A 72089-nucleotide genomic window follows, 5' to 3' on the forward strand; every position below is an offset into this window, starting at 1 on the left:
TTCCTGTCACAGGAGCTAGATACTTGTCCTCCACTGCTTCAGAGAAATCACATTTATAGGCTGGTGCACCAGTCCTGGATCATAAATAGGACAAGCGCTGCACTCAATAAAACACTGGACCAACACACTTAATGATATGGGATTGGTGAGAAGCATTTTTAAAGGAGTAATAAAATGTAACTATGTTTTAAAACTGTCTCTTGAAATAAGCACATTTTTATATTAGCATCTGAAGTAATGTACTAGCAAGAAGAACAAAAAAGATATATTTCCAGGAGTACTGAAGTCCTACTGTTGTATTTCTTGGTGTAAAACACACCACTGTGTTAATTTTCATAATTTTGTATATTGCATGTACTGTCACATACAATGAACCAATGAGTGCAAGCTACTCTATTAGTCATTTGGATCCAGATGAAGGAATCTGATTGAATGGTTATCATTGAGGAGGTAGTAAGTATCCCCATTCTCTCTGCCTCTGATAGAAATCACCATTGGAGCTGTGAGTGACAACCCTGCCTCTGAGCGTGTGAAATCTGATTGTTCATTGTAAATATTTACACCTCCATTTACCATCCAAAGCCAAACATGTGTTTAGCTTCCCCCATTCTAAAATTTCATCCCAGAATCAATCAACCTTCAAAAAGGTTTATTATATCTCCTAAAGTTATGATTGTCAAGAATACAAGACTCCTAATGACATGGATTTTTTTTCCAACAAGAACAGGAAAAAAGGCGGGGGGAGCAGTAAATTTTCAAAGCTCAAGAGGCTATTGTTAATATTTGTACCACTCTATTGATTTGGGGCAGAGATGTATGGGTCCATGCAAGGGAGCGCAGCCAGAGGAAAAGAGTGGGCTGGCATCAGCCAACATCCAAAAGAGCTTACATGAGTGAAATGAGGCTAGATCACAAAAGGAGTTTGTCTCATCTCCTGGTTTTCCTGTGGCTGTGTTTATCTGCTTACTGTTGGAGGAATATATATTTCCACATGGTATTTGAAAAGCATTAGCTTTTGTGTCTAATATTCCTAGCCAGTGTGTCAAGTCCCAGAGCACCAAAGTTCATGCAGTTCACCACAGGTTGCAGGTGGCGATGCCAGGATTCTCTAGCATGGTTCTATGGGCTAAGAGAGAGACTCTTTCTCCAGGGCGGGGAGGGGATGAGGGTATCAATTCCAGAATGCACTTGGCACGTACTCACTGTGGTTCTTTGAAACATTCCAAGAGCAGTTTTCCACAGAGTGAAAAGAAAGTAAGAAGCCAACTCAGTCCCTGGAAATGGAGTGTTAGGGAAAAAAATAATGCTTTCCTATTCTAATACGTTTATCTTCCTAAAAGCTTCTTTTTTGTACTTTTTTCCAAACAATTATTACCTTTAGATCTAGATACAGGAAAAACATTTTCAAAGATACACTTGGTTAAGTGCTTTTTAAGCATTTGTTTTGAATTAAGTCTGACATTCTCTTTTTCTCAGATTGCCCTACAAATTAGCACAGAATTATTGGCTTTTGCCCAGAGAAAAAGAAGTGGAAAATAATAACAATGGTATGAAAGCATGGACCAGAACTCTGAATCCTGAAAGAATTTACTTATTTTCCAAGAGAAGGGGTAGGGTATGGGCAATAGATTTGTGTGTGTGTGTGTGTGTTTTATACATGCCATGTAAGCCTTATTTCATATTTCGGCCAGGCGCGGTGGCTCATGCCTGTAACCCCAGCACTTTGGAAGGCCGAGGCGGGGGGATCACAAGGTCAGGAGATCGAGACCATCCTGGCTGACACGGTGAAACCCTGTCTCTACTAAAAATACAAAAAATTAGCCGGGCATGGTGGCGGGCTCCTGTAGTCCCAGCTACTTGGGAGGCTGAGGCAGGAGAATGGCGTGAACCCGGGAGGCAGAGCTTGCAGTGAGCCCAGATGGCGCCACTGCACTCCAGCCTGGGAGACAGAGCAAGACTCCATCTCAAAACAAAAAATAATTATTTCATATTTCAAAAACTTTGTTTCTTTGGAAAATCAACCTTGTTGGAGGTAGACTCACCTTTTCCAAATACTTTTGAATATGCCCACTAGTCTTTTCCTTTTCTGGACTTTTTCATCTGGCCTGCTTATATAATTAGACTACAAATCAATCAGTATAGCTCTTGATTTTCTGCAATCTTTAGCTTAAGGCTCAATGATGATATAATGATCTCACCACATTCTGCTGAAGCCAGACAATTGGATCTGCCATTTACCTTAGTGTGCCAGGAGGTGAACATGTACTACATTTCAGGAAAAACAGACTGATTTGTTCAGGTGTGAGCAGCGGTTTCTTAACCGCCAAAGCATTCCAGTTCAACAAGATGTTCCAGGAAAATATAATTTTGGAACCAGTTGGTTCAGCTCTAGGTAGGAGAGGCTGCTTAATTACTCTCAGGTGGTGTCCAGCAAGAACAGTGTCTCAGCTTCACAGCAACCGAAGCCTGCCTGCAGATAGGCAGGCCTCACCCGTAAACTTTCAAGGATAAGAGATGGAAAGTAAAGGGAAGGAACTGGGCCAGGTCTACTTCACAACAGCAGTTACTGGAAAGTGCCAGAACTAAATCATGGGCAGAGAGGGAAGGAGGCACTAGGTGGAAGGCATGGTAAAACAGAATCTGATGTCTCAGATTCCCCGAGATCTTAATCAGAGTCACTCTGTGCTGTTTTACTGTCTGCATACCTACCTTTCTCCTGCCATTTCCCATTACTTTATCTCCCACTTGAAAAGGTTTCGTTGTTTCATAATCTGAAGCAGTTCTACGGATGAATCCCATCCAGTTTTTTGAGCTGCGGGTCAAGCATGTCCTGAAACCACTTTCTCCCTCATTCTACTTCACGCAAACATAAACAACGCACAGGGCTGCAGGAGAGAGACACCACGGGGAAACTCATCTTGTGACAAACTTGCTTTTCGTAGTTGTTTTCCAAAACCTTAAATCTCAAAGTTTTCACTGAGCTACATTCTATTAAAAAAACCAATTCTTTCCCAGCCGTGTAACTGAAGTACATCCTACCCTGGATCGAGGACTGTTAATGGCTAAAGAAGATAATTTCAGTGCTTTGACTTAACAGACAAGAGACCATCTTCCTGTAGGGCACAGAGGGAAACCTAGTTTATGTAGGTTTATGTGTTCATATGATGGCAAAACAGAGAAACCATCTCAATTTACAAGCTAAGACAACTTAACATAGAGGTCATGAAAAAAACACAGTTTGGGAAACGGTGGGAAAGAAGTTTAAAATCTATGAGCAGAAAAACAAAATGAGTTGTAGCCAATGGCCAGGGTTTTTCATCAAGCTAAATCATAACTAAACATTAATAGGGATCCGAGCTAGATCAAAATATTAAATATATCAGTAATGATAACCAGTGGTATATTAATGAAATGTCATTAATGTAAGAGGCAGTGGAGAAAAATGCTTGTAATATAATGTGATCTTAAAAGCAGAATGCATCTTTGGCTAGAGTCACAGAGTGAAGAAAAAGAAAAATTAATTTTAAAAAAGCAGAATGCAATTTAAAGATTACAAAGTGACATATACAGTATTACTTTGACAATCTTAAAAGATTAATATAAATAAAGACAAAATGGAATATGCAAAAATAGTAATAGTTGTTACATAGACAACAGGATTAAATATTTTTTCTTCTTTCCAGTATTGTCAATTTACTTCACATTTTTAAAAGATTAACTTCCAAATTAAAGAAAAAAAGGAACCAAGAAGACTGTGCAAATCAGAAATGGAAGTCGCTGCCTTATCAGAAAAATGCCATAATCAAAACAATGTATCTTCGTGGAAGTCTCAGCTGCAAAAACACAAATCTAACCTCAAGACTATCAGCTTATTCAGGTAAAGTCACTGATCAATTTGGGCCAAAGCATGAGGCACTGGTTTTAGTTACTCAACTTGAAAACCATCCCCAGGTTATAGGGAAATGAGAAAAGGGACGCTCAGGCTCCTGAAGAAAGACTTGAAAAGTTAAATATGTTTCGTCTGGAAAAAAAAGACTGAGAGGTGATCTCATTTCAGTGTTTGGATACCTGCAGCAGATATTCCAGGCCCAAGGATGTGACCTGTCCTACTCACTCAGAAGCAATAGGAAACTGCAGAAGGAAAGGGTTACATTAGAAAGATTTCCCCTCAAAGATAATTACATGTTTATTCCAGTTTTAGTCTAAGTGACAGGATTACAGTTCCCTCCCCTTCTGTAATCCAGGGAGAATAATGCTTGCTGCCTAAGTTTTAATGGATATAACATCTGTAAAATACTTTGAGCTCTTCAGATGAAAGATGTCACGTGAATGCAAAGAATTATTGTTATTATTTTTGCCTCCTGCCTTCCCTATTGGTATAAGTTTCTTTGTGACATTTACAGGACCCCTCCAGTCAGCCAGCTGCTCTGTAACATGTCATCTCAGTGATATTTTAAATCCTTCACGTGGTTCTGATTGTACCCAGAACAAGAGCAGCTTAATTGTTAATTGTTTGTCTTGAAGGATGTAGAAGTAGTCACAGCACCCGTTCAGGGTTAGGGGGTCAAGGTTTTTCCTAACATCCATTTCAGGGCTTATGTGCTAGCCTCATAGTGGTGGCACGGTTGATGGATCTTGTCTTTCTATTCATTTCCTTTGAATAACTGTCTGATGGCAGAGCATTGAACATATAGCCCTCCTCCACAATTTCTGTTTTTTAAGAGTCTGCATTCAGATTCAACTAACATCTAGGGAGTGCCTCTTCAGTGTGTGCCTGGCACTGTTTGCAGACCTTCAACATGCACTATCCTGTTGTTTTTTTAAAAATAACTGTTTTCAGCCAGATGCAGTAGCTTGTGCCTGTAATTACAGCACTATGGGAGGCTGAGGCAGAAGGACCACTTAAGCCCAGGAGTTCAAGAACAGCCTGGGCAACATAGTGAGACCCTGTCAACACACACACACACACACACACACACACACACACAGAGTAAAATAATTTTTTTCCCTACTAAGTAGCAACATGTCCATATTACTTAAAAAATTTGGAAAAGGCAAGAAACTTTAAAGAAGTAAAAAATAAGTAAATAAATAAAAACCTGTATTCCAATAATCAGAAACAATTGCTGTAGACATTTTGGTGTATATATTCTTAGTTTCCCTTTCTGTGTGTACACACCTATGCATGTTCTTTTTACCCACTTACTGTTATTTCATAAACTTTCCCATATTTTTAAATTGTCTTCACAAACATGAGGGGTCAGGGTGGCATAATATTCCATCCTGTGGAGGAGCGGTAAATGGTTATGCTTTACCTCACCTAATTTTCAAAATATCTACATTTCAAATGAATAAAATAATCAATGGATTCTTCGTATAAGACATTTTATTTTGGATCTTTCACCAAGTCTTTGGTCCTGAAAATAACCCTGTAAGATAGAAATTATTTTACAGATAAAGAAGTAGACCGAGAGGGATGAAGTCTCAGTTAGGGTTAGTAGACCCAGAGGGTCTACTCAGTTAGTCTCAGTTAGGGTTAGAATTAGGGTTAGGGTTAGGGTTAGGTTTATTCCTGGTTCAAACAATCAGAAAACTAAAGAATGCAATCTAGGTCCAATGACCAACCCAGGCCTTCCCTGTCATATCATATCAGTAAACAACATGAAACACTGGACTCCTGGATTGTTTTATAGGTTTCCACATAAATTGTTCTTCTCAAATTGTGGAAGTCAAAAAATAACCCTTCGTAATTTGCAGGGTTTTTGAGAGATAGCATTTTGTCATTTCCTAAACACCTGCATTCTTGCAATATGTTTACTCCCCTTTGCGTTTACCAAGCACTTTCACAGGCTCCTCTTTTATCATCTGATACTTATATTTTCCTTATAAGCCAAACAGGAAATATTGTCCCTATTTTACTTAGTGATAAAAGTGAGGCTTATAGATAGACAGTGATTTACTGATTTATTTCTCACTTTCCAGCACCTTGGTGACTATCAGTTTTGTTAATCTTTTCTTTTCCCTTGCAATAATTTTCTGGCTCTTCTATCTAAGAGTATCTCCATCTCATTTCCTCCTCCAAATTTTTGCAAATTTTCTAGTTATAGTGCTGAACAGAAAAGTAATTTTTCTTACTGTAAACTCTACAGATCTCTGTAAAAAGGGACATTGGTGACCAGTAATGTTGAGACCCCTCTATGTGCCAGACACTGTGGCAAGGCTTGGTACATATTATCTCATTTAATTCCCCTAACAGCTCTCAGAAGTAGATTCTGTTATTTTACATTTTGTTTTACAAATGAAACTAATGAAGCTTAAAAGGACAATTAACTTGCTTAGGAAACAGAAATTTGGGACTCAAACAGGGGCCATCTAATCCTTACCTGTTGACTATCATGCTCTACTCCTCCATAAGATCTTGCTCCTAAAGCACATTTTAACAAATGTACTTAGCCTCATGTGAGAAGATTTCCCCATTTTCAAAAGAATCTAAGGCAGGCCTGAACTTATAACAAAGAGGCTTCATTAATTGCTGAATGTTCATGTGTGCCCTAAATTCCTATGTTGAAACCTAATCCCCAGTTTGATGGTATTAGCAGGTGTAGCCTTTGGGAGGTGATTAGGTCTTGAGGGTGAAGCCCTTATGAATTGGATTAGTGTTATTAAGAAGGGCTATAGAGACCAGAGTTCATTCCTTCTGCCATATGCAGACAAAGCAAAAAGATGCCATCTATGAACCAGGAAGTGGGCCCAAGCTGGAGAGTCAATCCACCAGCACCTTGATCTTGGACTTCTCAGCCTCTAGAACTGTGAGAAATAGATTTCTGTTGCTTATAAACCACTCAGTTTACAGTGCTTCATTATAGCAGTCCAAACGGACTAAGACACTCATAGAACCATGTGCCTTTATTACAAAAACACACATTTAATCAATAATTTCCTTTTTGCAAGTCAAAGGTTTATCTAATAAAATTATATCACCACCCAGAAGAAATTTGACCAAGGAGCAGTTAAATAATGGACAAATCTGGATTATTGTATATTGGCAAGCTCTGTTATAGCATGTGCACAATTCTTTCTCCCTCACCTCACTCCAGCCTCCCAGTTTCAATCTGGCTGTATCTATAATATTAGAGACAGACAGATAGATAGATAGATAGATAGATAGACAATATTGACAGCTACACATTCTCATAGTTTGTTTTAGACCAATTCAGAAATCAGCAATGAAGTACAGAAGTGGCAGGGATATGTTTAAACATGGATAGCTAAGAAATACAAGAATATGACCAGGCATGGTGGCTCACGCCTGTGATTCCAGCACTTTGGGAGCCCAAGGCAGTCAGATTATTTGAGGCCAGGAGTTCAAGACCAGACTGGCCAACGTGGAGAAACCCTGTCTCTACTAAAAATACAAAAAATTATCTGGGCATGGTGGTGCATACCTGTAGTCCCAGCTACTCGACTTGGGAGGCTAAGGCATGAGAATTGCTCCACCAGGGAGATGGAGGTTGTAGAGAGCTGAGATGGTGCCATTGCACTCCATCCTGGATGAGAGAGTGAGACTCTGTCTCAAAGAAAAAAAAAAGAAATACAAGAATATAAGTTGAATTCTACAACATATATTCTTTTTTTTTTTTTAAATGATGGTCTAATCAGTTTAATGTGGGGTTGACAACTACTTCTTTTCTTTTCCTTTTTTTTATTATTATACTTTTTAAGTTTTAGGGTACATGTGCACAATGTGCAGGTTTGTTACATATGTATACATGTGCCATGTTGGTGTGCTGCACCCATTAACTCGTCATTTAGCATTAGGTATATCTCCTAATGCTATCCCTCCCCCCTCCCCCCACCCCACAACAGTCTCCGGAGTGTGATGTTCCCCTTCCTGTGTCCATGTGTTCTCATACAACTTATATTCTTAATTTACAAATAAAAGTTCTTATATCCGTAATTTACAAATAAAAGTTCTCTAGTTCCTGGCTACTGATGTAACAACTGGTATGAAACTTTAGTCAAAGTTCCCATGTTAGTTAAATAGAACCATATGAACAAACAACTGGAAGAATTAGAAGAATCACTGAATAATGAAACTAATGATCACATAAGGTAATTGTAACCTAATTTGAATTCCATCTTTACAAGAAGAAATAACTCTCATACCTCTTTCTTTTTCCTCTCAGTGTTGACCCACACTGATTTCATTTCTTAACCCCATGTGCCTGCATGATTTGAAACCACCTTCCACCAATTTCTCTGATCCAGACCTAGCTCTACTCCAAATCACCCTAAGCATCAGCATCTTTTCAATCATTCTAAAGCTCAATTAAATCTTTACTTACCTCCTCTTTCCTAACCTTTCGCCTGTCAATTCATACTTTTTTTTTTTTGAGATGGAGTCTTGCTCTGTCACCCAGTCTGGAGTGCAGTGGCGCGATCTTGGCTCACTGCAACCTCTGCCTCCTGGGCTCAAGCGATTCTTCTGCCTCAGCCTCCCGAGTAGCTGGGACTGTAGGCATGCGCCACCACATGCAGCTAATTTTTGTATTTTTAGTAGAGACAGCGTTCACCTGTCTCTACTAAAAATGATCAGGCTAGTCTCAAACTCCTGACCTCGTGATCCCCCTGCCTCAGCCTCCCAAAGTGCTGGGATTGCAGGTGTGAGCCACTGCACCCAGCCCCAATTCATACTTTTATATGTCTATAGAATTGTCTTCCCCAAACACAAAACTGATCCTGTCACTCTCCAGGTTTAAAGTGTCCAATGCTTCCCCACTTTATATATGCTGGCAGCCAAATGTCACTTCAGCAATGATACATGGATAGCTAAGAAATACAAGAATATGACCAGGCACAGTGGCTCACTCCTGCAATCCCAGCACTTTGGGAGGCCAAGGCGGGCAGATGACTTGAGGCCAGGAGTTTGAGACCAGCCTGGCCAACATGAAGAAACCCCATTTCTACTAAAAATAGAGTAATATTTCTCTAGACTCTTCTCAAGCCCCCTCCCCTCTGCATCTCCCAGTCTGCATGAACTCTACTCTCCAGTCTACAAAATTTACAAGGAGAAAGAGGAGATGGGAAGCAAGAACACCAACAGTTACTGAGCATCTCTCACATACTGGACGCCCCACTGACCATTAAGGGTCTCATCCTGCTTGATGGGCTTTGAGGCAAGAGGGCTGAAACAGACGTGCTACCTGTAGAGGCTGCAGATGAGGAGCAGTTCAGCAGAGTGACAGCCAGTGATCATGGGAAGGACTGACAGGCTAGGAGGCAAAAGAAGCAGTGTGACTTGCAGGCAGCAGCACAAGAGCTCATAGCAGGAACTGATGGCTGGGAGCAGCATGGAACACACTGCACTGCTCCCTTCCCGGCCCCCCAACTCCTTACACAGCCGGGCCTCAGAATCGCTGTCCTCATGCTGCTTGCTCCCCATTGTCACTTGTTAGCCATTACTTTTCCATTCTTACACAAAATCCTTTCTTCACTGCAGTTTATCCCATCTTTCTATTCTATCTTCTGCACCTTCCTCCTGGAAGCCGTAATGAATCTCCCTTTGAGAACTTTGGAAACTGAGTCTAATCCAGTCTTCCGTCTTCATCCTGTTGTCATCATGGATGACCTCAACACCCACCTTGACAATATGTTTGACATACTCTGCTCAAAATCTCCATAATTCCAGCAATCTTTTACTACTCATTAGCCACCCACTCTCCTGGCCATTCTCAGGACATTGTCATTGTCCAGAACAGTCTCACTCTGGGCATATTTAACTCCAGTATACCCATCCTTGACCTCTCCTGACCTCATGGCTTTCAGTGAGTATGCCGGTTCTCAGTCCCTCCCTGTCATTTCATTCCTTTATGCTTTCATAGGGACATACTTTCCTATCCAACCCAGACCCCATGGATTCTCACTTTCATTCAGCCCATTCACTCCTCCCTTTCAGCAGGTGTTCATGTCTCCAACTCCAGAGAGAAAAAAAGATGAGGCTTTTCAACACTTATTCCCTCAGCTCCTAACCTCTACCTAAAAATCCATATCTACATAACCCACCACTTCCCTTTTCCCAGGCTGAAAGGGGAGGTGTTCCTACTCACAAGCAAGGCTAATTCCTTCACCCTAGTTCTGAATGCATCCTTTATGTCCTTGTGCCATTGGTTATTCTTTCTTGCCCTTGCATGTTTAATCTCTCCTTTTCCCCTGATTCCTTCCTTACCAGACTGTCAGTAGAATCAAGTGTCTCACTTTTAAAACCAAAAATTCACTTTTGCTTTCCTCTATCTTCTAATCCTCTCTCCTTCTATTTTCAGGTAGCTTCTTAGAAGAAATAATCTAAATTCTAGCCCAGTGCTTCTCAAACTTTGTGCATAAATCTGAGGATCACATTCAATGAGATTTGATTGATCTCATAATCAACGAGATTATGACTCAGTAGATTTAGGGTGAGACATGAAAGTCTGAACTTCCAACATGCTCCCAGGTGAGGCCAATGCAAAGTGTTTTTAGGCAATCCACTTCGTCAACTCACATTTATTCTTCAACCCACTACAATCTGGTTTCTGCCTCATGCCCTCCATACCCTGGAAAGTTTACCAATGACTTCTTATTTGTCCAATCTAATGGATAGGTGTCAAACATTATGACATTTTGGGAGCATATCCAGTTTGCTCTTCCACTTATGAAACTCTTACCTTGACTTCCATGACACTATTTGATCTTGGTATTTTTCCTCGCTCTCTGATCATTCATTCTTAGGCTGCATAGTTGGGTCCTCTTCTGTCTTAGTCAACTAGAGCTCCCATAACAAAATACCATACAATGGATAGCTTAAACAACAAAAAATGATTAAGGTCCAGCAGGATTGGTTTCTGGTAAGAGCTCTCTTCCTGGTTTGCAGGTGGTCGCCTTCTTATTATGTCCTCATATGGCCCTTCCTTGATGCATGCCCATGGAAAGAGGGAGATCTCTCTCTCTCTCCCCCCACCTTCTTATACAGCCACCAATCCTGTAAGATTAGAACCCTACCTCTATTATCTCATTTAACATTTTTTACTTCCTAGAAGCCCTGTCTCCAAATACAGCCACATTGGGGATTAGGTCTTCAACATTTGAATTTTGGGGGAATACAGTTCAGTCCATAGCACATTCCTTTGCTCTAGCTTCAAAACTTTACATCCTCCAGGGTTCTGTCCTACTCCTATCCTTCTCATTCCTTGTGCCTTTTCTGTCTAATCTTATTCACATTCCTGGCTTTAACTACCAACTGTGTGCCAGTGAGAGTTAAATCTTTATCACAAGCCTAGTTGTGTGTATCCAAATACCTACTGGTTCACTGTGAAGGAAGAAGGGTTCTTTTAAAAAGAAGAAAGAAAGAAAAAAACATCTAAGGGATATTTCTACATGAATGACCCTCAGGAATCTCAAACTCAATAAAACATGCTTTTCCTCTTCTTTCTTCATCTCTACAATCCATCAATCACAACAGACAGAATCTGGAGCCCATCACAGCAAGCCCAATGCTCCTGTCCACTCCCACTCCTCTGCTCTCAAGTCATTCAAGTTCCTTTATACCACTCTGCTTTTAGAACTGAGGGACTTCCAATCAAGAAAGCACAGTGATTAAGGATGTAGACTACCTGGGTTTGAATTCCAGTTCTACTCCACCACTTGTTAATGATGTGATCTAAGGTCATATACTCATTGTACCTTAGCTTTCCCATCAGTAAGATGAAGGTTATAAGTATGCTACCTACATCATTGTCTTGTTATGAGGAGTAAATTAAATAATCCATGTAAAGCTCTTAGCTGAGCACATAATAAACACTTTATTAACATTGGCTAATATTGCAGTTGTTTGCTCATTCTTTTCCCTTTTTTTAAAGTACCCTTTTCCTCTCTTGTCTCTCCAGAAAACCTACTCATCTTTCAAAATCCAGCTCAAGGAAAATGTTCCTAAACTGATATATGGTGAGGTTTGTAGAACTTGGTAAATTTACTAAAAAATCTTTGACTCATACACTTGAAATGGATGAATTATATGATTATAAAAATGTGCCTTAAATAAGTTATATTTTAAAATTAGCTCAAGGATCACTTCCAACACAAATTATTTTTGGCTAGCCTCCATAAATTAATGATCACTTTTTTATTGACTATGCCCAGTACCTACTTCTATCAAAGTTCCTATACTACTTTTGGACATCTATTTTTTTAACATGTCTGTCCCTCTTTTCTAAATGTTGACATTTTTTAGAGTAGGGATGATGTATTATGTCTTTGTATAATATCCCTATGTCCCAGCACAGTTAAATAAATGAGGGAATGAATGAATGCCAATTTCTACAGAAAGAAATATTTGTTAGCCATCCAGAAACTCTCCTACATAGTAACAAAGTATTTGGGAGGAGCTTATGATATTAGATATTCTTCTGTTGGAGACTCAAAGACAATGATATTTTGGGACTCCTATGAAGCACTCATTCATTTACTCATTCATTCATTCAATAAAACCATATTATCACATCTTAGTAGCTATTAGGAAATTAAATCCAATATGGTTCCTTTCTTATGAGCTTACAGTGTACCAAAAACATCTTTTAAATATCTTTAAGATTTTGGGAGACAATGTACGTCCCCAATATACTGTGAAATCCTTAAGAAACAAAACTGAGTCTTATATTTATCTTTTTCATTCTTATTTCATCTGTCCCAAACCCTGGTTTTTTGAGATAAAGAGCACAAGTTTTGTTTTTGTTTTTGTTTTGTTTTGCTTTGTTTTTGTTTTGTTTCATTTTGTTTTGTTTTTTGAGAAGGTGTCTCGCTCTGTCGCCCAGGCTGGAGTGCAGTGGTGCGATCTCGGCTCACTGCAACCTCCACCTCCCAGGTTCAAGGGATTCTTCTGCCTCAGTCTCCTGAGTAGCTGGGACTACAGGCACCCGCCACCACACCCAGCTAATTTTTGTGTTTTTAGTAGAGACAGGATTTCACCATGTTAGCCAGGATGGTCTTGATCTCCTGACCTCATGATCCGCCCACCTCGGCCTCCCAAAATGCTGGGATTACAGGCGTGAGCCACCGTCCCCGGCCAGGTTTTTTTTTGTTTTTTTTTTAATAAAATCTTTGGCCTGTATTAACTTCTAAATACTTTAGTATTATCTCCCATCAATAAAGATGTTTTTGTTTTATCATAAGCATAAAAGCATTATTACACGCCCCAAAATAAATTATTTTTAACAGCATCTACTACCCAGTTGTTAACTTTTCTCCATTTAAAAAGTGTTTATTTAGTTTATTTGCTGAAATAGTGGTCCAAATAAGGTTCATACATTTCATTTGATTGATGTTAGTCTGTTAAGTCTCCTTAATATATAACAGTTCCTCACTATTTTCCTCTATGTTATTTATTTGTTGAAGAAACAGCATTATGTTTCCTGTAGAATTTCCCACATTCTGTGTTTGGCTGATTATATCCTTGTAATGTTGTTTAACCTGCTCTCCTTACCTTGAATTTTCTATAAATTCATGATTACAGCTAGATTATGTCCAGAACTATGAAGGGTTTGAGTTTTTATCCTACTTGCAAGCTAAAAATCAGCCTGCCTCCATTTCATGGATGCTGGCAGAAGACACAAGACTCCTGGGTCAGAGAAAAAGGATAGTTATTACTCACAGCAATAACAGTAGCCAGATTATCAGCATTTATGCTGGTTCCTCAGCCCCAATTCCCAAAGGGTGACACAAAGAGGAAATTTTACAAGCCCCTTGGGGGATTCTAATAGGCAGCCAGGTTTAAGAACCACTGACTTAGAAGCTTGATTGGAGTCAGTAACTTCTAGATGCCCCTTTCTCTATTCTTACACTTTCAATACCTAATAGTGTTCCTGGCACCAAGTGGGTTCTCAATAAATACTGATAGCTAAATTTACTGAGTATCTGTTACATATTCAAAACATCACTTAATCCTCCCAGCAATCCTTTAAGTTAGGTACTAGTGTCATTGTTCCCCTTTTATATTTAAGGTAACGAGTCACAGAGTGGCTAACTTACCCAAAATCAAGAAAGTGGGAAAACCAGAAATAAAATTCAAGCTCCAGTGCACATGATCTTATCCACTACATTACAAGACTATACAGCACTGTAAAAGGAATGAATGAATGAATTTCCTTGTTTCCTTCAGCAATGCTTTGTTGTATTAAATATGCCCACACATAGGAGATATGATACCTGTTTCTCTTCCTTGATTGTTAGACCGTAGTCTATTCCAATCTTTTTATATTTTGTACAAATAAAGAAGTTAAAGCCAAAAGTGACGTGAAACAAAATGACATGCCCAAGTTACACAGCTAATTAGTGGCAGAGAGAGAGCTAGAACACAAGTAGCAAAGTGCTACACACAGATGAGAACTTGGTAAGTACTTTGATGCTGATGATGAAGTGTTGGGAAACAAATAAGTTTTTCCTGTTTCCTCTGTAAAAAAAGCATTTCAATTTAGCTGAAAAACACATGCTGGAGTTCAGAGAAAGAAAAATGTTTTCAGTGCCACTGACTGCTGACTCAATGCACTTTTCCCTCTTCTCCTTAGAGGTGGTCAGCGTGTGAAGGAAAGGCCTTGGGCATCAGTCTTGAAGAAGACCACACCACAGGCCTCAGTCATTTGGTCAGTCTCTCTGGTCTGAAATGGCAGGAAGTAACTAGAACTCAAGAGGACAGCATTTAGTCACCACCATCCACCCTCTGAGTGTCCACAGTGAGAAGCCAGATGCCTTCTCTTTCATTTATTCAAATATAAAACATGACTACTTCATATTTACAGGCAGTGTTCAAGAGAATTACAGGGCATAGCCCATTTTTGAAGAGAATATTTTTTTAAAAACATCTATGTTGGCCGGGCACAGTTGCTTAAACCTGTAATTCCAGCACTTTGGGAGGTCGAGGCGGGTGGATCATGAGGTCAGGAATTCAAGACCAGTCTGACCAACATAGTGAAACCCCATCTCAACTAAAAATACAAAAAATTAGCCGGGTATGGTGGTGTGCACCTTTAATCTCAGCTACTCGGGAGGCTGAGGCAAGAGAATCACATGAACCCAGAAGGCGGAGGTTGCAGTGAGCCGAGATCATGCCATTGCTGCACTCCAGCCCAGGAGACAGTGACAGACTCCGTCTCAAAAAAAAAAAAAAGAAAAAAGAAAACACCTATATTGGCTTTGTATTTTGGCCACCTTCTATTTTCTTTGTTACTTTCCCCACCTCTATTACCTACAGTCACCTCTTGCACGAAGCAGATTTCATTTCCTGAAGGAATGTGACTTAAAAATAAACTCTCAATTTGACTCATTCGGTCACTGAAATCTTTTGTTTTGAGCATCTTAACATGCCAAGCCCTGTGTCAGATGGAGGATATCCCAAGAATGAACAATGATATGGTACCTCCCTTCATGAGGTTATAGTTAGGAAGGCATTAGTCAAATACACACACAAATATATAATTGTAAATCATAGTGCTGTGAAAGCAAAAAAGGGCAAGATGAGCTAGCTGAATTGAGGAAATCTAATGCACATTGAAGTCTAAGAAAAGACTTCTCTGACACTTGTCCTAACATCAACATTGGTGATCTGAGCCAGAGCTGCTTCAATAGAATGATGAGGACAGAAGTGTTTGAGAGCCTTCTATGTGCAAAGCATTGAATTAGGTTGTCCATGAATAACAAGCAATCACGGAAATTAGGAGATAATAGATAAATAATAATAAAGTGAGAGTAAGGTGAAAATGGAGTATGACATTCCATTTCTATGGCATTGGATTATTTAGGGTGAAGCCACTAGACATTAGGTTTGGCCTGGGGCAATCATTCAACCTGTACACATTGTACCAAGCTCTGTGATTTGTATTCAAGGGTAGATTTAAAGGGCCAAGTGGCCTGGGTCATCTACCCAGGCCTCATGAAGGCCTTTTCAGGTCAACAGCTACCCTAAGAAGACTACATTATATGACTGACCCCAACCAATCCTGGAGAAATTGGTAGAAACTAATGTGGATGCCAATTCTGTGTAAAATCTAGTGGCACCGTGTAATTTCATCATATCATTCACCACAGGAAAATAATAACAAAACAGTTCCCTATGAAGTGCTGATTTGCAATACTAGGAAAGCATGTAACCTGAAATATTAAATTGCAATTATTAAATAACTAAGTTCATTCAGCCACAGACATTAATTGATGTCACTACTCCAAAGCATACAACATGATTAAATTGGCCATGGCTGGCTAATGTCCTATTTTGAAATGTCTTCACAAGCGGATTTTGTAAAGACAGATCAGGCAGATATTGTCATGGACTTTTAATGATTAGTCTATCTAGGACCCTTCCTCTTTTCTGCAAACAGCACCTATCTTATTTTGGAAACTCTTTCTCCCCACTCTCTTATTCTTCAGTTCCAATACTTAGGTTCAAAGGGCTGCTGCCCTCTTCTTTCATGAATCCCCTCCTTGACCACAGTGACTGTCTCTAAGACGGGTCTATGACCCAAGCAGGGCCACATCGAGTTCTTCACCTTCCTAGTCATGGTCATTTGTCCAAGAATGGGCAGGTAATCTAAAATAAGGCCATCTGATGGTCCTTAGATTTTTCAGCCATTGCAGAGAGAAAAATCTCTTCCATGTGGATGGCAATGCTGGTAAGATATGATTCCAGGAGCTGCTGGCAGCAGCCGCAGTCCTAGCTTCATGGAGAAAGCTGGTTTACTGAGAGAAGTGAAGATGGGACATGGGGTTCTGAAAGCATTCAAGTCCAAGTTCCAGTATCAGATTCCCTGGAGCATCCCTGGTCGCTATATGCCTGAGGCTTGTGGTTCAGCTGTTCCTCCAATTCTGCAACTCTTCCACTCAGTCAATATTCACTCACAAATTCCCCCATTTCACTTGATTTGGAGTTGAATTTCTGCCTCTGGGAACCAATGAAGGTCTGACAAAAAGCATGATCTATCATGTGTTAGGATGACTGAGATCACCTTATCCAAGGTGCTATGCTCTTTTCTACTCATGTAAATATAAATAACTTAGCACACCACTCCTGCCCTTCCCAGCTACACAATAGAAGTGAGATAGAGATCTCTCCCTCTCTGAATCACTGGGAAATCTTGGAGAGATTTCTTTAAGGGAAAAATGCAACAAAGCAGAACACTTTAGGGCACAATAGAGAACAAGTAAATTGCTCTAGGAGATAAAACATGTCTCCTGTGTCCTTTAATTTGCATCATAAAGGATGAGTAAAAGTTTGGTTTGCAAGGCAAAGAGCAATCTAGATGGAGGAAAACAAACTTGTAAAAGCTTAAAAGTATGTTTATGGAATTGCAAGAAAGTACATGTGATTCACTTATTTTTATAAACTATTTTCCTTCTTTGGGTAGAGAAGTCAGAATTTTTTTTAATTGACCAGACAGCCTGCATTATAATAAGCATCAGAAATAGCAACAGTTATTTGCTGGGTTCCTTGATTTTCCAAAGCTATTCTACATAAAAACAGCATAATGAATTTGATTTGTTTCAAACCAGAAAGGATTTGTCTCAAGGCACTATGTTCTACCTAAGTTGATAAAAATGTAAATAAGAACCTTGTGCAGGGAAATTCCCCCTTATAAAATGATCAGATCTCATGAGACTTATTCACTATCATGAGAATAGCATGGGAAAGACCCACCCCCCACCCATGATTCAATTATCTCCCACTGGGTCCCTCCCACAACACGTGGGAATTATGGGAGCTACAATTCAAGATGAGATTTGGGTGGGGACAAGCCAAACCATATCAGGTGGTATTTGAAATGCTGCTAAGGTTTCCTTAAGCAAAGATAAATTAGAGCAGAAACTCTAGAACTGTGGTCTGGGGTCCCATGGGGGTCCCTGCGACCCTTTCAGTGGAAACATGAGTTAAAATTATTTTCAAATAAATACCAAGAATTGTGTGCTTTTTTTCCCTGATTGTCTTCATTGTACAGTTGGAACATCTGCATAACTCAGGGAACAAATATTTTTGAAATGACCATTGCATGATGTTACAAACTTATGCATGGGTAAAGTAATCCTTCAGATTGCAAGAGATATCAATGGATTTTGATACAACAAAGGATAAAAGGCTTATTGAAATGATTTCAAATTTCACAGAACAATAACTTTTAAGAAACTACCGCTTACGGAGTTTTGGTGTAGTATCAAAGAATTTACAATTATCTGAAAAGGCTGTTAAGAAAACCATCCCTTTTCCAACTGTATTTAAATGAAAGATTGAATTTTCTCCATATGCTTCAACAAAAACAATATATCCCAATGAACTAGGAAGCTGGATTCACCATCCTCTATTAAGCCAGAAGCTAAAGAGATTTATAAAAATGTAAAACGATAGTCATCTTCCCACTAATTTTTTTTTTATTTTAGAAAATTTAGTTATTTTCACAAAAAAAAACGTTATGTGTGTTAGCATGTGTTATGTGTTGAATCATGTGCCCCAAAGAGATGTTGAAGTACTAAGCACCAGTACCTATGAAGGTGATCTTATTTGAAAGTAGGTTCTTTACAAATGATTAAGTGAAGATGAAGTCATTAGCATGGGTCCTGATTCAATGTGATTCCTGTCTTTGTAAAAAGGAGAAATTTGGACACAGACACAGACACAGGGGGAATGCCATCTACAAGCCAAGAAACACCTAAGGCTGCCAGAAGCTGAGAGAGAGAACTGCAACAGATTCTCCCTCATGGGTCTCAGGAAGGTCCTCTCTCATGTCCTCTTGCCAGCACTTTGAATTCAAACCTGTCGCCTTCAGAACTGGGAGACGATAAATGTCTTGTTTAAGCCAGCCACTGTGTGGTACTTTGTTACAGCAACCCCAGAAAACAAATAAAGCATGTAATGAGTTTATTATTTTTAATCAATGTATTAAAATATATTTAATTTATCCATTTTAATTTCTAATATGACAAATACTAACAGATATAAGGCACAAAAAGAAAAACTCTTTGGGTCCTTAATAATTGTTAAGAGTAAAAAAGGGTCCTGAAACCCAAAAGTTTAAGGACCACAGGATTAGCAGATTCCTAGTAAAGGGACAAGAGGAACCGAGGCTGCGGTTCCCAAATACATCCCCTAACAGCTACATCAGATTCCCGGGCTTGCTCCATACCCATTGAATTAGAATTGCCAGAGTTTTGTTCCAGGAAATTATATTTCTAAAAAGCTCTCCAGCTAATTCCTATATGCAACCTAATGCTTGGAGGCAGAAGCACCCACAATGAGTTGACAAGTATTTCAGTCAACTCCTTTGGTTTGCAGGAATAGCGATGTACTCAAGTAAGCTCCAGTAATAGGGGAGTCGATTGCAAAGATATACTTGGCACCACTGGCATGTCTTGTGGGATCAGTTATCCCACAAAACAGGTGTTGTAATAGATCCCCACCCCGGAAAGAAGTGGGAGATCACAGCAGGAGTTTGTGGTTCTTCACTCTGTGTTCTGCCATCAGTATGACTGAACTTTATGACTACAGGACTCTATGCACTCCCTAGTCAGCTTCCCTCTGTCCCTCCTCCAAATAGCTGCTTCTCCATGCTTGTAGCTGCACATGGCTTTGGCTTATGATGCTTCTTCAAATTCACCTCCAAGCAATTTTCCGTTTCTGCTTTATTGCCAACTGTCAGGTTCCTCTTTCTTAATTTCAGTCCTAGAGATGGAAAATCTGATTGGTCCAGTTTGTCTCCTAGAGCCAGGTCATGCTCAAATTTGCTGGACAGCCTATGGCTTTGCTGTCTTGGAGTCAGATGCCCATATCTGGTTTATAGTCTGTGAACACGGGGCCTAGATAAACAAGGTGTACGACATAAGAGCCAATACCACAGGCACTGCAGACAGGACATTTTTCCTTTAGACAGGGCTGTGGGCAAAAGAGGCATTGCAATTAGCATCTTCAGAACAATTTTTGGTTTTGCTCTTGTGATTTCAAAAAAATTTTTTATTTCAATTTTTTATTAAGATATCTGATTTGATAAGCTCAATTTTTTTTGACATAAGCATGCTCATAGCTAAACTGATGAATTAGATGATGATTATAATGATGTGGGTGATGAGACTTAAAGACTCCAGAAATATAACCTATGTATTTCTCTCTGACCCTCTACTTTACCCATATTCACCTGCTAAGTAACGTAATTCTAGTTATTTTTTTACTCTTTCTTCATATTCATTCCTTACTACCCAGCCCCCTGTCTTCTTCTTCCTCCTCCTCCTCCCTAGTTCTACCTGCCTTGTTGTTTTAGATGGAAAAAAAAAATGAAGCTTAAAGCATTTTCTAATTCCATTAGTTTTACATTACAGTTCAATTTGATTCTTGAACAATTTTATGTAATAGCTTTGTCCTTTGCAATTTTAAAGAAGGAAAAACATGCAAATATTAAATTCTTTATCATACATTTAACAACCACTGAGTATTTCAATTATTTGAGTTGCCACTTTACAGCAAGCTATAATTGTTGAGACAGAGCAGATACCCTTTCTCTGTGTATTGATACCCATGGATTTTGGCATGAGAGAATATAGTTTTTTGGGTGGTAAATCATTTGTGTGCATGTGTGTATCATTGTATAATTTTTTCTGTGTGTTTGTGTATATATGTTTGTAGTTTTCTTGGTATGTGTGTGTCTTTCAATTGAATAGAATTGCACTGTTTTCTTCTGTTGTACTGTATATTTTTCATTTGTTGCTCTGAATTAAAAGAAAACAGTTTCTATTTTGACTAAATTGTTGGATTGCTCAAAAAAAAACCAGAAACATCTCCAAGGTTTTGTTGAATCTAATTAGTTGTATGCAACTTATAGTACATCTGATTCTTATTATACGCTTTTGTGTTTTCTCCAGTAAATCAGTTGAAACTAAGTGGCTGTGACATTTGACCTACATAATAGTGAAGGTGTAGATTTAAATTTGCATGCTGTATTGTTCTCTATCCTTTATATGTTAACGTTCCTCTTAGGACACTTCTAAAAAAATAATGCACATTTTTGTATGCATGATGCCATACAACAATGTAGCACATCAGCTCCTCTTTAGGGAATAATGTTGATTCAAGTTCATCTTAATCAACTCATACTTCCAACACAACTGATTCATTTATTTGTAATGGAAACTATTGGCTCACAAAACTCAAAGTTGAGGAAAGTGGAAAACTTCAGGAGCAGTTTGATCAAGGCCTCAGCCCCATTTTTCTGCAGTTGTCAAGACTCTGCCTCCTTTATTTGCTGGCTCTGTCTTCAGGTTATCTTTCTTCATTGTAGCAAAATGGTCACTATACATCCAGCCTCAGGTTAAATCACATCACCCAGAAGTGAGAACTTATGTCTTCCCACCATTGAACAAAAGTCACCAGCTTCTCCCTTAATGTACTGATTCTAATTGTGTGCCCATTTATGAAATAATCACTGTGGCCAGAAAATTATATGCTTTGATTAGCTTAGTCCTGGTTGGATTAGATTGAAACTGGCTTCCTCTTTCATGGTAGCAAAATGACTACAGCAATTACTATGACTATAGCAATTCCGGCCTCACATTCATATATCACGTTATTTAGAAGAGACAGCACTTCTAATTTGGCAATGATTCTACAAAAGACCTGTGCTTCCCTCTATTGGCCACCTGCCCACCTATGAACCACTCACCATAGCAACCAGTGGGGCAGAATTACTCTGGGGTCAAGTCCTTCGGGGTCCACATAGGAAGCTATTGCTAGGGATGAATGCTACTCAAACCAAATGCAATTATGGAATGGGGAAGAGGTGAGGTGGGTGTCAGGGAGGGAGCCAACCAACAATACCTTCTGCACTGATGGCCACCACAGTTAATTTACAAATCTCAGAAGTGGACAACACCTTCTTCCTTCTCCCTCTTCTATTCCAAATCTATCTCTCCCAAAGATGCGTGCTTCCTTGAAGAACACAGACTTCCCACATGTACAGGATTTTTTTTCAATCAAACATACATGACTTTATTCAAGTTGAGTTTACTGTAAAGAAACTTGCTAGAGAAACATCAGTACAAAACCATTTACTCTACTTTTTTCCTAAGTCTAATAATTTTTTACAGGTCATTAGACAGTCCAAGACACAATTTTTCACACATCCAATTCTCTTGAATTTTTCTTGCTGTTTTTCAAATATTTGCTTTCTACCTATGTACAGCTCAATTTCAAAATTTTTATTCATGTCTAAAATGTGGGTCTTGCTAAGCATATCATAACACCTTAAAAACATTTCACAATCAGGCAGTGCTCCAGCAGCCATATTTTTAAAATCAAGCTTGTGAATTCTCTAAGAAGTCCAAGAACAACTGTGAATGGCTTTCTTGAGCACTCTTGCAGGTGCACAGGAAAGAGTCCTAGCCAGCAGTCTGGGAGGTGCCAGATAGCGGGACACAAATTCAGTGTCCAACTAAACAGACATTCACCTGGAGAACCTGTTATCAGAAATGGCCTGGATAAAGCCTTCTTCACCTATACAACCAGCAAAGCTGTTTCTCTAGTGATTTTGTCTCACCTTTACTTTCCAGGGACTGAAAAGCTTTGCTAGAAACACAAGAAAAAGGAAACTCATTCTTCCAAACTGATTTATGAGAAAATGCAAAGCTTTTGGAAATGTTTCCCAATTTTCCATATCATCATGACTGTTAGAAATGTTAAAACACTGGAAAAACAAATGAGATTTTTGCAAATACTATACTCCTATTTCCAAAATGGTTCCAACTTAATAATAAAAGGTTAGACTTTTTTAGATCAACTTAAAATGTTATAGACAAGGTCTCTCCTAGAGACCCTCATTAGCTGTCATTTTTCCATAGGGGTCAAGAAAAACATCACAATATTACTAAAGTGTTGCATGGGGAAGTTTTTTACCCCTAAAAGCCAAATACTCACAATCAAAAGTCAGTGCATATGATAAGCGATGGTGTAAGAGTTTGACAACAGAACAACCAGCTGGCCATCCACGCACACGTTCCCCACTGAGACAGTCTCAGTTCTCTTTCCATTCAGTTTTTACATCCACAGCTCCTCACACACCCGGTATAATATCTCTTTCTATGTTTGTTTTGAAAGCTAAAATTTTGTTTTTTGCATGCTGCGTTTCCCGCACAGCATGAGTGTGGTATGATACGTAATTGAAAGTTTTTTACTAAGCCCTAGTATTGCACAGGTGGGTAAGAAGCAGAAACTGATTACTGAAAAACGGCAGCCCAAAGGACATATGTTTATGCACTTAAATATTTCTGAAAATTGAAGTTGGGTCATTATTCCCATCTCCATTTTCAGTGGAGATGATTAAATCATTCCATCCTGAAGATTGTTATGTTGCTGTTAAACTTCCTAGTGTCATTGTTTTTTGTCTAAATTAATTCTGAAAGGCTAATCTAGTTTCTACTTGTAAAAAGTATCTGGAAGTTTCTTTAAGTCTCATAAAACATTCCTGAGAGCGGAAAATTTAGGTGCATAAGACGTTATAGATCTCCAAACTAAATGACACTATCCGTTATCAAGGAGTGAGGCAATCAATGCTTCTCTCAAGAGTTCAAAAAAAAAAAAAAAAAACGGGTTGGGGGAAAGAAAGGCAGGAATCAGACACTGGGAGATCAAAACAGCTTTACTGCTTACAGAGGAAAAGGAGGAGGAGGCGGAGGAAGAAGCAAAAGTAGATGAGAAGTTGTGGCTTTGAAGTTATGAATGAATGTGTTCATATTTCACCTTTGAATTTAACAGGCTTGTCCATGTGTCTGATTGCTAAAGCTAGGCAAATGCAGACCTCCTGGGCAACAGTAGTTCAAATGCACTGTCTCTGCAGATCAGTAGGAAAACGGGGAGAGAGAGAGAGAGAGCCATGCCATGCATGTTCTTCCTTCCAAACTAACCCGTCAGATAGTCCCTCATTTTCTGGAGAGGAGTGAAAGCAGATCAGTGAGCAAAGGGAGTCTTCCTTGAACCCATGCCGTACACATCACAGATCCAGGAGGCAGTGAGAAAAGAGACTTCCATCCTAACACCTGCAAGCTCTAGGTCATTAAAAAAAGGTTTCCTCTTTCTAAAACCTGAATATAACAAAAATGTCACCAAGTGAGAAATTTCCAATAAAATATAATTTTGAAGACAGAAAAAAACCCCTCAAGAAGCAGTAAAACAAAATTTCAAAACAACCAAAGAACTCAGAGAATTCCTTGATCACCTCTAGAAAATGACATAAACTGTCATCTAACCTCCCACCTGGATATTTAACCCATTGTCTCAGACAAGAGGGTCATGAAATTGACTCTGGAGAGTAGAGCTGGCCAGAGATGTTGATGCTGGTTCTCCTTCTCACTCTCTGAGGATGTAAATAAACACAAATTTCAGTGTTGATAAAGTGGTAGACATGGCAACAATCAGGAGGATGTGGAGGGAGTAACAGATTAAAGCAGGGAGCCCTTATATTTCAGGCAAAGAAGTCCTTCCCTCTACATGGTTAATTAGACTAAGCTGGCTTTTTGGAAAGGCTGAGACTAAGAAAAGGAAACTTTGGTTTGAGTAGAAGAACAGACCAACCTTGATGACAATTAATGCTCAGAGATTAAAATCCTATTTTCCTCCAACAGGAACTTAGTCATAAGGCCATGTGGCCCCAGTTGGAAAGAAACGGGATAAGTAAACCAGCCCTCCATCCCACTGAGAGCTAGAAGAATGGGCTATCCAAAAACTACAAGAAGATCAACATGTCCTATCCTCTTAAATTGCTATGAGGCTTAAACGTGCCAGGAGAGGAAATAGTGAAACAATAATCTGGTGTTTTGGGTTTCTGATTCAAAAGATGTGCTATTGAATTATGAAACATAAAACATTTGCCAAAATCAACTTTCTTAATTATTTTCTATTTCCTTGACCTTGAAACCATTTAAAGGAACAATCACTTGAAAAATAATTGCGGCATAAAGAATGTGAGATCACAGAACTTTCAGAGCTCAGAAGTTCCAGTCAGAGAAGAAAACTAAGGTCTTAATCTGGCTTTCCTAATTTCCTGCAACTCCTTAATACAGAGTCTAGCTGGTACCCAAGTCTCCTCCCCGCCACAGCAATGCTCTTTCTGCTGCACTACTTCAGAAGAGCACCCACACGCTCATCTTTATGAAGGCACACCCTCCTTGAGGCCTTTGGTGTGAAAGCCCAATTGTTTACAAGCATCGTTTGCAAAGGATATCCAGAATATCCAAAGCAGAAAACCACACACTGACCATTGCCACATGCCCCATGAAGAAAAAGTTGCGAATAATGACATTGATTTAGTTAACTCACTTTTTAGTCACTTCTTTTCCTGAAAAATTTGTTTTGAGCTATTGAGTTTTCTCTGATGTCGGGTACAAGGCAATGAGACCAATTTCTGGAAGCCATGCATGAAAGGCTACATCAAGACTTATTTGGCCTGCTTTACATTTACAAAGGGTCTAAAGAAAGTCATAACAGGTGGACTTTATTGCCATTTTCAGAAGCAGCATTTTAGGGGCAGCGTGCCAAGTCTCACAGTTTCACATCCCATAAATATGCATACATTCATCTTTATGATTTCCCTGCTTGAATCAGGGATTATGCTTTTCTGAAGCACATAAAATTTCATGTGAATTTTATTTTTTGTGTCTTGAAAGATATCATTTATTGATGGTACATTTCTCATCTGATAGCTGCAATGGAATTTATTTAGCATTTAACAATGTCGTTATAACAGAGTCTTTTAAGACTATTATATTTCAGATGGGCCATAAATCAGAAGACTAGACTTTAGAAGAGCTGTCCAAACAATTGAACCAGTATCGAATAAGACTGTACATTTCCCACCTTTATTAATTTTGATCCTTCTAGCTGGCATGTTAAAAACTTGGGAGAATACTTCAAAGTAAAAAATGTCAGTTGTCTACATTTTTTTGTTTTGTTTTTTTCTGAGACAGAGTCTCACTCTGTCACCCAGGCTGGAGTGCAGTGGCACGATCTCAGCTCAGTGCAACCTCCGCCTCCTGGGTTCAAGCAATTCTCCTTGCCTCAGCCTCCTGAGTAGCTAGGATTACAGGCATGCGCCACCACACCCGGCTAATTTTTGAATTTTTAGTAGAGACGGGGTTTCACGTTTCAAACTCTTAATACATCCACTCAGTTCCATGTACTAAGTGCATATCAAATGCACAGCATTCAACATTTCCTGTGAACAAAACAGAAATATGTCTACAGGAGGCTGAAGAAACTAATCCCTGAGGTTTCTATTATGTTGGTGCCATTACTTTGAATGGCAAAAACCACAATTAAATTTGCACCAATCTAATAATTGTGAAACAGCCAAAGAACTTGGAGAAGTCCTTGATGTTCTTTATAAAACAATGACTCTGAAGAGGGAGTCATCAATTTATAAAATATGTTACCCCACACTATTATTTCTCAGGCTGTTCTTTAAGAAACAAAAGATTTCCATGATTAATTATTTTGATACATGCTATGTTACAGAAAGAGTTTTTTTTTTATTGCTAAACTTCCTAGAAATGTGTGTTCATGCACGTGTGTGTGTTTGTGTGTGTGTGCCCTGTATCTTCGAAAATGAGAAAATTGTTTGTGATTCCCAAAATTATCTAAAAATTTCCTTCCTATTCCATCTTTGGTTTTGGAGAAACATTAATCATTTCCATAAAAACTCCATATGGAAAAACAGATATTTAAAAATTAATCTTAGAGTTCATTTTCATGTTTTGAAACTATGACTCCCAGCTGGATTGTGAAGTCTGGAGGAACCGTTACATCCCCGTGGCTCTGATGAGCTCCCAGCCCCACCCATTCCCTCCACTCTTCCCCTTGCTCATTCAGCTCAGCGCCCCCCAGGCACAAAAAACCCACTCCTGGCTTGGTCCTTTGCACTTCTTCTCAGGTAATTTAAACCTTCCTCCCAAAGACAGTCACATGACTCCTCTTTTCAACCAAAGCTCTACTGAAATAACTCCCTCTATTATTCTTTTATTTTTTTCCCCTTACCCTCTTTTATTTTTCTTCATAGCACATAACACTACCTGATATTATAACCATCTGATATGGTTTGGCTGTGTCCCCACCCAAATCTCATCTTGAATTGTAGTTCCTATAATCCCCACGTGTCGTGGGAGGTACCTGTTGGGAGGCAATTAAATCATTGGGGTGGGTTTTTCGCATACAGTTCTCAAGATAGTGAATAAGTCTCACAAGATCTGATAGTTTTATAAAGGGGAGTTCCCCTGCACATGCTGTCTTGCCTGCTGCCATTTAAGACGTACTTTTGCCCCTCCTTCACCTTCTGCCATAATTGTGAGGCCTCCCCAGCCATGTGGAACTGTGAGTCAATTAAACCTCTTTCCTTTATAAATTACCCAGTCTCAGATATGTCTTTATTAGCAGAGTAAGAACAGAATAATACACCATCTATCCATGTATGTGTTGCTTGTCTCTATCTTTACATTCATTCCAATAAATTATATGCTCCATGAGCTCAGAGACTGCATTTTTTTCACTAGGGCATTGCCTGCTACCTACCTGGAAATATAATATACAATATGTAAATATATATATTATATGTACATATAAATATTTATTGAAAGACTAAATCAAATAATTTTGCAACAAAAAGGGAAGCCAGAGAATCCAGATTTTTGACTCTTTCACAATCTGTTCCACTGAAGGAGCTTCAGACTAGGGTCTCCCTAGCCCCACCTCACAGATGTATATTAAATTTTTAAATTAAACTTAAGATGAGTCTTTAAAAACATAATGGGGAAAAAGCACATTGGCAGGCCACGCCTGTATCCCACTAGCTGAGTATGAAAGAGAGGAGGTCTTTTGGAACGCCTTCTGTGCCAACCAGATGACTGGAATTGATTACATGTATCTAAGTCTCACCTCCTTTGTTTTTAGACAGATGCTGATAGTAACCCAATGGAGCACTGATAAAGAGGACCAAGATGGGTATTGAGAAAACTGTATTCTTTGCACTAACTTTTCACTAACTTGAACAAATAATTTAAACTCCCTGGCCCTCCTTTTTCATTGTTCAAATACTAACTAGGTCCACGGTAAGCAGCTTAGAAGAATTCTGCTTTACAAATATGTTAATATCACTAGTCATAATTAATTATTAATGTTATCTATGCTAAAGTATATTTAAAAGATGTTGGGTTAAGGAGCTAACAAGTTGTTGTTGCAGAACGTCTCAGAGCCTTTAACATGCTGACAAATATTATGCCTTCTAAAATGAGGGATATAGTAAGCAGAGTTTTCCAAATTTCTTTAACCAAGGAAGACATTTAATGTCTCCGAAAATATTCCTCCCTGAAACACCAGTTTAGGAAACACTTGAAATGACCTCTGATACCACTTAATACATTGACATAACCTGACCATGACACCATCACTCAAGCAACAATCTTGATGCTATTGGAAAGAAAAGTAACAAACAAAGGAGGTTTAAAAATATTACTGTCCCTTGGCTGGGCGCAGTGGCTCATGCCTGTAATCCCAGCACTTAGGGAGGCCAAGGCGGGTGGATCACGAGGTCAGGAGATTGAGACCATCCTGGCTAACATGGTGAAACCCCGTCTCTACTAAAAATACAAAAAATTAGCCGGGTGTGGTGGCGGGCGCCTGTAGTCCCAGCTACTCGGGAGGTTGAGGGAAGAGAATGGCGTGAACCCGGGAGGTGGAGCTGGCAGTGAGCCGAGATCGTGCCACTGCACTCCAGCCGGGGTGATAGAGGGAGACTCTATCTCAAAAAAAAAAAAATATATATATATATATATGTGTATATATGTGTGTATATATATATACACATATATATATAAAACTGTCCCTTAAAACTTAACAAGAAGAAAAAAAAAACTCTGTAAAAGCTGAGTTTGAATCGACATTTTACCAAAGAAGATATACAAATGGCTAATAAGCAAGTAAAATGATGCTCAACATCATTAGTCATTAGGGAAATGTAAATGAAAACCACAATGAGATACCAAGATATACCCATTGAAATGTCTATAATCAAAAAGACTAACAATACCAAGTGTTGGTGAAGATATGGAAAAACTCAAACACTCAAACATTGCTGGTACAAATGATACAGCTATTTTGAAACACAGGCAGGTTCTTAAAAAGTTAAACATACACTTACCATATGACCCAGCAATTTTATTACAGGTATTTACTTAAGAAAAATGAAAACATATGTCCATAGAAAAACTTTCATGCAAATTTTCTTAGCAGCATTATTTTTTAATAGCTAAAACCTGAGATCAATCACATGCCTATCAATTAGTGAAAGGATTAAAAGTGTGGTATATCCATACAATAAAAAGGAACAAACTATTGATTCATGCAATATGGATTAACCTTAAAACATTATTCTAAGTTAAAAAAAAAAAACAGGCACAGAAAAACTAAACGTAATAAAGTTTCATTTCTATGAAATTTCTAGAAAAGGCACAGCTGCAGAGATACAAGGCAGATCCGTGGTTATCTGAGACTGGAGTTGCAGGGGAGTCAAATACAAATGGGAACATGGATACTTTATGAGGTCATAGAAATGCTCTAATACTGGATTGTGATGATGCACACTGTATAAATTAAATCATTGAACTGTGTGCTTACAATGTGTGCATAGCATGTAAAATGTACTTCAATAAAGCTGTTTCAAAAGAACAGTCCATAGATGTCCATATGTGAGGATGGAGCCAGAAATATGATGGAGAATGTCAACGAAGGGCTTGTGTATTATTCTCAAATTAGACTATTTTTCCTACAGACTTGAATGTGTGCATACAACACACACACACACACACACACACACACACACACACACACACACACACTCCCTGGTGTGACTTACCTGATTAAAACAACAAGTATTTATTAGTGCTGATGACATCAGGACAGAAATGCTGCTCAGGGACAAACGTGCAAAAACAATAATGTCACTTTCTGTAAACAAACTGTGTGTGTGTGTGCATGCATGTGTGTGTGCATGTGTGTATATGTGTGTCTTCTAAAAACACATTTGTGTGGTCATTCTGATATCTCATCTAGATCCCTGCAATTGTCTCCCAACCCTTCTCCCTGACGTTAATCTTGCCTCTCACAGAGCAGCCAGGATGGTCTTGTAAAAACATAACCCAGATTCCTATCTCTCCCTTCTTCTCTCAATCTGTGTGTGTGTGTGTGTGTGTGTGTGTGTGTCTTTCTGTCTCTCTCACTCTGTCTCTCTGTCTCTCTCTCTGTTTCTCTCTCTCCCTCAATAAACTGATAAAGCTAGAGGGAGCCACCAAAGACTCACAGCTTAGGCTTAATACCAATCTGATTTGTTGTGTTCATAATCTAGGTCAGAAATCTATTCTCAGGAAGTAACATTTAAGCTGAGATCAAAGTAATAAGAAGGATCCAGTTACCAAGGTCCAGAAGAAAAGCATTCTGAGCTAAGGGAAGACTCAGTGCAGAGACCCTGAGGCAGGAACAAGCTTAGATGTCAGGGGGACAGAAAAGAGACCAAGCCAGTGCAGCTGGAATGTAAAGGACCAAGGAAACCATGAGAATTGAAATTGAAGGGGGAGGAGGGGGTTAGACCAAGCTGGGCCTCATAGACCTTGGTACAGCGTTTGGATTTTATTCCAAATGCAATGAGAATCTAGTGGAAGGGAGAGAGAGGACCTGGGTTGTGTTTTCACAAAACCACTTTGGCTGCTCTGTGGGAGGCAAGAGTGACATCAGGGAGAAGGATTGAGAGACCGTTGCAGAAGTCCAGATGAGATATCATAGTGACCACATGCTCGTGTTTTTAGTCATATGATGGTAAAGAGCAAGGATTACGGCATCCAAAAGATGAAAGTTCACCTTCCACCTCTGCCACTTCCCATCCAAATGGCTTTGAAGAACTTACTAAACCTCTATGAGCCCCACTTTTCTCATTTATCAAAAAGGAGTAATGTTACTGTTTATTTCATATGATTATTACGATGACTCATTGAAATGATACATACAAAGCACTTGGCAATATATAAAGTGCCTGACAATTAATAGTGATTATGGCACTTTAAAATTCATTCCACCAATTGTGCCATTGATGCTGTTGAGGCCCTGCCCTGTGCCACCTTGAAGCCCCTGAGTCCACCAGCAGTTGTCAGGGAGAGCTGCTAGCAAAGTCAATGTCCCATCTTAAGCAGCAGCACCTCTGTTCTCTGCCTGAGGATTTCTCTGGCATCATAAGGACTTACTCATCCGTGAACAGTAGTTATCCGCTCAGCCAGAGGCAACCATCAACCAAGGGAGGACGGCAGCCAATGGATAAATTTCCCGGGCTCTCTCTCCATCCTCTGGAGGCACATTTCTTAAGTGTGTATCATGCAGTTTCTTGGTTGAGCCTAAGCTGTTCACAGGGTAACCCACTGACTGACTTGCCTTTCACTGGGTTCCCTCACTTCCCTATCACTTTCGCCATTTCCTTACATCCACTTCTTAGGATCACCTCCCAAACAGACTATAACCAAGCCCTTGTCTCAAAGTCTGCTCTGGGGGAATCCCAAACTAAGGCAAGTTAGCTGTGTGTGCTTAGGCCATCTCACCAGATTCTCTTACCTGGAAACTGGGGTACTTGGGTAGACAACTTCCATAATTCTAAGGGCAGCCTACTTATTTTTGTTTATATTTCTACCCAACACATGATAAGTGTGATTTATACTTTTATAATTCAGTCATTTAAACACTTAAATCTGGATATACATTTTCCCTTTGTATAAAGAGTGAATGGATTCTGCACATTTTACAATAGAAAATGACATGCTGTTTGGTTTTTGTGATAACAGGACAGGGTATCATAAACTGGACACCAAAGTTCAGAATGTCTGTGGAAATAAGGACAGGTTAAACTCACTCAAGTACTAAGAATGTGGCAGCTTGTATTTTCTAAAGATGGTCATGACAATATCTATCATCTCCCACCTGTGTTTTAGCACTGGGACCTCGCCATGCCCCCAGCAGTAGGCAGAATCTTGTTCCTTCCCTTGGAGATGATGCGGGTCCTGTCACTGCTTTGTCCGACAGACATGATGGAAGTAATATTGCCCCAGTTCTCAGTGAGGCATTAACTAGCTTGGCAGGGTTCACTTCCTGTCTTTTGGAAGACAGGTAGAGGAGAAGGGTGACATCCCTGAGACTTCTATGCTGTGTGAAGCCCAAATCCCGTGGAGAGGCCATGCAGAGGGAAAATGGCAGCAGAATGAGTGAAGAAATCATCCTGGATGTGGATCCTGCAGACCCTCCAGCCCCAGCCATTACTAGATGGAGCAGAGAGAGACTACCAAGTGAGCCCTCTATGAATTTCTGCCCCACACGAGCATGAACAAAATAAGTGGCTGTTTTAAACCTCTAAGTGTTGGTGTAGTTTATTACACAACCATACGAATGGAGATGAAGAATATTAAAGCAATAACTGAAAAGAATTTGAAAATTCATAGAATGTTGTTTCCTAGGGTAAGACTGACTTCAGAAAAAAAAGGCATAAACATGATTTCAGAAAATGTGATGAAAGTCCTGTTGGGGAAATAGAAACAATGAAAGCAGAATCCTATTTGAAGTCTCACTTTTTTCATTAGCTGCAGCGTAATGAAAAACAGCCACCCAGAATATCCAATTTCCCCCAATACTTTAATTCTTTTCTTAGACTGGAAGTTTTAACAATCCACCGCTTACTACAAGTTTAAAAAATACATAATGATTTTTAAAGCTTTTCTTATTTCTGGACAGCAGATTTTGAAGGTGAAGCTTTAATCACATGCTAGTCTTATAATCACTGCTGGTTTTCGACTGAAGTATTACAAATTGGGCTTTAGTTCAATTTAAGCTGCATGGGCCAAATCCTACCCTTGGTAATTATAAGCAACTCCCATTGAAATCATTAGTAGTTGTACATGTGTAACAAGGAGATAATTTGGCCACATGTGCTTTAGTCTCCATGTGTATCAAGCATAGGTACAGAGGCTGAGCTACGCACGGAAAACATCTTGTGCTATTTGGAATAAGTTATCTTTTTGCCATAATGAGTTCATGTCAACATGATGAAAAGAAAATGCAAATGTAAGGAGAAGCAGCACTTCCTCCCATAGCTTTCCATGTCCTGGTGGTTCCTGGCAGCGCTGACTCTATAAGCAGTTGCCCCTCCTATAGGTAACAATGGATAGGATCCTCCTTGCCCCTTCCCTGAAGCCCCCCCTGGGAGACCTTGCTCCATTTACAACTGCCCGGAGGGGCGCTGCCTCCTTGTCAGTTCTTGTTTCCAATTCTTCCAGGGACAACTATCTTCCCTGGCAAAGGGTTCACTTTTGATCAAACAAATGTTCAATACACCTGCAGCCCAAACCACTGGCTGGAGAACCTTTTCACAGAAAGTCCTGGGGGATATTCACTTTGCTCATTCAATGGTTAGTAAACCTTTCTAAGCATCTTAAACAGTGGTTCTCAGTGTTTGGCCTACTTCAGAATCACCGGCAGTACTTATTAAAAGATAGAGTGCTGGGCCCCAGCCCTAGAGTTTCTGATACAGTAGGATGGGAAAGATGGCCTGAGAATTTGCATATTTAACAAGTCCCCAAATGATGCCACTGCTGCTGATTCAGAAACCACACTGTGAAAACCATAGATCTAGAATTCAGGTGACACCACAGACATAGTGTCAAGGAAGATATGGTCATGAATGTACACAGCTTAGCCTTTAGTGGAGGAGGCATAAAGGCAAATCAACAATTGTGAGATGGTTGGATGAGTGCAATCACAGAGAAAAATATAGGCTTCCTGATGATCCAAGAGTTGATTTACATAAAGGAGGAGACAGTGTGTAATATTTAGTGATTAAATAAACCAACTATAATCAGCATTTGTTGTTTCTGTGTCATTTTTTCCTCCTGGTATCAAAATAATTGTTTCCTTTTTGGAGTTGACTGTCCCTGATTTAATGTAGTCTTGTCAACATCTGTGGTCAATCTCACATGGTCCCACTGCTCTGTGATTGGGTGAGCATGTGACCCAGGCTGCCCAATTCGAGTTCTTTTCTTGGGATTGACAGTAACACTGGGAAAGAGAGTCTTTCTCTTTCTGAGATCTCCAGCAATAAGGATGATGTATGCCTGGAGCTTCTGCTGACCATCTTTGCCATTATGTGCATAGAGCCAGGCTGAGAATGAAACAGTGGCTAATTGTATTTTGCAAATATGTCTCTCATCCCACATGCTCTTCTTTGATATGCCACCTATAAAGAGATGGAGCCTATGTTCCCTTCCCTTGAATTTAGGAAATGAAGTAGTGACACTGTGTGATTCTGAGACTAGAACATAAATGGCAACTCAGGTTTACCTGGGTTTTTGGGGAATGCTTGCTCACGAAACCCAGCCACCATGCTGTGAGGAAGCCCAAGCAGCCACATCGAGCAGGAACAGGTGAATGTTCTGTCCAACAGCTTCTGCTGAAGTCCAAGTGATCCACGAGCAGCAACCGTCATTCCTGTGAGCACATGAGCCCTCAGATTATTCCAGCCCCCAGTCACCATGTAGATTTTGAGCTTTTCCATCTGAGGCTTCAGATATTGTATAGCAAAGTAAAACTAACCACACTTTGCCCTCTCTGAGTTCCTGACTCACAGAAAACCATGAACGTAGTGGAAAGTTTAGCATGGTTCCTTATGTTGCAACAGTAACTAGACATAAACCAGAAATAAGCAGAACTAAGAGATGGGAAAGAATGACAGTGACAGAGAAGGAGAGAGAGTGACAGCCATGACAGCTTCATTTGAACCCCCTCATTTAAGCCTTGCCTGAAGATGGATCTATCTCACTTCAGGCATCCCAGTCACATGAACTAATAAATTCCTATTTTTGCCTAAATTATTTTGAATATTAGTTTCTGTCACTTCCAGTCTAAACAATCGAAGTACAACAAACTTTAAATATCAGGCAGACAAGGGACGTAAAGGAAGAGGAAAGAGACATAAAGCAGTGAGACTACCTCAATACCCAATGCCTCTCAGGATGCTGTTAAGGAGACTGTAAATGTAATTAAAAATTTCTCAGAAATCACTCAAACAGAAGAAAAATAAATATCAGAATCAGGAAAACATCAGGTATGGGTGAACATCTAAACCGGCACATCTAGACACGTGCCTGGCCCCTGTACCAGAATGCCTGGTTTCTTATCTCAGACCCACTTTTCATGCCCAAGTCACATTACATAGAGTATTTTGTACCTCAGTCAAACTGTTGAATAATCAATAATACAAAAGATAGAGGTGCTGAGAAAGAGCTATAGAAAATCTGGGAAAAAATGTTTGCAAATTAAAAAGGAGTAGAACAAGAAAATTATTGATTGAATGGATTAAAAGTAGGATTTTGACAAGTTTTAAAATATTTTATAACTTTTGAAGAGTAATTACTTCCCATTGAGTAATCTGTCTCACTTATTTCACTTCCTTCAAGGACTTTCTGAGCCTTACAAAAAAAATTGTAGATTTTTTTCTGCTGAGTGCGATTATTCATCCTAAGCATATCAACTATGAAAAATTATTCCCAAATAAGAAAGAGGAAGCGTTTTAATTTATTGGAGGTTTCAGATTATCATTATATCATTCTACAGGTGCCCTGAGAAATAGGCAAGGAAATGATTTTTAAAGTTTACAAATAAAGATAGAAGACTTACAATGATTCTTTTCACTGTTTTATTGAAAACATAAAGTTAAGTCAATCTTCTTAAACATACTGTGTTAATTATCATGATTAGTCAAAGAAAAAATGCTCTGTTACACAGTGAATCAGGCTTAGGGGTGGAATTGGTTCTCTGCAAGTATGCGGTAATTGAAAAAATACTAAACTTGAAGCCATGGTACTTTCACTCAATATTGTTTTGGACAACCTGTCAATAGATACATACTTGAAGCCACAGTGACTCCACTCAGTAAATATCTTGCTTTGCTTAACTTCTGAGGCAAAATGTCTTCATCAACAAAGTTCCTCATCCCATTCATATGGATGCTATGAGTCTCAAAACAACTAACGTGAATGTTCTTTTACTAAATTTTACACATTGTGGAGGGCTATTCAAGTTACACAAACAAACTCAAACATGTTTAGATTAGATGACCTTAATGTTTCCCTTGTCTGTGTAACTGCTAACCTTCATCAAAAGGAGAAGTGCTTTAAGGAAAATATTACACAGCTTCACATACCCACAGATCACCCCTAACATAATCCTAACATAAGCACCTGGCAGCATTGCTTCATGGAGTCCTAACAGCATGGGAAGCACCTGGCCTGGGGTTGGTAAGCGCTGGGACAACTCGTGGGAATATTATTACATGCTAAGAGAACCCAGCAATAGACAATGTAAGCCAGTCTCACTTGCAAACTGTAGATCTGATTGGAAATCTCTCTTTAAGACAAAATGCACACAAGTAGTACAAATGATGTGATGGAACAATTAGTGGAAGTTAATTAATTGGGCAAGCAGGATCAATATGGAGGTTTCTCCTACAGCAGGTTTGCCTTAGGTAGTTAATAAAGGGACATTCTAAGTGGCATTACCGAAGAGCTGATATCTCAGTAGCTGGCTGCAGAAGAAAGAACAGGAAGTGAGCTGGGAGCACTGGCTGCTTTCCCTTCTTTGAAACTCACAACCAAGAAGCAGTAAGATGTTTCCAAATCCTGACAATCACAAGACCTGACTTGCCATGATGGCAATGACATGTCTCATTCACTCTGTAGGTGGCACAGGTCTGTGACAGCTCTACTGTGCTGCTTTGCTCCTCTGGAGCCACCCAAGGACAGGGTGTATATGACAAAAAACCTACGGGACAAAAGTCAAAATGACTATTCCCCAAAAAGAGATTTTTAAAAATTAATTAAATCACTGCCTTAACTCCCCACTTATCTTTCTCAGAATAACTACAGCACAGAGTACCATTATTTAAGCAACCAAGACATTTCATAGTATTATTAGCCACAACAAAACTTCCAAATCTCACACAACCCATCTGATATGGGCTGAACTATGTCCCCAAAATATTCATTTGTTGAAGTCCTAATGCCCAGTATTTCAGAATGTGACAATATATATACATAGGGTTTCTAAAAAGGTAATTAAGTTAAAATCAGGTCCTTCCTCAGGGTGGAACCGGATCCAATATACCTGGTGTCCTTACAAGGAGAATGGGGTCGGTGGGGGAGTTATGCGAAGACACAGGGGGAAGACGTCCATCTACACACCAAGGAGAGAGGCCTCAGAAGAAACCAACCCTGCCAACACCTGGACCTCAGACTTCCAGCCTCCGGATCTGTGAAATTAAAAAAAAAGAAAAAAAAAATCCTGTTGTTTCAGCCACCCAGTCGATGGCGTTTTATTGTGGCAGCCCTAGCAAACTATCCATTTGCATTTAGCCAAACCATGATCTAATGGTGCAGCTGTTTTAGATTTCTAGAGTTAGAAACCCTGTGCTATCCCATAGCAAATATGTTTGAGAGCCTGACTCAGTTTCTGTGCCCACATAGACGTGAGTTAGGTGTTTTTTATTGTCATCAAGTTAATATGCTCAAGGTAGAAACCAATTATGCTCTTCTACCCCACATCTCACTCCACCATCACTTTTCTTCTTGTTTTCAGCTTGAAAAATATTTTCTGGTGTCCTTTCCAAACAATTAAACTCTGTTTCCCTCTTCTAATTATTTCTTTGTGATCGAAGACTCAAGTAAATTCAAATAAGCTCTAAGTACATCAGTATCCATTAAATTTTCTCTAACTGAAAAGATCTTTAAGATGAAGTTCACTTCCATCTCTTTAGTCTAACACCTGCAAACTAAAACTTAGATTAAACATTGTGCATAAACTATCGAACGATGTAAACTAAGCACATTGCTTCCATTCTGATCCTCAACTTCTTGTTCTATTTGTCCTCAATAGTCAAAGAGTCGAGAAAAAAAATGTCTTTCCTCCATTCCTCCAAAGGAGAGAAATTAATTTTCCAGTCATGTAAGTGGACACAAGTTTATGGCTTTCTGATTTATGAGTCACAGATCAGAAAACAGACTAAGGATGTTATAAAGTTATGACTATAGCTGTTGTTTAGATGTCTAGAAAATGGCATTTAATTTTTTCATTCATCTACTTCCAGCAGGGAAAATAATAAATTATATTTATAATAAAATGATATTTACCTCAGTAGAGTTTATTAGATTGTCATTCAACAAATTTTGATCAGAAATCGCAATTAAATTACCTCTGATTGCAGTCAAGGGCAAGTAACATTTTCTCAGATTTCAGTATCCTGGTGGCAGGTGTCTTCAACTCTTGACTATTCCATGGGTGTTATTGATGAACTAGATTAAATTATCAGTAAGAGTTCTAAATTTGTTATATCTTTCCTTGTTGAAGTAAAATCATCAACATATTTTTGTACTCAAATATGAAGCCCTTTGTTTCCTTGCTTACTTTATGGAATGTGGTATTTGTTATTAGCATGTTGTATTTTAAATACTTTGTTCAGCCTTTAGAATATTACAAAGAAAAGGGATGCCTATAACCCATTAAATAATCCATTTCTAAAAAACATCACCATTGCATCAAAGAAATTTGCTACATTTGTTTGGATAAGTTCTAACCACAATGCAGTCATCTTTTCTGACAAGAAGTCAGAAAGCATTGATAGTTATAAGCATTGATAGTTATAAAACAAAAGCAGACAGCAAGAGGTCTATGGTGTACTAAGGGAATAATTTTTTCTTTGTGTGTTTTTGTTTATTACTGACCATGGAATAAACGATTCAATCTTTCTCCACACTGTTGCAGAGTTAATATATACTTATTCTCAGAAAGATAAATCTGTACCTTGTTTAGCTCTAGGTTTAATATATCTGTTGAGAATTAAAAATGTGTTGGCACTCATTGGGGAGAAACAAAGAAAGAGTGTTTACCATGACATTTAGCTTCATATTTCCTTTTGCCAATTGCCAACCAGGTCATTCTCTTATTGCATCGCCTGGCTAGGATTGAAAGCTTTGTATAAGTACCCCTTGCCTACGTTAACAGCTCTTACCCTTCCTTTTTTCCCAGCATTTTTTTTAATGTGTATCAATCAAGATTCTTCTTGTCACTGGCTGCTTTCTGGCAGGAGCTACTGCCATATGGCTCCACTTCAATTTGTAAAAGGTAGTTTGAAAGTCCATAAAGTCCTGAAGTCTTCAGAAAGAAAAAGAAATTGTTAGAATTTTTACTACTATCTTGCACAGCAGCTGCCTCAGTTGAGGAAATTTATGACTGCAATAGCTTCTACTGTGTTGAAAGGAACCCATAAATGGGTCTTAACTTTACATGATGCCAGACATAGCAGCAATCAAAATTGTGGTAGTCTGTTATCAACAAAGCGAGTGTATCACCGAAATTATATCTAAGTTGAAGATAAGCCATTATCTTCATGACCTTAGGAAAATCATTGTTCCTCCATAAACCTCTATGTTTTAATTTCTTTAAAGTTAATTTCCAGCACAGGATGCTAAAATTCTAAGACCTATAGGATAACTTTAAGTTTCTTTATATAAACATCAACGGTGGTATTTTAATTCTGAAATCTATCTTCTTTTTACTTGGAAGGTAGGAGGTGCAAGTAGATCTAATCAAAATTAGTCACTGACTGGGAACAAAGAAAGAACCAGATGTGTAGCAGGGTCTGCCCTGCCAGAGCTCTTAAACTGAGAATTTATAACCAAAGGCAATCCTTAGAATGGCTCAATGCACATAGCATATGCATAAGCATATAACCAAAATTTACCAAGCATTCAAATTAAGCATATACAACTCATTACAAATCTCTTATACAACCATATGTACAAATAAACTATGTATACGTGAGTTTCATCTAGATTACCCATACTTCCCCCAACTCGGAATTAGAAACAGAGTCGATACAGGTCTTTGTTCAGTTCCCAGCTAAGCTCACAGGAGTCTAGCTCAGTTGAATGTCAGGTTCAGTCACTGTACACTTTATACTTAAGACACAAGGAAAATGTTTCTTTCATCAAGCCAGATAACAAATATCTGAGTAAAAAGAATTACAAACAGCAATACAGTGAACATGACCTATCATTCATAAAAATGTTTGGCATCTGAGACATGCACAATACTTATGTTTGGAAAACACAGAAAATTCTCATAAACCCAAATTACAGAATAATTTAGAACGGCCTGAACTTCAGTGGGCTACAGCTAAAGCTTTGCATTTTGTAACACCTTTTTAACTCTGGCTTTCCTTTCAATGCTTTCTATATTCTTCAGTTCTCATCCACAATGGAAAAGACTATTTAATTCCTTTTCAGGAAACCCAGATGTTGCTATTGGTATAAAAAGCTTATCAAAAAAGATAATTTATCCAGGAAATAAATTTTTGGTTACCACCATTTCCTAATTTTGGCAACAGTGTCTTCTAATCAGTTATTATTAGAATATTACCAGTTATTATTGAATATTGGGAATTAGTATAACATGTGCAGGGGGCACAGCTCACCTTGGAAGTCAACTGCAGCTTGGTAGGTACTTCCTGAACATACTAGTGGCTTCTTACCCCAAACACCTGTGTCCTTCTGGGAGAGAGCTTTATCTGACCAAAGGAGAGTGCACAAGGCAGTCTAGATATGTCCAGTTAACACCTATTTAGTGCAAACCTCAAACCATGAAGAGTGGTTGGTAGATAACTACCCCAACCTTCACATCTCATTACTTGAATGATCTGCAGTCTTTCAGAGGGACCCCCAGGGATTGAATCTCTTTCCCACAGTAGTAACCCCAATCATGAACACACTCTTTTTTTGAATTTCCTCTCTTCCCTGTCTTCCTTCCTAACTCCCTCCCTGTACTTCCTGAAATCATCTTCCTAATTAACATTTTGTGCCCAAATACTTGTTTCTGATCTGCTTTGGGGGTAACTCAAGATAAGCAAAGATAAACCTCCAATTGATTATGAACTTATTGAAAGTCAATCTGAGAGACAGAAGGAAAAGAAAAAATCTGTTCTAGAAATCCAGCTGCTGAATCAAGACAGGTGAAACTGACCATTGGCGGTAAATGTTTAGGCACGAGGCTGGTCAAGAACACAGATGAGAGCACCAATAAGGAAAAGAGATGGACCTTCCTATCACTTAGGTGATTGAGGACCAAGACTGAAAGATTAGAAGTAATTGTGGGAGAAGATGGGTCAACTAACTGTTAAGAGGGCCAGTTCTGAGCAGATGGCCCAGGCAGAACAATGCTGGAGGCAGGAGCTAACTGAGGCAGATGAATTAACAGACAGGCTTTAAGTCTACATGTCAGAAACTAAAGATAATTCCAAGTAATTACAGTGGAGACTCAGCTAAAAATGGAGCCATGAAACTGATTTCCCCCAGGAAGTCAAGTTGCACCAGAGAAACTTGTTGTCTCATTTTGCTTTTGTCAACAAGATGAAGCCCAGGTTCAAGAGTATCTCCCTACTCAATAGGGCATGTAACTTCCAGGCCTGAGTAGACCAAGAAACCAGGTCTTCTGATTTACTGAGTCAAGCATGCTATTAATTTACCAGTGAACACCTGGTGCTTTAAAATGAAAACACACACACACACACACACACACCAGTCATATCTTAGGTACCTAGGCACACATCAGATGATTGAATGAAATTAGATAAATTAAAATAATAAAATTAAATTAAAAAGTACAAGACCACAAGTCTTCTTTTTCAAATCTACTTGTTCACATTTTTAAAATTTAGTTTTTGCTGCTGAAAAACTATTTTTATGTTTCTGTTACTGTTCAGTTTAGAAGATAATAAAATAAACATCCTAATTCCACAAGGGTGGAATCAACACATCAACTCTGCCGATTACATCATGGGTTTATTCCATCTTCCCAAGGCTTGCATTCTTTCTATTGAGTTTGATGTGCCAGGTCCCAAAATTGGGAATTGCATCAAGACAAATATTTTTAAAATAAAGTAAGTATTGTTGGTTTCAAATACGATTGTCTCAAATATAAACAACTACACAAATTTGAAACATGTTGGATGAAATGGTAGAAGGAAAACAGAGGAAGAGCCGAAGTAAAAATAGAAGTGATATACATGAGGGCATATTGTACGAAGCAGAGGGTTTATTCCAGAATTATATGAAGCCAGTGAAAAAGATATCATTTAGAACATAGTATTGTGCAATTCTAGTCAATGTAAGAGGCAATCAAAATGTTTCAAGAGGGCTGAAATGTCTGAAACATGAGGACAAGTATTGGCCCATTCAATACCTTAGAGAAAAGAAAACTATGGGAAAATTTTTTCTGAGAGTATATGCCTGAGCCAAATTCTTCACTCACATACTTGTACATGGGACCTAATTCTGCACTTGGATATTTGTGGCAACTCTGCATTCTGCAGTCTTGGTGGTTGTGTGAAACAGGAGTTAAGCATATGGCAAACTTCGGCTTTCGTGGAAATGTAGCTTCTGTTAGCATTAAACTGCTCATTAGTATGCAATGGAACTTTTAGAAAGGAAAACAACAATAGTGACTATAAGCCATTTGTAAACTATTTTAAAAGTTGGAATTCAAAATAAGATGAACAACATAAACCGAATATGAACAGGATTCCCCCCAACAATCCACTTATCAAGTCTTTCTAGTAGAGCAGATCATGTAGGCAGCCCAGTTTAACCTAAGAAAGTATAAATCCAGCTTAGCCTCCTGTGATACATTTCTGAGAGGCACACCAGAGACATACGGGAAGACCTAATGACTCATGACTTTATAACATCAGCCATCTTGCAGGGGGAGGGAGTTTCTTTCTGGGTGGGTGGTGTTCTCAACCTCCCTGCACCTCCCAGGTAGCAAATGCTTTCCAATCATTAGGAAAACAGCTTGCTCGTCTACTGCAAATCATGGTTCTTCCTTATGTTTACACGGCTGCATTCTTCAAACTACAGTACAGGAAAACGAGCTCTAGCTTTAATATTCAAAGGCTTTGCAAAGAAAGGAAATCATTTCCGTGAACAAAATGGCACTGTGTTTTCAATATTCCAACTTCTTAAATGGGTGGATGTGGTGTTTCAGGCTACTGCACACCCATAATCTCCTTCCTCTTCTTCATATGTTTTGGTGTACTTGACATTAACCTATAAAAACACATGTATCTGCTTGTGGGAGTTCCTTGGATCTTCCAGGTCTATTCTTCCTTGGCAAAAATTTGATTTGACAACTATGGAGTATGCACAAGTGCTGAGCAGAAAAGCTTAGAAGAGAAAAGCAATTAGCTTTAGCCCAAGCTCATTTGGGGTTGTATGGGACATAGTTATAAAAGACAAGATGGGAGGCAAACAACACGCACTGGGGCCTGTCGGGGGAGCTGGGAGGAGAGCATAGGAAAAAGAGTTAATGCATGCTGGGTTTAATACCCAGGTGAAGGGTTGATAGGTGCAACAAACCACTATGGCACATCTTTACCTATGTAACAAACCTGCACATCCTGCACATGTACCCCAGCACTTAAAAGAAAAAAAAAATGAAATAATTGTTTTAAAAAAGACAAGATGTTAAAAAGGGAGAGATCCACCCCTGAACTTAAAACAAAAGTTAAAAAAATTAAAAATATATAAATAAAAAAGGAGAGAGAAGCCAGTAGACTTAAAATGAGAGCTAAGGAAACAATTGAAATAGATTAAGGATCGAGGTCTTCACCTATCTTTGTTTTTTTATTTGTTTGTTGGTTTTTAACAACAAATCATAAGAACACGGGACATGATGCCATTTAACAGAAAAAACTCCGTACGGAGTGCACCATAGGAATCACTTTATTTGGCTGAGACATTGCCTGACTGTACAAGGACAGAATTGCAATCAGAACAGAATTCCAGCTCACTCGAGATGCTTGCAGGAGAGTAGACAGGGAAAGACAATTGCCTGTTGGAGGACAGTAAATAGCACCCCCTTAATTTCAGAAACTAAAGAAGGAAAGCATATATACTAAGAATACGGTCAACAAAGCCGCATAGCCAGAGGAAAAGAACTACTGAAGGAGTGCTAAGCTGCTACACAAGCCACAGCAAAGCTAGATTATTTACTCAAGAGAAAGAGCTGAAGAAGGTACACAGAAACAGCAGTGGGAACGAAGAAACTCAGTTATTTAACATGCCAAGAGAAATAAGTGGTAGCAACAACATTTTAAAACTCCAATTTACGGGGCAAAGAAGAACATGATTAGTCTCAGCCAAGGAAAATAATAGCTCTCCATATCTTTAGCGAATGAATTTTTGCATTCTTAAATACGTGTCTGTGGTCTGTGATTCCCAAGTCATTTTGTGAGCAAGAAAACTGACCTCCTTAAACTTCTCACTAAGCCATTTTTCTCCTACTGAAATGTGGATGAGGTATTTACTATCCTGACCCAGCTGGTGTTCTCCATAACACAAGAACATCATCATTTACTGTGAGAACCTTAAAAGTCTCTGAGAGCTTGGTGGACATTTTCCTTATTGCAAATAAGCCTCTCCTGTAGATTCCAAGGAGGGGAAAAAGCATGAGAAAAGGAGTGAATGTTTGTCTGTTCTTTGACCTTAATCATAACAGATGAAAACCTGGAAATAAAATGAGAACCCCAAAGAGTATATTTCAATGTTGTCTGAAGAGTTTCATTTCAGCTACTAATGTTTAAAAAGGACTCTGCAAATTTGATTAAATGTTAGCAAGTTTCAATGCTGGATGGTGGAAACACAGATGTTTATGTAAATTATTATTATTCTTATTTTTCTAAATACTTAAATTTCTTTAAAGAAAAATTTAAAAAATATAAAGTGAGATTAATAAGAGACGGTACGGTGCTAAGTTTAACAAAAGCATGTTTGTGTTGCATATTATCTAGAATTACAAAATGTAGACAAGAAAGGCATCGAATTTCAGAATTACCTGTTGTGTAATACCAGAGTGTTCCAATCCTAGCTGCAAATTACCATCACGTCGGGGCAGTTTTTACAAAATACTGGTCTTGTTTAAGGCTCACCCCTGGCCAATTAAAAGTGACAGTTGATAAGTACAGGTCCCAGGCATCTGTGTTTTGTAGAAGCTTCTCCGATGGTTCCAATGTTTACATCCAAGGCATACCTCTTGAAATATTGTTCTCTGCTAACATGGCATGAAATCAGAGGACAGGTGTCAACAGAAAGAGCAATGGAGCATAAACCAGGAGACCCAAAGTTCTAGACCCAATTTTATTACAAACTGAGCAACTTTACACAATCCATTTAACCTTTTTAGAATCCACTTTTCTTTTCTGGAAAATGAAAGCAATGTAGTAAACAAATTTTTAAAAGTCAGTTGTTGTTTCCAAAATTTTATTAAAAATAAAAAGAAGGAAACAACTCAGCATTGGTGAATTAACAAGAAGTTTTTTCTACAAGTAGCATTTTCAGTAGAATAATAGAGTATGCACTCCTAATTGCAGTTAACTTATGTTTGACTTGCTTCATTTATCAAAGATTTCTACACGTGGCTAATGCAGGAGGATCCTTTTAAACTTACTGTTGAAAGAGGGGATTCCATCTCTTTATTATCATGAACCAATGGGTTACATCAGCCATGGATAAAGATGCCCAGCTGTACTTAGCGGAATTGCTTGCCCTCTGTTAGATAAAGATGGATCTTGCATTTTCAAATGAAAACAGTAAAGGGAGAGCCATATAAAAGGGATACTTTTATAAAGTAGTTACTGTCCCAGCAAATGATCTTAGGGAAACACTAAGGCCTTTGGATTTAGCCTTTGACAAACCACCTCCTCCACCTCCCTCACCTCCCAGCCTTCTTTCTCCACCCTAAATCTGCATGGAAATGACCAGCTCATCCATATGTGCCCTGTTTGTACCTTAATATCATGCGGGTAAAGCAGCCTGTGGCAAACTGGTCAGCTGCACTGGATAAAAAGGAAAATGCTCTAATTCATTCATTTTTTAAAAGAAGACCTTAGATGTGGTAAGAGGAGCTGTTTTGTGGGTGATTAACTCAAAGGAAAAATATCACCTGAAGATATAAATATATATATATGTATATATAAATCAAATTGTAGTGTCCTATGACATAATTTGGACAAATGAATTGGCAGCAAGGGGTTGACAAAGAGCAAGAGGGGCCCTGAGAACTAGAACTAGGCAATGGAGGTAGGAGAAGGCACATGGCCAGGCCAACAACATGGTTTCTAAAGTGGATGACTGTAGATAACCAGTCTACTACCAAACCCATCTGGGATCAAAATAATTATTCCTTCAATTCTGCAAAATCAAAGAAAGACTCTTGTTCTCCAAGTCCTAGAGAACTGGGAAGAGCATCACAAACAGGATTTGGGCACAAGGAAATGTAACAGGAACTCAGATGCATGCCCCAGAACTACCTAGTAGGACTCAAGAATACAACAGAGAGCATCCCCGCTACAAGCCCAGCATCGCAAAGGTAGAGCAGAGCTGGCAACAAGAATGACCACTTGCTGGTTCACTTGGGTACAACCACAAAGTTGCCCTCTGACTAACACAAGTACTGGAGCCTAGGACTAAGCTGGCAGTTTTGGCTAAGAAGTCTTTCCCACAGAAATAGGAAAATAGCAGGGCAGCCAACCAACCAGGATAGTACAAAACCCTACTTACACCTTTAGTGATTTTTCCTGTTTTGAGAACAAGGCAGAAAAATTTAAATTGAGTCAATATATGGCAGAAGTAACTATCATTTCATGCTATAAGAGTGTGTCATTTAATGGATGTTGAACCAAAGCAATATATTTAGAGAACATAAAAAAGCCAAAGGATTAGAAGGAATGAAAGATACAGAAAGCCACAGGAAAAGAGACAATACTGGAGGAAAAGGAGAAAGAGCAGGAAAGAGAGGAGCCAACAAGTCCCATTTATGCAATTCATGTCCCTGAGACATGACTCTCCCACTTCACAATTTGCTCCTCTGACTTCTGTTTTAATGCCTTTCTTTCTACCTCAAGATCTCTTTGGGATAGACCTACTGGAATTTCTCTCCTTGTTAAACCTTTTCCACTACATTGCCAGTCAGTAATTCCCATCTATATCTCTAAAACTTGTTTCTACCCTTTAGGGCCACTGGTCCTTCTCCTTCACCCCTCCCCTGCTCCCTCCAGCCAGTTGTAACCCCTTAGTCTATTTGGCTACTGCAGGATCTTATGCATCCCCTAGGCTTTTCCCAGCTTCAGGGCTCCTAGAAGGTCTAGGCTCATCTTTGCAGCCCTGACAGTGGCCACTGCTCTATCACAGCCACCTTGGAAGATGTCTCTGCTGCTGACAATGCACCCCACTCTTTGGAGAAAGGGTTGTGGGAATGCCTGTAACTCAAACCAGATATAGGAAGGACACTTCCTCTACCTACCACTTAAAAACAGCCTGCTGCCAGCTGTGCATTTACATCACTCAGTTACATAGGACATATTTTGCAGTACATTTCTGCCTTTCACATTGATAAGGACTGCAACCATTCTGGCTTTGAGAGAGCAAAGGCATGTTGCTTTAACAGTAAGATTTGTTGTGGAAACTCTGCTTAAGCTCTCAACAAAAGGTGAAAAAGAGACGGAGCAAGGACTCTTCCACCCCAACCAGATGCAACCTCTCCTCAGCTATCACTATAAGGATGTATATGTAAACCTGATGGGAGTTGAGGGTGGATGGTTCTTCTGTGACACTTGATCTTTATGATAGCTTACATAGCCTTCTTCTTTGGTTCAGCACCCTAGCATGTCTCACCAATTCTTTCATCAAGCCCAGAATCAATTACATTAAGGTCAGAAAGATAATTAAATCTCCATATTTCTTTGTTATTTACATCGATGTTAACATAATGTAGTGACTTTTAGTAGTAAGAAATGTTGTATGATGGTAGTTGGAACACATTTAAACTTTTTACATTAATTCTTTTTTTTTTTTTTTTTTGAGGTGGAGTCTCTGTTGCCCAGGCTGGAGTGCAGTGGTGCAATCCAGCTCACTGCAACCTCTGCCTCCCAGATTCAAGCAATTCTCCTGCCTCAGCCTCCCGAGTAGCTGGGATTACAGGCACTCACCACCACGCCCAGGTAATTTTTGTATTTTTAGTAGAAACAGGGTTTCACTATGTTGGCCAGGCTGGTCTCGAACTCCTGACCTCAGGTGATCTGCTCTCCTTGGCCTCCCAAAGTGCTGGGATTACATGCGTGAGCCACCGAGCCTGGACTATATTAATTCTTATGGGAAGAAAATCCAAGTGCATAACTCTACTCACTATAAGCTATGTTTTCCTGGAATGTGAACTGGGGGTATGACAGAGACCCCTTCACCCTGAATAATGGTGCGGTCCTCCCTTTCTGCTTCTCTGTGAACAAGCCATTCTTCCTCAAGAGAAAGCTGTGAAAATTTCCTCAAGTCTAGATGGCATCTTTCCTGACCGCTCCTTAGTAGAGATGAAGCATGTTAACCTTTAAGCTCAAGTCTTTTCTCCCCAGAACGGAGGAGTACTCTTTCATGGAAGAGAAGAAGCATCCCTTCCTTACCAAACTTCATCAGCATGCCCAAGAACAGGTGAGTATTTTCATTGTGATCTCCCTGGTTGTTTACCTCTAGAACTTTATCTTACAAAAATGAAATAAAATTGGCATTTCCAAGGACACTTCATTTTAGAAAAAATGAGAGTCCAGATAGAACTGAACTGCCTTTAAATTCAGTTTTAAATTTCTTAGCTCTAAAAGCTTTCTAGCATTTCATAAGATTCAGAAGACATACAGAAAAAATTAAAACATCAGAAAAATAAATATGTATGTGTGTAGGTATGTACATAAATAGAGAGTACAAAAGACAAATAATAAACAGAAAAAGACATGATTTCTAATCATATACACAGACCTTTAACAAATCAGTAAGAAAAGAATGAATAGCCCAATAGAAAAATGAGCGAATACTATCAGTGGGTAGTTCACAGAAAACGAAATGCAAAGAGCTAATAAATAAATGAAAAGATGCTCAATTTTACACATAATTAAATGCATGCAAATCAAAACAATGAGATTATTTTACTTTTTCAATTATATAATAATTTGTTTTAAATATTGAAAAGTTTAATTAAAATGTGATATGTCTAAATGGTGTTGCAGAAGCAGGTTTTTTTATTGACTGTTGAACATGTAAAATGGAAGCAACATTTTTGGAAGCCAATTTGGCAAAATCATTCAAAATTTTAAATATACAGTTATTTTGCCCAACAAATACAATGGATATGGTCTTCTAAATAAGCAGATGTATATACAACAAAAACTAGAAACATTATTAATTCATATCAAGAAATTATGATACCTCCGTATAGTAGACTATTGTACAGCTGTTAAAGAGATGAATTAAATTTTATATGTTGTTTTGGAACAATCTTCTAGATTAGGGGAGAGAAAAGCAAGGCACGAGAGATATTTATTTTATAATCCCATTTGTGGAAATGAAGAAAAGAGCAAGTATAGAGAAAAATATAGATACATACGTAGATATAATTATAGATATTCACATGTGTTTTCATAAGCCTTTTCTGCAAGGATAGGCAAGAAACAGTTAAGAAAGTTACACAGCTCTTTCCACTTAAGCCACTGGATTTTCCTTTTGCATCTGGCAAGTTTCGAGTAAAGGAAGTTTTCCCTGGCTTTTCTCGTTGAGTTTGTCATTCCGTGAGCCCAGAGATGCTTAGAGGTTTGCTAGAAATTCTCCCCATACTTTTGTCATTTCTGCTCATTGCCCAGAATAAAACCACTGTAGTTTATTCAAGTTGATTTCTGATGGTCCCTTTATGAGGCTCATTTACATGGATTGTGACCAACTCTTCATAGGCCACAAAAAGCCCATATATCAGTGTCATCCACTAAGCCTCAGACACTGCAGCAGCTACTGTTGTAGTGAGGGTGGGGGAAAATGTCTCCAGTGACTTAGAGTTTGACAGCACGGAAGAGGCAGCGGTGTGACCAGCCATCACGGAAATGACCTTGTCAGGCCTGTACAGGGGCACAGAAGCATAAGGAGGGCCTGTCACTAGATGTGATTACTCTCTAGCATAAATCACTTTTAAATCCCAGCCTCTGAGAGTAGGGGCTAAAGGTAGACAGGCCAGAGAAGCTCCATTTCATGAACATTTCAAAACTCTTTCTACAAATGTGAGTTATTTCCTTTGTCCTAACTGGTTAGCCATTTTTCATTCATTGCTTTCTGCCCCATTCCATTTTCCTCACCTCACAATCCTACTTTTTATTGTAGGATGAGTGCTCTTTCTTTGTCGATATCAGTAGATGAAGGCTCACTGGTATGTGGATGACTTTAATGAATTTCCAGTTATAGTACTTGATGCAGTTGCTGTGGTCATTTTCTTGGAAAAGTAGGTTTATATTGTATTACATCATTTTTTCAACCCTGGACTCTGTTAATTTTCCATTCAGTGGTGTGGGAAAAAAAATAAGAGTTGTAATATGCATTTTAATTTATGCCATATATAAATACTCATAGATAAAGGACTCTCCGAACTGGAATGGTGATGACTAAGTCAGATTTTTTTTAAAGGAGGATTGTTTTCCAAAGAGTTTACAGAGAAACATTCCTGAAAGGACTGAGGATTTTGCACAGCATTAATTTCATTGCACAAAGTTATTTTGGGTACACATTGTCAACAGATCCCAGTGGCTAGTTTATTTCAAATGCAGAGTTAGCATACTTCACATACTAGGAAATAATGCCAAGAGAAATCATAACCAAGCTCATGGCCTCCAGTCTTTGTACCCAGGACTTGAAGAAGTCAAATTAGAATGCAAATGCAGCATGGTAGGGTTGAACACACATGATTTTAGAAGTCTGGAATTCCAGGCTGTAGTCTCAACTTTTCCCCTAACTACTGGTGAGACCATGCATGACCCAGTTAAACACTCCAGGCCTCATCTAGACAATAAAAGAAATGGGCTTGATGACCTTGGAGTTGCCTCCCAGCCATCCAGTTTTGTGAAGGTGAGCAGGGATGTGCTTACTAAAACATCACTTTCCAATGAGACCTTTTGCTTCAGAAAGCTGTCATTTCCTCCTCAGGCAGTTAAATTCATTTTACCTGAAAATCAGTTTCAAGGTTAATTTTTGTGCATAGAAACAGTACACCTAACTGTTTCAAACATCTCCTGCTACAGCAGGATCTCAGATTGCTGATTGCTCTCCACCTTAAATGTGCAGAGAATAGCATTCCCTTTTTTCTCTGATGGGTTTTCATTATGAATTTTCATCAATCTGGTTTGTGAAGACATTTTATTTTAGTTTGATCCAATAAGTTCAGTCTGATTCAGTCATTTAAACATTCTCTTCAGGTAACTCTTCAGCCTCCTTCAGGTATAGCATGAATCCTGGTGTGATTTTGTCCCCTTCCCAGAATCTCTCTAAAAGAATTGTTGCAGAATGACTGAGCTGAGCTGTTTTCTGAAGTTGTGGCTGCTGAGATGCAACTGGTACTACTGGCTTTTTAGTTGGCACATTGGCGCACACCATGGGATCCACAGTCCTGACCACTTACCCAAGGTGTCGTAGTCCAGGGACAGTCCCACTTAGCTGATGCCAGGGCTCTGGCCATCCTCTGGCTACTCAGCACTTTGCATCCCCTTACCACACACCCTCTGGTCCTTCCCACGGATTCTACTGGCCAACACCCTGGGACTGTGAAAGTGGATCTTTCAAGAAAGATGCGCTAGACCCATTAGTCTCAGGTTCTTTCCATATGTAACTGGGTACTTCCAAAGTCCATCTCTTTTAAGGGTAAGCCCCAAGTGGGGGTCACTGAGGAAGAGCATGTGATTGGCTGAGACCTCTGGGATCTGTCCTACTCGTCTACCTCTGTCTTCCTTCTCACTATAATTCTCAAGGTCCAGAGGGGTGGGCTTCCAGTTTTCCACTTCCTCTAAGCCTCCCTCAGGGGCAGACACTATAGGCAGGGCAGAAAAGGCAGTGTTTGCCCTGAACTATGGAAAAACCTGAGTACTGGGTCTATGATCCATCTGAGTCCTCCAAGCTTGTTCCTAGTATGTTAACAGCAGTTAAAATAATTTAGAAAATCCTTTCTCTCCAGACTAAGCTTGGATTTCGAGATTATTGGCCTGCTGAAAAATCTAATTTGTGTCTTTGGCTTCACATTCCTCTGTAGCAATCCTAATCCTTCCCAAGGCAAATAAATGTGCATGTCTGGAAGAGTAGGGAAAGTGCAAGAAAAGGAAATGCAAAGGAGAGAAGCACATTAACATATTTCACAAAATGTATTCTCTATTATATTAGCAATATGTTGTGTGGTAGTAAAGAGAGAGACCAGAGAAAAAGGAAATAAGAAAAGCAAGGAAAGATCAAATAACATAGTTTACTTTTAACATATTCGGGTAAAGTCAACCCAGCCTTCACTGATAGATCTGGGAGTATCTCTCACTCTCCCATTTGTCTTCTCTTGTGGTCTGGCTGTAATATACATACATGTGAAACCATTAACTTGTTTCAACAACAAGAAAACAAACAACCCAATAAAAAAATGGACCAAACGCCTTAATGGAAGCGTCACCAAAGAAGATAGAGTTGGCAAGTAAGCATATGAAGATATGCTCCACATCATATGCCATCAGGGAAACGCAAATTAAAACAACCGGACGCCACTGTGTCTCAAGGAGAATGGTTAAAATCTGGAACGTTGAAAACACTGAATGCTGGCAAGAACATGGAGCAACAACAACTCTCATTCATTGCTGGTGGGAAAGCAAAATGATACGTCCACTTTGAAAGTTTTATAGTGTCTTATACAACAAAACATACTTTCAACATACGATCCAGCACCATGCTCCTAAGCCAAGAGAGTTGAAAATATGTCCACAAAAATACTTGCACATGAATTTTTATAGCAATTTTACTCACGATTGCCAAAACTTGGAAGCAACGAACATGTCCTTCAGGAGGTAATGAATATGTAAACTGTGGTACATCCACACAATGGAACATGATTCAGTGCTAAAAAGAAATGAGCTATCAAGCTATGAGAAGACATAGAGGAAACTTAAATGCATATTACTAAGTGAAAGAAGCCCATCTGTAAAGGCTCCATACTGTATAATCTCAATGATACGACATTCTGGAAAAGGCAGAACTATTAAGACAGTAAAAAGATGAAGTGGTTCCCAGGGGTTGGAGGAAGGGATGGATGAATAGGGCACAAATGTTTTTTAGGGCAGTGAAAACACTCTGTATCATACTACGGTATCATGATGGATAACTGTCATTCTACATTTGTCCCAACTCATAGAACGTGCAACACCAAGAGTGAACCCCAGGGTAAACTATGAACTTTGAATAATAATGATGTGTCCTTGTAACAAATGTACAACTCTGGTGGAGGATGTTGATAATGGGGGAGGCTATGCATGTGTCAGGGCAGGGGACGTATGGGAAATCTCCATATCTTATGCTCAATTTTTCTGTTAACCTAAAACTGTTCTAAAAGTATAAAGTCTTTAAAATTTTTTTTAAGTATAAACATTAATTTGTGACAAAAGATCACGCCACATTTTACCTGTCTAAACAACATCCGTTTTTTGAAACTCTGCCTATCATCATCTTGGCCTAGTTTCAGGGGAGCTAATAATTTTAATGTAATTGATTGAAATATGCACACAGGAAAGTGCCCAGAGAAGTGTACAAGTCAATCGATTTTCACAAAGTGGACACACTTATGTAAGAAGCAACCACATCAAGAAGCAGAATCTTAACAGCACCCTTAGAAGTCTCCAATGCCGTCTTTCACTCACTACTTGTCCCCACAACCCACTATCGTAACTTGCAGCTTGACTTTTAACACCACCAGTTATTTTATTTTTGCTTGTTTGTAAGCTTTATATACACATAGTCATATGCCCTATGTACTCATGTGTCTGGCTTCTTCTATTAGACATTGAGAGAGTCATCTGTGTTATTTCATATAGTTATAGTTCATTAATTCTCATTGCTATAAATTATCCCATTGTATGAATTTATTTATTTATTCATTCCACTGTAGATGGACACTTGTTTTTTTTTCCAGTTTGCTGCTATAGAAATCTTGGTACATGTCTTTTGATAAACCTTTGTTGGGTTTATGCCTAGAAGCAGAATTGCAAGGACACAGGTGACATATATTTAGCTTAAACAGATTCTGCAAGTAGTTTTCTGAAGTGATTATGCAAATGTGCACACTACCAGCAGTACATGAAAGTTCCAGATAATCCATATTCTCAGCCACACTGGATAGTGTCTGCCTTTTTTGTTTTAGCCATTCTAGTAGGTATGTAGTGGTATTCCACTGTGATTTTAATTTGCATTCAGGGAAATACTGTGTATGCCTGTTTGCACACATACATGCATGTGTGTTTGCATCAAGTGCTTTGGAACAAAAACAAGTGAATGTTTAGGGTCTTATTGTGTGAAGTTCATCAGGTTTCATTTTTCTTATTTATTAAATGAGATAGTGCTTGAAAATACAATGCCCAGCATAGCTAGCCATCTTAATTTATATCAAGTTATCCATATACATAACTCATACATAGATAGAGAGCTAGCTGAAGGATGAATAGGTAGATAAATAGGTAGATAGATAGGTAGGTAGGCAGATAGATAGATAGATAGATAGGTAGATAGATAGATAGATAGATAGATAGATAGATAGATAGATAGATAGATTCAGTTTGCTTGGGCTGCTGTAATAAAAATACTATAGACCCATCGTCTATAAACAACAGAAATTTATTTCTCCCAGTTCTGGAGGCTGGGAAGTCCAAGATCAAGGTGTTGGCAGATTTAGTGTTTGGTGAGGGTCCATTTCCTGGTTCATAGATGCCACCTCTCTGCTGCATCATCACATGGTGGAAGTTACTAGCTAGCTCTCTGGAGTCTTTTTTGTAAGGGAACTAATCCCATTCATGAGGGGTCTGCCCTCATGACCTAATCATGAACGAATATCTTGGTACCCTCCTCAGGGGACAGGATCATCTGAAACAGCACCCATGTTAGGATAGAGTGCAAAGTGACCCCCAAGGAACCATGAGAAGTGATAGCATAGAAAAGCCTGAGGACATACTGTGCCCTCAAACTCAATATCATTCTTGGCAAGCACTGAACGGGCATCTGAAGATCTGAGAATGGCCAGTTCTGCCGTTTACCACCAGCTGATGAAAACGGGGAACTCATGTGACTCTTTTTTTTTTTTTTTTCTTGAAACCAAGTCTTGCTCTGTTGCCCAGGCTGGCAAGTGCAGTGGTGCGATCTCGGCTCACCACAACATCCACCTGCCAGGTTCAAGCGATACTCCTACCTCAGCCTCCCGTGTAGCTGGGACTACAGGTGCGCACCTTCATGCCCGGGTAATTTTTGTATTTTTAGTAGAGACAGGGTTTTACTATGTTGGCTAGGCTGGTCTCGAACTCCTGACCTCATGATCTGCCCACCTCGGCCTCCCAAAGTGCTGGGATCACAGGCGTGAGCCACCGCGCCCGGCTCTCATGTGACTCTTATCAGTTCATCTGCTCAGTTTAAAATGAGGATCTAATGGCTGCTGTACTCATTTTTGAGGATCAAATCAGAAAATAATCTTGAAACTACCTGCCATTATGCCGTACTCAGTATTTATAGGGATTGAATGAAGAAGTGAAAGACATGAATCAGGAAATCAAATATAAAAATTCCAAGTGATACAAAAATATAGGTCTTTTGATATATTTGTGTGAAAGAAAACTTTATTAATAGCTAGTGCCCTTTCTTGGCTCCCAGTTCCTATTGCCAAAGTTTTCTCCACCATCTGTTCTTGAAAGGAAAAGAAGCCGCCATGTTTCCTCAGCAAGGATGTGGGTCAGACACTAGCTACATCTCACCGTATCAAACATCCCAACCAAAGAGCTAAATACTGCTGCCTTTGTGTTCCAAAAATTCATATATTCGACATCTTATAGACAAAATGCTTGACAATTTGTCTGAAGTTATTGGTTTGAGGTTTTTGCTTTTGTTTTTGTTTTTTGTTTTTTGTTTTTTGTTTTTAGACAAGGCCTCGCTTTGTCGCCCAGGCTGGAGTGCAGTGGCACAATCTTGGCTCACTGCAGCCTCCACCTCCCGAGTTCAAGTAATTCTCCCACATCAGCCTCCCAAGTAGCTGGAATTACAGGCCTGTGCCACCACCCTCGGCAAATTTTTGTATTTATACTAGAGACAGGGTTTCACCATGTTGGCCAAGCTAGTCTCGAACTCCTAACCATAAGTTTTCTGCCGGCCTCGGCCTCTCAAGTGCTGAGATTACAGGCATGAGCCACAGAGCCCGGCCGAAGTTATTGATTTTCACATGGCCACTGAGCATTCTGAAATAGGCAGTAAGTACAAATTTGTTTCCTAACATTCAGGTGTAACCATGTTGCAACTTTTTATGATTTGTAAGAGAGTAGAGATTCCATGGACTGCACTCATCTCTCTGGGTCAAATTTAGCTGCAGTGACATTTTCTGGATTTGCCAAGGCTAAAGCACTTGGTGTTCTGTCCCTCAGCTTTTATGAGGCCTCACCAAAGATGAGGGCTCTGTGGTTCACACCTGTAATCTCAGCACTTTGGGAGGCCGAGGCAGGCAGATAACTTGTGGTCAGGAGTTCGAGACCACCAAAGATGCTGCTACTTCCCAGATCACACTGTTGAACCACGACTCATCTCCCTACCTTTAGGGTATGCACCCTCTTCTTCTCTGCCCTTTGGGTCCTGCCCCCTTATTGGAACACTCCCAAATGGAAATCTTCATTCTCTCTTGGAGCCAAAGAATTCCTTCCATCTGACTAAGCCCTGACTCTTTTCTTGACGCCAAAAAGGGGGAAATACCTCTCTTGTATTAAAAATAAGCCAATAGCAAAAACAAGAGTGCTCATTTTTCCATCAGATAATCCTTTTCCATGTGCATAGCTTTGCTTATTACATCACAGCTCTGCTTCTTCCCTAACGGTGATAGTGAACTGGGTGGGACAGATGCTGATGTTTATGGAAAAGAACTAAGTCATGGAAAGCAAAATAAACTGAGAGGCAGTTTGTATTTATCCAACTTATTTACCCAATTTACTTAGTCATGAAGTACAAAATATGGCTCTCGGTTGCAACAGACTGTGGTCATCTTAAGCAAAAAATACCATCACTGAAAGGACATTAGGCAGGGCACGGTGGCTCACGCCTGTAATCCCAGTACTTTGGGAGGCTGAGGTGGGCAGATCACCTAAGATCAGGTGTTCAAGACCCGCCTGGCCAACATGGTGAAACCCTGTTTCTACTAAAAATACAAAAACTAGCCAGGCATGGTGGCATATGTCCATAATCCCAGATACTTGGGAAGCTGAGGCAGGAGAATCACTTGAACCCGGGAAGCAGAGGTTGCAGCGAGCTGAGGTTGCACCACTGCACTCCAGGCTGGGTGATAGAGTGAAACCCCGTCTCAAAAACAAACAGGAAGAAAGAAAGAAGGAAAGAAAGAAAGAAAGAAAGAAAGAAAGAAAGAAAGAAAGAAAGAAAGAAAGAAAGAGAGAGAGAGAGAGAGAGAGAGAGGGAGGGAGGGAGGGAGGGAGGGAGGGAGGGAGGGAGGGAGGGAGGAAGGAAGGAAGGAAGGAAATCAAAGATGCAAAATCATCAAAAGGCCAGAAGACCCAACTTAGACAATTGAAAAAACAAACACACAAAAAACAAGGATAGATAGATGATAGATAGATAGATAGATAGATAGATAGACAGATAGATACAGATACAGATACAGATAGATATAGATATAGATATAGATATAGATATAGTTATCTCCATAGGGAAAGATTTTTCCCAAATGGTGATGAGGGGGTCAATGTAAAAGAAAAGGTTAAGTAATGAACAAAAGTCTATTATAGATACTCACCAATTTTTGATCTTTAGTGGGTCTCTTCTTGGTCTCAGTTCATCATCTGCAAATAAGAAAATTGAACTAAATCATATATAAGATCCTCTTCATCCCTAAAAGATTCTATTACCTGCTGTCTCACTTCTTCCTCTGACAGTTGTATCTCTAAGCCAGCATTAGAGAACTTATAAATGGGTAGCATCTAACCAGAGGTGAAAACACAAATGTTGAATGGGATAAGCTCATCATAAGGAAAAAAGGTCTGACATTTCACTGTTGTGTCTCTCTGCTTATCTGTATATTCTCAAGAACCACCATTTATTTTATTTAATCACAAGGGAAAATGCCCCATTTCCTACCTCTTTTCTGATGGGTTTCTTTCATTTATTTTTTAAATTTATATTTACTTCTTTATTCTCAGAGATGGGATCTCACTATGCTGCCCGGGCTGGTCTCAAACACCTGGGCCTAAGTGATCCTCCTGCCTCAGCCTCCTGAGTAGCTGGGACTACAGATATGTGTCACTGCTCCCAGCTCAGATGGGTTTCTTGAAGCTACTTTTGCTCCTGTCTCTCCTTGAGACTCAAAACATTTGTTTCTCTGGACCTAAGAAATCTTCCTGAAAACCTTGCTCTAAATCCTCCTGTTTGTGGCCTATGCACCTGAATCATCCATCTAACCAAATGCAGAAAACTCATAATTCATTTATTGAACTAAAATTTTGTTGTTCCCAGTTGTCTGTGTACTTTCTCCTTTAAAGAGTTAAATTGATTGTTTAAAATCAATCATTTCAGCTATTTTAGATTTTTATTCTCTTATGCATGTCTTGTGTTTTGTTTTTAATTCCTGTTTTATTCTGGGTAGAAATTGCTTCCCCACCACTCTCCTAACCACCACCAATAATTAAAAATTACCTATTTTGATCGTTTCTGTCCATTCTTTTAGCAAGAGCATCAGATAATTCTCCATATTTATCTTTTTCCTGCATAGCTCTCTTCAGCTTCCCTATCATTTTGATTTAGAAAATAGGACGATAGCTCTGTAATGACTGTGTTCCCTCTCTCAGATCTTTACACAGCTCTCCTTGTTTTCTCCACTGTGTTATGCACTTACTATTTTTGTTAAGTCCTACATTCTTTTTCAGGATGACGGCAGTTCTTTGAGCTTTAATTATGGTGTCTTAAAAAATTCTTCAGCTGCTTTCATGCTTGTAAATTTTATAGTTCCTCTTATTGCATCTTATTCACCAGATTTCCTAATTCTCCAAAATTTACTTTCTTGAAATCTGATGCCTTTGTATAGCTGTATTGTTCAAACCTACATCTTACTATTTTCACTGTGAGTCATCTGTGGACATGGAAACCCTTTTGCCTACCTGTCTGCTATTTTCAATGATAATGTTTTATTTTCCCCTCCACCCCACTGCAAAAAAAAAAAATGTGTTATTATCTCTTTCCTGCTATTTAGAATTTTTAAAGGTAATCAAAATTATAACACATCATTAAATCAAAATTTTTTTATTTACAATCAAAATGCTATAATAATTCTCATCCTTCCATTAACCCCTCAATAGAGTAAATACCTTTATTAGAAGGATCAGGCCATCACTACCTAGCACAATGCCAAACTTTGTTTTTGACAATCAGGAATCCATTTCTTAGTGAGACACATCTGGTCTAGAAAGAAGAAAATATTGTCTGTGATCCCACCATGAGAATCAATTGAAAAGAATTAGGAAGAAGGTTAGAGTTCCAGACAAGTTGAAAATATGCATATTAAATGCACAAGGATCTATCTTTTTAAAATAATAAGTTACAAAGAAATACAGATTTTGAACATGGAAGAATAAAGGTTGAAACCACTTCCTGGAACAAACTTAGTTCTTGGAATTCTTTTGGCTCAAATGTACAGTTATTATTGTAAAAGTCACCATGTGCTGCAACCCTGTACCAACTTCAAATAAAGTGTCAACAAAGACGATTGCTCTTAGACATAAGAAAGAGTATCTCAATGGAGACAAAGCAAATAACATGAATTCTGGTTGATTTGAGTAGAAAGAGAACTAGTAATTGAGAAAAAGGGTTTAACCAAAGAGATTTGAGTTCATTTGATTAAAAGTATTTTTTAAAGTCTCACATAAGCATCCTTGAATATTAGAGTTTCTGAGGTTTATCCATCACTAGTCATTTTCCAATTAACTATACATCCTAAGACCCCCTGATCCTAGTTCAATAGCTTCAGGGACTGATAATTTTGCTTCTTTTCAGAAGACATTTAAAGCTGAAGCCTTAGGATTGTGATTATTAACATTTTGTGGGTTTGAGTTTGCAATCCTAATACTTCAGAGACCTTTTATTTCTTCTGGAACATCACTTTGGCCTCAGGTAGTTTCCATCAGGTAGATTTGGGTGCAACACTGCAGATCTGCTACCTGGGTTTTTCTTATTTTTAAATTTTTTTATTTTACTTTAAATTCCAGGATACATCTGCAGAATGTGCAGGTTTGCTACATAAGTATACATGTGCCATGGTAGTTTGCTGCACCTATCAACCCATCAACTAGGTTTTAAGCCCCGCATGCATTAGCTATTTGTCCTAATGCTTTCCATCCTCTTGCCTCCCATCCCCCGACAGGCTCCAGTGTGTGATATTCCCCTCCCTGTTCCATGTGTTCTCATTGTTCAACTCCCACTTATGAGTGAGAACATGCAGTGTTTGGTTTTCTGTTCCTGTGTTAGTTTGCTGAGAATGATGGTTTCCAGCTTCATGCATGTCCCTGCAAAGGACATGAACTCCTTTTTTTATGGCTGCATAGTATTCCATGGTATATATGTGCCACATTTTCTTTATCCAGTCTATCACTGATGGGCATTTGGGTTGGTTCCAAGTCTTTGTACTAGCTGAGTTTTTCTTAAAAATTGATCATTCAATCTCATAATAGTTCAGTTAATTTATCCCTTTACTAAAAGTTATAAGCATACATGTGAAATAACTGCTGCATTTGCATACACGTTTAAAATGTTATATATAATATTTATCAATGAAAATGAAAAAAACTACAAAAGATGCAAAGTGAATAAATCTTAAAAAATAAATAATGTTCAATCAGATGAACAAGAAATGAGGAATGTTCTATTTAAAAAAGAGGGGAACGTATTCATTACAGAAGTCAATATCATATAAAAAAGCAGGAATGGATGAGGAAACAATCCAGATTAAAGTAAGCTAAAGAAACATGACAACTAAATCCAACTGACCCTGAATTGGATCCTATATCAGAGGGGAGCCCTTCACTTGAAGAGGGGAAACTTTATAAAGGGTTATTAGGTTAATTAACAAAATTTAATTATGGACATAGATTGAATTGGATCAATGTAAATTGATGAGGTTGATAACCATACTGTGGTTATAAAAAAGAATACCCCTATTCCTAGGAAATACACACTAAAGTATTTATGGATAAAGTGCTATGCTGTATGCAACTTATTCTCATTTAGTTCTGAAAAACTATGTACATATGGGGAGAGAAAGCACACACATGATAAAAACAGTGGGGTAATATGTTAACAATGGGTAAATCTGGGTGAAAGAAGAAGGAGTGTTCTTTGTGTATGTTTATTTTTGTAATATTTTTGCTTTAATAAATATTAAGTATTTAAAAGGTATGCTACTCATACACTTATTACAGCATTCATTTCCTTGCTTTTCTTTACAGTTTTATGACCTAATTATGTATGCTCAAAGAATATAGTTTAATTGCCTGGTTTTGAACTTTTTGTATAAATGGAATCACACAGAGTGTGTTCTGTTGAGTCTGGCTTATTTTGATCAATCTTTTATTATTTAAAAACTACTTAGAAACAAAATTTTTAAAATTTGTATATATTTATTTGTAATACTTAATAAGTATAAAGTAAAAATATTACAAATAAACATACAAATTTTTAAAAATTCATTTCTAAATAATTTTTAAATAATAAAAGATTGATCAAAATAAGCCAGACTCAACAGAACACATTCTGTGTGATTCCATTTATACAAAGTTCAAAACCAGGCAAAATTAAATGATATTCTTTGAGCATACATAATTAGGTAACAAAACTGTAAAGAAAAGCAAGGAAATGAATTCCGTAATAGGTGTGTGAGTAGTGTAGTCTTATAATAGGATATCATAATATGACAGTGGTTACCTCTAGCAGAGAGGGGAGATTACAAAAGGGAGGGGCATGCAGAAATTAGAAATTTGGAGTGCAAGCAACATTCTATTTTGCATTCTAGGTAAAGATTACACAGATATTTGTTTTACAATTATTAAGCTAAACATTAATATTTTATGAGCTTCTCAGTATGTGTGTTTCTAAAGACAGAATAGAAGAAAGAGGGAGGAAGGAATGCAGGAAGGAAGGAAGGAAGGAAGGAAGGGAGGGAGGGAGGGAGGGAGGGAAGATGCCAACCTACAATTTACAACCTGCCTTTATAGCCTTACGGACAAGTGTAGTAGTAGCAGTAGTCCTTGTCCAGATAAGAAACTGCCAGTGAATCTTATTTTAGAGCAGAAGCCCATTATTGCTCCCAGCTTTTTGACTTAGTGCAAGCCAGAACTTTAGAGCTGTCATACATCAATTATCACTGGAGATGGTCCAGTTGACTATGGAAACAGGTAACTGACAGGAGCAAAATCAGTAAGGTCCAACTACAGACCTGAAGAAAGTCCAGGGTAAGAAGTTGCCAATGATATCAAAAGGATGAGACAAGAAACCAACAATAACCAAAGTCCCTTCTCCTGAGGCGTGCAGCTTGACATCAACTTGAAGGAGTGTAGTGTGGTTGGATGAGGCTGTCAACACATCCAGGAGGCTGTGTCCACCTCTCCAGCTACAGCTCCACTGCCTCTCCCCGATCTGCAGGCCCCGACCACGTGATGTGCCGCCAAACCGGGAGAGGGCGGTCCTCTTTCCTGATGTGTTTAATGTGTGCTGTCCTCCCGGACTAAGCCTCCTGAACTACTGTGCATCTTCGAGTTCTCAGCTCAAAGTTCGGTCCTTGTAGAAGCCTCCTCTAACTCTTTAATCTAAATCAAATCTTCTTATGATGCCCTCTCATGGCAGTCCATCCTTTTCCTTCACAGTATTTATCATAGTTTGTAACTATATAATTATTTGTGGGACTATTTACTTTTCCACCATCCTGGAGTTCTTGACTACCATATAATACCTATTTGATGACAGTTTTCCCAGTTTCTAACACAGTGTCTGAAACACCATACTCATATGTATTTGTAGGCTCCTGAATGAACAAATGAATGACTCATTTGTCAATCAGCCTCTCTTATATATTTCTACTCTCTCCCAAAATAGTAGCAAGATGACCAAGTAATTGCTTAAATAACATCATTACAAACCCCTTCACTAGCCATAGTGGATTTTCAGTAGCATTGGTAGATTCAAGTGAGATCATGTTTGCAAAAGCACTTCATATATAAATGTCAGGGTTTTTTTTTCCGATTGTTTCGAGTTCCATACTGGAGACAGACTCATTTTTTCCTTCACTTGGTAATGCCTCCCATGGGGTCGAACACATGCTGGCTGTACAATTCATCTTTGTAGGATAAATGAAAATTTAGTTTCTTAAAATAACTACTTTTCTAAGGAATGTTTTAACACATATGTGAATAAAAAAAGAAATTATATAGAGAAAGTGAGGTAGGGAAAATATCTGAGCAAAACTTAACTTGCTGTTTCCCCTTAAGAGTCACCAAAGAAAAGCCATCTTCAGCTCTTAAATGCTGAAAGGATTTAAGAGGAAAGGATTTAGAGGAAATAGAAATGATAGTAGGAGATAAATGGTCTAGAGTTTAGAGACCTAGGTTTTACCGATGACTGGGTTAACTTTCACCTAGCCTCCCAAGCCTTGATTAATTGTGGTCACCGGAGTTTATTTCTCCAGTTCATATTTTGCTCTTGGAAAGCTCTACTGTAAGCTCAATAACTTCTTTAAAAGTTGTTAAAATTTGAGATTAAGATAGTGTAACCAATAACTTGTTTTACTTTTTAAAAAAGTTTAAAGGTCTGAGCCGCTCCTACCTGTAATCCCAGCACTTTGGGAGGCTGAGGCAGGTGGATCACCTGAGGTCAGGAGTTCAAGACCAGCCTGGCCAACGTGGTAAAATCTCGTCTCTACTGAAAATACAAAAAATAGCTGGGCATGGTGGCGGGCATCTGTAGTCCCAGCTGCTCGGGAGGCTGAGGCAGGAGAATAGCATGAACTCGGGAGCTGGAGGTTGCAGTAAGCCGAGATCCTGCCATTGCACTCCAGCCTTGGTGACAGAGTGAGACTCTGTCTCAAAAAAAAAAAAAAAAAAAAAAAAAAAAAACACAAAGTTTAAAGGTAAGAACCATTGATTTACTGTTTGAAGGGGAGCTCTTTCTCCACAGGAAGTCTGGGCTTGTTCTTCAATATAAAAGAAGAATCCAGTGGAAAGATTTCTCATGATTTTACAGATTTGAATATAGATTTGTCCTAGCGCAAACCAATGAGTGCAGTTAACTTATAATTTAGGCATGAGTCCTGTCACATTGATAGGTGCAGTATAAAGGGATTCAACAATAAAATAACAGCACATAGAAGAAACTGGATAGTTTCTGAAAACCACCATCTGAGCGGCTCTGCATACAGACCTAATTGAAGAAGGGAGTTCTAACGCATCAAGTGAAGACTTATATTTTAATTTGTGCAAATGCATATAGAAACCATGAAATTAATCTGTTCTGCATTGGGTGGTACCCAAATCCATAAATTCTAAGTAACACATGGCTAATATTTCTTTAAATTATACACACACAACAGTTGGATGACAGGTGTTCTGCTTACTGACTAGTTTTGGAAATATTTCCTGTCTTCCATTTAAAGTAATAATTATGGACTATTCTCAAGATACAACCTTTCCTACAAGGAAGAAAGACATATTTGTTCTGGTCCTAAAAACACCCCCATGTGCAGGCAAGGCAAACAGCAGAGTGCTGGTTAACACGGACATCCAATCTTACTGCACTGCTGTCCTCAGTTTCCTTGATGCACATTGATTAGGGCTCTAGAAACCCACACATTTTACGCTGGAATGGTGCTCATGAGTACACTTAATGAAATCTTGAAAAGCAGTTTAGAAACACACCCCATTTATGTTTCTGTCTGTTACTTGTGTATTTTCAATGTGGAGCACTCAGGAGGTTGATAAGAAAACTTTGGCTAAAAAGATGTGATTCAGAATCTAAAATGAGAAAGGAAAAAGTAAAAAAAATTTTGCCAAGAAATTATGTGTCTACAATTGCTTGTCTGTCCTAGGCAGGGTTTGGGCTACTCTTCCTCACTGACACCATCATCCTACCACACCCGTTTCAAACTTCAGAATACAGAGGACCGAAACCCATTACTGCCTTAAAGGAATTGAGCCCCAGAAAGTTTGCAGGTATAAAGGTTTGGTCCAAGTGTCCTCCTTCTGCAAGCCTAATTATTTTAACAGAAGTCCCTTTAATATCTATTATTTGTAAAGCTTTGGGCTATACCTGAGGCTTGAAAAATAGGCACCATGTGGTTGTGTAGTTAGGTCCTTGACCACTGCTGGTTCACAAACCTAATTTAAAGACTGTTTTTAGGAATGAAAGAAATTATCTGATTTGACTCATTTAAGAGATATTAGCAAGATGCAATGTGAAAGATCAAAAAGGTGGATTTAAAAGGTCATACTTAGAGAATAGAAATCATAGCTTCCTAAGGGACTTTGGAAATGCAGTAGCCTCTCATTAAAAACATCTAGGGGCCTGGTGCAGTGGCTCATGCTTATAATCCCAACACTTTGGGAGGCCGAGGCAGGTGGATCACTTGAGGTTGGGAGTTTGAGACCAACCTGACCAACATGGAGAAACCCTGTCTCTACTAAAAATACAAAAATTAGCCAGGCGTGGTGGCACATGCCTGTAATCTCAGCTACTCAAGAGGCTGAGGCAGGAGAATCACTTGAACCTGGGAGGTGGAGGTTATGGTGAGCCGAGATCGTGCCATTGCACTCCAGCCTGGGCAACAAGAGCAAAACTCCAACTCAAAAAAAAAAGAAAAAAAAATCTTGGGATAGCAAAGATTCAGGTGCACTGTGGATCCAACTTTGCCCCTGAGGATACCGTCTTTATATGGTGATTGCCTCCAACTAACACACGGCCATTAATCTTGCCGCCCAACTCCAGTGTTTTAAAGGTGGTTCCTAAGGGGCATAGTACTAATTGACATCAACACCCTGGAATGGCATTTTCAGCTCCACACCTAACATTCTGCATTATCATAAAAACTTGCTTAATTTCTCACTGTCTCACTTTTCCAATGGATAAACTGAATACATTAATAACCACTTTTTTCTCTCCAGTATCTGTAAAGCCAGTTGTAAACTCTTTTAGCAAGACTCCTTAATAAATCAATTGAGGCAACTTCTGATTTTAGTCATATTTTTAAAACATATAGGCCAGGCATGGTGGCTCACACCTGTAATCTCAGCAGTTTGGGAGACTGAGGTAGGAGGATCACTTGAGGCCAAGGGTTCAAGACCAATCTGGGCAATTTAGTGAGACTCCATCTCTATAAAAAATTCAAAATGACCAGATGTGCTGGCATGCACCTGGAGTTCCAGCTACTCGGGAGGCTAAGGCTAAGGATTGCTTGAGCCCAGGAGTCTGAGGCTGCAGTGAACTATGATCATGCCACAGAGCAATCATCTATTGCCTGGGTGACAGAGCAAGGCCCTGTCTCAAAAATAATAATAATAATACATAAGTAAATACATGATCCATTTATCAGGTAATAGTAATAATAGCTTAATATTAATCCTATAATAATTTAAGCAGTAAACTAGGTGCTTTTAAAGCACCTATTATCTAATCTAATCCTCACAACTGTTGTTGTTAAAAGTAGGTTAATTACTATCAACTTTTAACCTATGAGGAACATGACACTCTTAAGTTACTTTTCTAAGACCATGCAACTAATTGCAGTGTAGACTAAATACAAACCCAAGCCTATAGGACTCAAATCATAGAGTTATTTTTACTATACAATTATTATTAAGAGATTCTAATAAAATTATAGTTTACAAAACACTTCCATAAAATTTCTGAAGGATAAAATTACTGGTTTATCTATCTGGCTTAACCACGTAAAATCAACAATTGAAAATAATAAAGTTGGTAGTATAATTGGCACAGCAGCTAAGGCCATATAGTCAGTATTTACAAAACACAAAAAAAATGGTTAAAGCTGACTAAGCTTATCAAAGAAGTCAATTCATTAAGGCAAATTAGACAGTTCCATTAAAAAAGTCAAATTTTTATGCTTTTTGTTTTAAATGTTGCAAATCAAAAACAGAAATTTAATTTTTCATTTCATTTCTATATGGATAGAGATAGAATACACTCAAAATTAGAGATCAGATCTTTCGTTTTTCTCAAAGATCAGTGTTGTAATGTAATGTGGGGGAGGGGCAAAGGTCTGAAGACTATTTTTAGCATTTCAAAGACTCTAACATATCAAATATGTCTCACAGATAAGGTAGTACAGTCTAACTAAATAATCATATTCCTAAGCTTTTTGCCAGAATTACTTCAACTCAATGTAATAGTACCAATGATCTCATCCTGATCAGAAAGACTGATCGAGAGAGCTGCATGTGTCTTTGATTAATAAAAGTGTTTTAAAAAATATAATGATTGCTGTATTAGTCTGTTTTCATGCTGCTGATAAAGACATATCCAAGACTGGGCAATTTACAAAAGAAAGAGGTTTATTAGACTTGTAGCTCCAAATGGCTGGGGAGGCCTCACTGTCATGTGGAAGACAAGGGGGAGCATGTCACATCTTACATGGATGGCAGCAGGCAAAGAGAGGCCTTGTGCAGAGAAACTCCCGTTTTTAAAACCATCAGGTCTTGTGAGACCCATTCACTATCATGAGAACAGCACAGGAAAGACGTGCCCCCATAATTCAATCATCTCCCACCAGGCCCCTCCCATAACATGTGGGAATTATGGGAGCTACAAGATGAGATTTGGGTGGGGACACAGAGCCAAACCATATCAATTGTTCAATGTCATAAATGTATCTGTGCCAGGATGTTTATGCTTATTGCAGTATTGCTGTTATGGTACAAAAGCAGGAAGAAAAGAAACTAAATGCTCATCAATAAAGGAATAACTATGTAAATTATAGTTAATTCATACAAGAGAATACCATACAACTGTTAAAAGGACAGGACGGATGTACTTCGAGATGTCTAATAAACAGGCCACAGAACAACATGTACTACATGGATACTACGTGCTTTATGCACACAGTAGGATAAGATAATGTGGATACAGTCACATATGTACATGAATGAAGACATTCATTTCTACTATGTAACTTTTAAGTACACCAATAGAAAAAGAAATGGAAACAGAAAAAGTGAAATGATAACAGCAATTACTGCCAGGAAGGAGAAGAGAATGGGGACAGGTAAATAGGGTCTTTTACTTTTTCTCTAAATTTTTCTGTGGTTTGAATTTAGACAATAAGCATTGATTGTTTTGCAACTTTTAAAATTCCTTAATAAGTGCAAGGGAGATTTTGTCTGCCAAACTTTTTCAAACGTGGACTCGATATGGAAACAAAAAGAAAACTGGTCCTTGATGATGGCCTGGGTAACCTGCTTGTGTAGATACAATCTTCCAGTGTACATAGAAAACACACACATCCTCTCTACCTGGGAGTAATCAGCTCTTGAAGACTTTATAAGGAGAGCTCTGTTTCTCATTGCCAGAATTCTGCACCATGCAATGACTCTTTTCTGTAGTCTTGAAAATACTGCAAGCTGGTAGCAACACAGTGTAAACAACTTGGAGGACCAACATGAAGACGCTTCAGAATGCTGGCACCTTCCTGAGACTTGGAAGGAGTCCTGCTCCTAATTGGAAACAGGTGTGCCAGGAAGGGAAGCTGCTGTGTAAGTCTACCCCATGAGGAACTGAACCAGCCATGCCATTCCCACTAAAGGAACATGGACCAGGGCCTGCTCCGTCAGCTGTGGCACCAAGCAGCTTGTTGCCTGTCCAGCTCCACTCTCTGGCACAGCAGCCCAGCCCATAGTATGAACCAAGAAACCCATAATCTATGATTTGGTGTGTGCTGGGAGTACACAAAAAGCTCTACTAAACATTGACGGTCCCCTAAAAGATGAAACCTGGTCTTGATAAGGCTTTGTAAAAATACACTTCGTGGGATATTCTAGCATGAATATTTCAGACTGAGTTCAATATAAGGCTCAACTGCATATTCAGTATCAGGAGTGAAGAGAGAAGCTTAGAAGAGCCTCTTCTCTCCCCTGCTGCACACTCAATCCAAGTCTTTTATTCCAAGTCTTAGTTTCATGGAATAACCTGACCAGTCATGTATTTTTATGTGCTTTTTCAGCCTAAGCTTTGCCAGGAACTAGACAAGCACAGATGTATGCCAGTGTCAAAGCAGTCAGTGGGAGGGGTAAAAACACATCAAGTAAAGGACATGGAAAAGGAGAAATTGAAGCAAATTACCTTGGCAGTTTTGCTGAGCTCTTCCTTCCCTTCTGGTGAGGATGCTATGGGATAAGATGTGCCTTGGGTCTATCTTTCCCTTCTCTGATAAAGCAGGGATGTTGAGGCCAAAAGAGGTAGGTATTGGAGGGAGCAGGTGAGTGTGTGTGTGTGTAGGAGGTGGTGGTTAAAGAAGCCAAATATACCAAGATCAACCCAACCCTATGTGATGAGAGCAGGAAAAGATACCAGGTAAGGGGGGGTCTTCTGGGTGACAGGGAGAAAACTGAGAAACAAAATGACACAAGAAAGAAACTAATAAGGAGGGACTGAACATCTCAAAAGGCACGAACAAAAGGACATACCTGTTTCTTCTTTGCTCTCAGATAGTGGGGTCTTTTCAACATCTTAAATTTTACATACAACGAAAGAGCCTTTTGGAAAGCTTTGATCAAAAATGGAAGGCACAAATTTAAGCAGCCTTTGCTTTTTCTTTGGAAAGCACTAAGCTGAGATCATAAACAGCCAGCATCTGTCCACTGAGAGCAGGTGCTTTGGCATTGGAGGGTGGGGAGTGGTGGGGCAGAGAACAGGCTTCTGGATGCTCCGTGGAAGCGTCCATCCGTGGTGGTTTTTTCCTCCCTGGCTCTGACACCTGAGGCTCTGAACATCAGTCTTGGTTGCCCCCACCCAATGTGGCTTACAGCAGCATATGCTCCCCATAAGGATCCATCCTCGTTTACTGTCACCTGTCACCTACCTAGAGTTCAGACTTGATCACCCTCTCACTGAACCCAAAGCCCGCTCTCATCCATGCCTGGGATCCCCTTTCTGCTCACCCAGGGTTTCACTACCAGGGACTCTGTAGCTGGCTTCCAAAGCATAGCTCCCGCTCTGAATGAGTCTGAAAACTCATGTAATACAATCAAGTGTCCTGAAAAAAAAAACCATGCATATCATCTTGAGTCAGAAAACATAGGTTTAGTTCTACCACTTACCGATTATCATCGCACTGAAAGATAAGTTTGGTGTCAACAGAGGGTTTGTCTTGAACGCTTCCACATCCTGGATGCCTAGAGACGTGCTACCTAAAACTGTGACCAATGTGCAGCTGTACTCAACACTTGAATAGTGGCTCCTCTCAGTTGGGGTGTGCTGTAACCTTTGAAACTGGATTCCAAACATGTTGTAAAAAGAAAAGAATGTGATAGATCTCATTGATAATTTTTATCTTGACAACTTGTTGAAATCATATTTCCAATATACCAGAAAAAATAAAATATTGTTTAAATTAATTTTACCTGTTTCTCTTTCTTTTTAAAATACGGCCACTAGAAAATTTAAAACAACTGAGGATGGTGACGCACTCCTATAGTTCCAGCAGCTTGGGAGGCTGAGGCAGCAGGCCAGGAGTTTGAGGCAATAGCGTGCTATGCTCACACTGTAAATAGCCACTGCTCTCCAGCCAAGGCAATATAGGGACACTCTGTCTCTAAGATAAATTAAATTAATTAAAAATTTAAAATCATTTATGTGGCCTGCATGCTATTTCTATTGGGCAGTGTTAGCCTAGACTTTTGCCAGGTACACTATTGGAGGCCAATACTTGTTACATGAATAAATGCATACACACAACATAAATACTGTAGCTCCTTGGACCCAGTATTTAAACTTGCTAAATCTCTTTGTATTTTTACTCTTGGATATGAGAATAAAAATACTGATCCCACCAGATTTGTTGCGAGGACTAATTGAGATAACGCTGCCCAAAGGTTAAAATATTACCCAATGATAGGTTATTTTTATATTTTTATTTAAAGCTTGTTGAATGCTTAAAGAATGAGAATACAGTGTAATTGAATAGTTCCCTAATTATTGACATTCTTATCATCAGAACATGTAAACATTGAGAACAACTACTGTAAAAAGAGACAAGATTAATGCTCTAAAACCACATTCATTATTAATCTCATACACTCAGAAAGCAGACTTTAGCAGAAAATAAAAGATATGCCAAAATTATGGTGGAATAGATTTATTTGACAGCTTAGTGAATATGTAAATACACAATTGTTTTGCATTTTAGATTTAGGCCTTGGTAGGGTGTTTCTCATTTGGGGGTAATTAACCGTTTGGTTTACTAAAGTATATTTTACATTTTCCAAGTAGGAAAATGGCTTCAAATAGAATAATAAGGTGGGATAGTGAATGAAAAAATAGTCAAATTAGGAAGATGCAAACCAACATAAGAAAATCACAGTGATTCTGACTTGCGCATCCCTGAACATCTGCCAGCAGTAACCATATTCTCAACTCTAATACAATTGAAATACACAACTTAAAGGGGAAAGCAGAACAAAAATCCTGGGTTTCTTCCTTATCACAGATCAGGTTACTCAACTATTAGTGCTTACGCAGGATAAAAATTCACCTACTTTGAAATCCAGTGACTATCATAT

The sequence above is a fragment of the Pongo pygmaeus genome, chromosome 11 (genome assembly GCF_028885625.2).
Source record: "Pongo pygmaeus isolate AG05252 chromosome 11, NHGRI_mPonPyg2-v2.0_pri, whole genome shotgun sequence".
Lineage (NCBI taxonomy): Eukaryota > Metazoa > Chordata > Mammalia > Primates > Hominidae > Pongo > Pongo pygmaeus.